This window comes from Rattus norvegicus, chromosome 17 (genome assembly GCF_036323735.1).
Source record: "Rattus norvegicus strain BN/NHsdMcwi chromosome 17, GRCr8, whole genome shotgun sequence".
In the NCBI taxonomy this organism is placed as follows: domain Eukaryota; kingdom Metazoa; phylum Chordata; class Mammalia; order Rodentia; family Muridae; genus Rattus; species Rattus norvegicus.
In genome coordinates this window covers 47,751,586-47,812,533 of record NC_086035.1, presented here as the reverse complement: position 1 = coordinate 47,812,533, position 60,948 = coordinate 47,751,586, and the positions used below count along the sequence as shown (strand labels likewise).

Genomic DNA, 60,948 nt, shown 5'->3' with positions numbered 1-60,948 from the left:
GACACAGCCAGAATACAGCAAATGCAGAGGCGAATGCCAGCAGCAAACCACTGAACTGAGAATAGGTCCCCCGTTGAAGGAATCATAGAAAGAACTGGAAGAGCTTGAAGGGGCTCGAGACCCCAAAAGTACAACAATGTCAAGGAAACAGAGCTTCCAGGGACTAAGCCACTACCTAAATACTATACATGGACTGACCCTGGACTCTGACCCCATAGGTAGCAATGAATATCCTAGTAAGAGCACCAGTGGAAGGGGAAGCCCTGGGTCCTGCTAAGACTGAACCCCCAGTGAACTAGACTATGGGGGGAGGGCGGCAATGGGGGGAGGGTTGGGAGGTGGATACCCATAAGGAAGGGGAGGGGGGAGGGGGATGTTTGCCCGGAAACCGGGAAAGGGAATAACACTTGAAATGTATATAAGAAATACTCAAGTTAATAAAAAAAATAATAAAAAACTAGAAAAGGGACCATAAAAGACAAAGTCTGGATGGTTTACATGACATTTACAGAGAAAGGGAACTACTTGAGGGCTGTTGGTTAGCAGGAGAGTGAAGAAGCCTGGGAGAGGTGAGTTGAAAAGGCTTATTAATAAATACCAAATATGTAAAAAAGTCACAACAGAACCATTTACTTTCTATGCTAATTAAAATATAACTTGGAAAAACTTCATAATAAAATAAAAAGAAACTGAAAAAAAAAAGACACAGAGAAAGTCATAGTCCCTAGGGGCAAAGCATCAAAGACCCACTTCCTCCAGTTAGCCCCTCTTCTTTACTCCCATCCCGGTTATATCATCCTATAACGAATTTACCAAGACAACATTCTGTTTGTGGGGTTATAGCCTTTGTGCCCACATTATAGAAGGTGCATGTTTTATTATTCTCATAGGTTTTCCTGAGTCCACTCAAATTGACAAGATTAATAAATATCACAACAGCTTAAACCAGAATGGGGCTGAGCTGCTGTCTCCTTTCCCATCTCCTTTTAGCCCTACTTAGTAGGGTTTGGACTGAATTACTCACTAATGAAGTAAGATAGGCTCTTGCTTAATTAAAAAAGAAAATTGTTATGGAAATATTTTTGTAGTTGTACAGAGAACATTACAGTGGATTCCATATACCTCTCACCCAGCTTGAACAATTGCCATGTTTATGTTATTGTATTTGTTTCCTTCTTTTTCCCCTTTAGCTTGCCTTAGCAAATCTGAGACATTGTATTGGTTTATCTGTAGCAGGAAAGGCAGGGCTATCTTTATGTAAACTCTGGGGGCACTGCAGCTGCCAAAGCATCTCCTCCTGTAAGAGGACCTAATTGAGAATTGCCTATGACACCAGCATTCCTGTGGAGGACCTAATTGAGAACTGCCTGAGAGAGCAAGGATTGCTGGTGCAAACAGTGCCAGCCAATCAGGAACTGCTGTTTAGAATAGCTACTTTCTTGGAACCAATGGGGGCATGAGTGGAGGGTATTAAAGGAACTTGCAGCAGTGCTCAGATGAGCTTGCTGCTGCTTTTCTCACCTGCTCCTTGAGTCTGTGTCATTGAATCTGTGTAAACTTGCCCCCAACCATCAAGGGCAGGTTGGGTTGGGCAGAGAGCTGCCAAGTGTACAGGCAACACTCATCCACCTGCACAAATATTTCAATATAAAGTTCTGATGAATAACTTCAAAAACTGACAGAGACAGGAGAGATATCTCAGTAGTTAAGAGTATTTGCCGTTCTTATGGAAGACTTTTTTCTCTTTCTTCCTTTCTTTCTTCCTTCCTTCCTTTCTTTCTTTTGTCCTTCCTTCCTTCCTTCCTTCCTTCCTTCCTTCCTTCCTTCCTTCCTTCCTTCCTTTCGACAACTCGACAAAACTAGAGTCATCTAAGAAGAGTGAAGCTCAGCTGAGAATATGCCTCCATCAGATGGGCCTGTAGACAAGTCTGTGTGGTATTTTCTTGACTGATGATTGATGTGGAAGAACCTCTACTGTGGATGGTGCCATCTCTGGACAGGGAGTCCTGAGATATATATGAAAGCAATGCAGAGAAACCAGGAGAGCGCCCAGTAAGCAACATTCCTCTAAGGATCTTGCTTTAGTTCCTGCCCTGACTTTATAATGGACTTTGATTGGAACTTCTAAGCCAAATAACCTCTTTCTTTCCCAAGTTGCTTTTAGTCACAGCAGTAGAAACCCTAACTATGACAGGACCTGAGTTCAGGTCACAACTGCTTGCATCTCTAGGTTCAGGGGACCTGACATCCTTGTTTGGTTTCTGCAAGCACTAGCACACATATGACATTCACACAAATCCATAAATAAAAATAAAGCTTATAAAAACAATAGTAACATTCTAACAGTTAAGTTCCCAATAATTGCTTAGTATTGCTGAGTTCTAGTTTTCCCCAGTGTCTCAGCTGTATTTTTTTTTACAGTGTTATGGGAAGCTTAACAGAGATGATCATTGAGACGCAGTGTATATACAATCAAAGTCTTTATCCCAACCAGCTGGGAGGGACCACACCAAAGTATTGAGGGTTCATCCAGGTGTGGTCCCCAGCGTCCAGAACATGGGGCTTCTGAGTGCGGAGACTTCATCAAAGCATCCATCTCCCTTGGTAGTTGTAGTGGGGACTTCACAGAGCAAGCAGTTCGAAGCAAGCGTCATGAAGAGAAGACAAGCAGTTAGTCAGCGGCAGAGAGATTCCACGCAAACAGGCAGCTACAATAAAGGCTTAGCTGGAGGCGTTTCCTGTACAAATAAGCAATTTCAACAAAGCTTAGGTAGCTTAGCAAGGACATCCTGATCTTCAGTTCCTAGAATAGCGTTGGGTAGTTTTCCATGGGATACTGCAAGATCTGATTCCAGTTAAGCCTGGAAACAGCCTCAGCAAGAATATAAGATGGAGGAAGCTTGCACCACCTCACCAGTCACAACAGTTGTTTGGTTCTAGTCATAATCAAAGTAAAGTTTGTCACGATACCTGGCAGATGTTCCTATTGGGTTTCTTTTAGTCGATGACAGTTCACCTTTCTCAGGTTTGGGAGTGTTAGTGTGTCAGGGCTGTAGAGAAACAGGAAGAAATGAGTTGGAATGGGATGTCCATGGGGCTGGGGACTAGAAAGTTTCTGGAAGTGCATAGAGGCAGCTTGGATGCTTGAAATGCATAAACATTTTTGCTGAAGAGCTGGGAATCTAGTTATTTGGGTAGGTTCCATAGTAGTGGCTATACTTGCTCTTTACTGCCTACAGTGTCTTAAGAAGTGTTGGGAAGTAGGGTCTAGAGTCCGAATTTGGGGTTTTTTTGTTTGTTTTTTTTTCTTCTCTCAAGTAGTTTGGCCTGGAGAGGGAAGAAAGGGAACAGCAGGAAGGGAGGCCCCTCCAGACAAGCTAGTTTCCTGCTTCTTTCATGTTTCTAAGACTTACCAAATTTCTTAACCTTTTCCCACCTGTATTTCCCATTCCGCAAAGTCTACTTGCCGGCCGAATTTTCATGTCAGCATTGTGACAACCACGAAGGCAAGCCTTATATCAGAAAGAACCAAAGACCCCGGGTAGCTTACTTCCTGTGCTTAAACATATACTCCCAGTGTGACCCTGGGTCTCTAATCCTTTCCTCAACAATAATGGGTTAATTTGGGAAGAACCACAGAGAAGAGCATCCTAGAGGGCGCAGGAAGTAGCTTGGGTTCCCACAGTGCTTCCCGTGCTCCACCAGCGTCTGAATGTAGTTTATTTGCCTTGGAACATCCCTTGAGAATATGTTTTGTGAGTTTAGGGTGGAGTGCAGAAGTATAGGTGACACCTCTGAAGCTTTGCTTTTGGGTGTCCCGGAGCACGAGGGGAGGGAGGAAGCAGATCTGAATTCCCATCTTGCGAGAATCTTCTGCAGATCCAGCTTGCAGCTAGCGTGAGCCTCCAGTTGGTAGAGAATGGCTAGAGAACCCGGAGCGTGCGCAGCCCTAAACGCTCCATCTGCAGAAGAGGGGACTGGGTTTCTAGTGGTGAAAGTGGAACCGGAAGAGGCCTCCCAGTTGGCAGAGGAGCCCAGTTGGCTGGGCAGTCCTGGGCCTGACCGCTCCCGCCAGCGCTTCCGTGCTTTCCGCTACCCAGACGCAGCAGGGCCCCGGCAGGCGCTGAGCCGGCTCCGCGAGCTATGCAGACAGTGGCTGCGGCCAGACATGCACAGCAAGGAGCAGATCCTGGAGCTGCTGGTGCTGGAGCAGTTCCTGACCATCCTGCCAGGGGAGCTGCAGGCCTGGGTGCGCGAGCAGCACCCCGACAGCGGAGAGGAGGTGGTGGCACTGCTGGAGTACTTGGACAGGCAGCTGGATGAGACCCCTCCACAGGTAGAAGGAACAGGTTCAGACCCATAATGCCCTGTGCCTTTCAGAAACCTCAAGCAAGATCCAAGGAAGGCATTGCTTAGAGCCCTCAAAGTCTCATCCTGTGCTGGGAACCTGAGGCAACCAGTGAACTGACCCAGGGTTGGGCCCTTCAGAATAGTTAATCGCACAAAGAAAAATAAAAGGACTGTGGAAGAACTCAGTCCTAGTGAGGCTGGGGTACAATGTGTCGAGCAGAGTGGAGGAAGGTTATATATGTATGTCTTACTCATGTGTTGAGTTCTTACTTACACAAGGACAGGTTTGAGCACTGTGGCAATAGAAAACTACTTTGTAAGTGACACACACAGACACACACACACAACACACAGACACACACACCACACACAGACACACACACACAGACACACACACACAGACACACACACACACACACACACACACACACATACACACACCCTTGTTGTCCTCCCATTGGTAGTGGAGGAGAATTCTACAGCTTTCTTAGAGCTTAGAATCTATGAGCTTTTTCCTATCCAAATTCTTGTATACCATGTTTGAGAATTTGGTAGAAAACAGGGTGGACCTAAAACAAAACCCTTTTTGAAATTTTATACACACCAACAATGTGTCTCCATCATATTCACCAACAATTTCCCCCAGCCACCACATGTCCCCTCCCCCCCCCCCCCCCGTAACCTACCAAGTTCCATGAGTGCCACTCGCTGAACCATTGACTGATCGTGCTGTCTTGATCTGTGCAGTAACCATAGTGGCAGTGAGTTCATGAGTTAACAGCCATGTCTTTCCCAGAAGGTAGCTGTTTGCTTTACAGGTCTCCATTCCCTGGTTCTTATATGTTTCTGCCCTGTCTTCTGTGAGGCTCACTGAGCCCCAGGAATCAGGGGTTGATGTCCTATTCGAGGATGAGCACTCCATAGTCATGTATTCTCAGCCCTTTGACCAGTTATGAATCTCTGAATTAACTGCTTCTTACTGCATAGAAAAGTATCTCTGGTTATCATCGAGGACCACAGGAACTGACATGTATAAATACACTTTGGCCAGTTTTAGGGGATTTCTTTTCTGCAGCCCCCAGTGTCCTTATATCCTTGTCCATGGTTAGAGCCTTCTAGCTAGTGACCAGGAGACTTGGAGCCAAGGTTCCAGATGTGGAGTTGTTGTCCTGAGCTCTGTAACAGTGGGAAGCCAATTCAAGTCTTAGAACTTTATTCTCTGAAAGATATGTAGGACACTCTGAGCATCAAAAATCCATCAATGTCTGCAAGGAAACTAGACTTTAAGGAGGATGCACCGTCTACCATGTTCTCTGGTACATGGGTTCACATACTGCAGTTGAATTTGTAAGCTTTTAAAAAAACCCTGTTGGGTAGAAACTATGCTTATTTTTTAGAGAAATGTTGACATTTTCATAAGATTTTTTCCCATCCGCTTCGTAATGATAGAGGGACAAGGAAGCAAAGTCCTGGTTAATCATAGGTTCCCCAGCTGATCTGCCCAAGCTCCCATTGCAGCATTGCTCCTAATGTACTGTGTGACAAGGACAAGCTGCTTAAACTGGGCCTTAATTTCCAGTTACAAAATTCAAACGATTCTAAAGTTCATAGGGCTCTGTGTATTTCCATGAATTAATATTTTTATGAAGCTGTTAGAATCAGTGCCTGATAATATAGAGTCCTCAGACAAAGTGTGATGGGAAAGTTTGCTTGAATAAATAAAAGTAAATGAATGGCTTTTAGGTCCCAACTGGGGAATGGAGTCGAGAACTTCTCTGCTGCAAGGTGGCATTGGTGACATCATCCCAGGATTCACAAAGTAGTCACTCCCAGGCAATGAAGTCTCTCTTCAAGCATGAATCTCAGGAATCTTTGGAGTGTTCACCCTTACAAGCCAGAGGTGAGCATGTTTCTGAGAATGTTTCTATGTGTGTGTGTGTGTGTGTGTGTGTGTGTGTGTGGTGGGGGGGGGAGGCAAGGGAGAGATGGATAGAGGGAAAGAGGGGGGAATAGAGGAAAACACGCACACACATACACACATTACACACACACACAGAGAGAGAGAGAGAGAGAGAGAGAGAGAGAGAGAGAGAGAGAGAGAGAGAGAAATATTGAGAGATTGATCGATCTCCAATTCAGGTCCTTGCACATGCTGAGAACACTACAACAGCAATAAAATGGTGACTATGACAGTGTTTCCTTTACAGTTCTGCACCGTCATTATAATTTTACACCAGTCTCAGAGTTCCTCATCACTTCCTAGCCACAGCAGTCTTTGTTTGTGGTTCACTTAAGAGGCCTGGAGGATTCTGTGTTCTCAGACCCCTTCTAACCCATTGCTTTGCTCAGGCCCTTTATTGGTGGTTTTGTTTGTTTTGGTTTTTTGAAGTACAATTCAGGAAATGCAAATTAAAGTTGTTTTTTTTTTTTTTTGGTAATAATATTAGTTTGGGTGTTTTGGGCAATGTTAGGGTTCCCGCAGAGGGCTTCGTCCATACTAGGCAAGTACTCTGCCACCATGCTACCACTAAACCCTTATTTTGTCATCTTAAATTATAATAAAGTACACTCTCAGTGATGGACATAAACACCAGGCTTCTGCCCTCAAAGACTTATAGTTGAAGGGGACAGATACAGCCTGTCATTAATGTGATGATGATATATCCTGGATTTTCATATTCATTCAGTTTTTCATTTCATGCTTGAAGTCATCAGTGTTTGGTGTGCTAATAATATTCTTTACTTTTCTCCTGATTTTTTTCTGACCCAAGACCCAGGTTTTATTTTATTTAAAAAAAGTCTAATTCAATGAGCCCTCATATTGAGTTTGACAATGCAAATCTTTGGAAGTTTGGAAACTTGTTTTCTAAGCCTTTTCACGTCCTAGACCATTATATATCATGGGAAGGGACTTACTCTCATATGTGTAGTTGTTTTGACTATTCATATATTCATACAAATGCCTTAATGTGTGCCATATTTCTTACCTTTGAGAGTTTGTTTTTGAGACAAGGTCTCTCAGTATAGCCCAGGCTTGACATGAACTGAGATCTTCATTGTTTAAACTCTCAGGTGCTTGGATTATGAGCATGTACCACAGTGCCTGGTTAGAGCTTTGTCTAAGTGGAGGTATGCCTTAAGACTCTTTAAACTGTTCACACGTACCTCAGTTTGAGAGTAGGAGACGGAGGTCCTAGTGGGATTAGCTGTTTTAGGAGTTCCTGACCCTGTCACCTGGGTTGGAAGAGCAGATTCATCTCAGAGGAACCTCTGTAGAGATGAAAGTTTTCCTATTTTAGCTCTGCTGTCCTAGTTTCCTTAGAAAAACCTGGCAGGTACTATCTGCTCTCAACATCTTTTCCTTTGTGTATTAGAAGAGTTTGCTGTGTGTCTGGTTTCAGAGTTACCATGTTGGAGTCCTGTTAGTGACCAGTCGTTTAAATAACTCTTAAAACCCCTTGACCATTGCTTTGTTTTCTACCCTGCCAGTGTTCTGGTAAGTTTAAGTGAGATGAAGCAGATTCAGTCCTTTCAGGAAGAGTCCTATTCACCTAAATTTTCAGTAAATGTTGTTTCCTTTTCATTCTGTTACCCTGTCATGGAAGGGAGGCTGGGAACACTTCAGGAAGTGGGCCACAAAGGAGACTCTGGGAATCCAGAAGTGCGCTTAGATGCACTATAATCCCTAACCTTAAGGGCAAGTGACAAGTCACAGAGGGTAATGTGGCTTATCAGAAGTATAGACTTCTTTGACAGCACCTCCAACATAGCGGCCCTTGTCAGTGATTGCAGGGAACACCATCTCTGACTGGAATAAGAAGAGCAGGGGCCAGGGCATAACACTGACTGGCCATGAATTCCTGTGAGTTACTTACTGCCTTAGTTTCTTATGACATGTTCCAGAAATACTTTTACTTGTGGTTCGTGTTGCTTTTGTCCAACCTTTCTTATCTAATCTTAGGCTTACATCTCAGCCTTCCTATTCTTAGGGACCATCCACCCATCACAGCACCTGCTTTCCTTTAGGCTTCTGCCTAAAGCCGCTCTAGAGAAGAGAGACATACAGAAATATTTTTAAGAGTCTACTGTTTCTAGACAGTTAACAGGACTTGTAAAGTACAAAAATTTATACTTTTCATGTTTTATTAAATGGTTTTTAGGAACTTTTATGTTGATCGGTTGGCCATTATGGATCATGGTCTTGGTCCTCACCTTTCCCCCACTTCCTTGTTTTCCATTTAATCCGGATTCCCATCAGGTTTCTTTCCTCACCAGCGTCCCTGTTGTTCCATTTATTTCCACACTTATTCCTGCATTTAAATATTTGTCCTTGGGATGCAGAGAGCTCTGTAAATAACATTTGCCTTCTTGCCGTGTTCCTCAGAGCTTTCTCCTTGCAAAGCAATAGTAACACTTGCTGACAATTGTGTTTTAGGTCTGGAAATGAAGCCTGAGACCAGGGGCTTGCCTCTAGCTGAGGAATACAAGGAACAAAAGCCTGAGCAGACAGTGTGGTTCCTGGGTGAAGACACTGTCCAGATTTCTACAAGTACAGAAGCCAGTGAGCAGGAAGGCAAGTTACAGACAACACAGAAGAATGCCACGGGAAACAGGCGGTTCTACTGCCATGAATGTGGGAAGAGCTTTGCTCAGAGTTCAGGCCTGACCAAACACAAGAGAATCCACACTGGAGAGAAACCCTATGAATGTGAAGACTGTGGGAAGACCTTTATTGGGAGCTCTGCTCTTGTCATTCATCAGAGAGTTCACACTGGTGAGAAGCCATATGAGTGTGAAGAATGTGGCAAAGTCTTCAGTCACAGCTCAAACCTCATCAAGCACCAGAGAACCCACACTGGAGAAAAGCCTTATGAGTGTGATGACTGTGGGAAAACCTTCACTCAGAGCTGTAGCCTCCTGGAACACCATAAAATTCACACTGGTGAGAAGCCATTCCAATGCAACTTGTGTGGCAAAGCCTTTAGGCGTAGCTCCCATCTCCTGAGACATCAACGGATCCATGGTGATAAAGCTGCTCCGAAGCTTCTTCATGGAGAGACCTGGGAAGGTCAGAGTAGGGTGGCAAGCCTGGGGGATATTGTTGAAGCTCCTGAGACTTATCAGTGCAATGAGTGTGAGAGAAGTTTCACTCGGAGTAGAAGTCTTATTGAACATAAAAAAATTCACACTGGTGAGAAACCCTACCAGTGTGATGCATGTGGGAAAGGCTTTACCCGAACTTCATACCTTGTTCAACATCGAAGAAGCCATGTGGGAAAAAAGTTGTCTCACAGTGACCTGTAGCACACCTGCCAGACTTGGTGAGCACTTGCCAGTGAGATGAAGACACCTGGAACCCTTACTAACTGCAGAAGAGAGGGTGTTGCCAATACACACTGTCCTGTGTTAGACATTATGGTCTGGCTGAGGTAGATTATTTCTTCTGTTTAAAAAGTAACTGGAATAAGACTTACTAATAGGAGGATGTGGCGGTGTTCTCTGGATGAGATAATGCTGAAGTGTTCCCACTCTTTGGATTTACAAGGACTTCCAGAACAACTGTCGCCCTTGGCCGGCGTATTTTTCTCCTGAGTGGATGGTTCCAGATTTTGGAGTGTACCTTCTTTACTATTTGGTTGTCAGCTTGAATTTTTCATGTTTAATCAGATTCTTGAGGCCTTGGCTCCTCTATTGTGCCTTGTGTAGAGGTGCTAGTAAACATTTACTACAAGAACTGATGAATGTCCATCAAAACTGGAAATCAGGGTCTAGATTTCTGAAGAAGTTCTGACTTGTAGTGTTTGTGTTTGCATCTAACTGGCAAAGATACTAGAGTCTGAGTCAGCCCTACAGTTTTCATACTAAGTACAGAATGTTACAGAGTTTGAGTAGGAGATTCTGTATATCTTTATGAGGATAGAGAGTGTAGTAAGAATGCCTCAGGCAACTTCTGAAGATGTAGGGAAACATCCACACCCAGAAAAGCTCCATTACAGCATACTTAGTTTTTTTTTTTTTTTTTTTTTTACTTTTTACTGTGAACGTTTTCAGTTAGGTAAATAAAAAGCAACCTTATTTTCATGGGACAAAATCTTATAGTTAGGATTTTTATTGCTTTGAAAAACACTATGGCAAAAAGCAACCTGGGGTGGGTGGGTGTTTATTTAAACTTACAACTTATTTATTACACGCATCACTGAGGGAAGCCTGGGCAGGAGCACAACCTACGGAGAGCAGGAACCTGGAGGCAAAACTGAAGCAGAGGTTATGGAGGAGTGCTGCTTATGGGCTTGCTCCCTAAGGGCTGGCTCCTGATGTCTGAATCAACCTGCTTTATTATAGATCTCAGGACCTCTAGCCTTGGGGGTGATACCACCCACAGTGATTTGGGTCTTCCCACATCAGTCATCAATCAAAAAAAAAAAATGGCCCATAGGCTTCCCTGCAGGCCAGTCTGGTGGTGGCATTTTATAAGTTGAGGTTCCCTCTTCCCAAATGACTCTGTTTTGTGTTGAGTTGACAGAAAACTAGCCAGTACAACAAATGATACAGATTATGTCAATTCTATAATGCTCAAAGTACTGTTAGTTACTTTTCTAAGGGCTGTGACTACAAACGCAAGAAAAAGCAACTTAAGGAGGGAATCGGTTATCTGGGTTCATGATTTGAGATGATACATTATGGTGGTCTTGAGGAAGGAGTGTTTGGGAGAGGTGAAAGAAACTACTCATAGTCAATTGGGGAGGGGGTATAAGCTGACAGCTTTGTGTTCTGCTAGAGATGGCTCTCCAGACAGCTCTGTAGTTAGCTCTTGGCTCTGTAGTCTGATCAAGACGTCTTCCTGTTAGAGACAGCTCTCTCGTGCTAGAAAAAAATATTCTTGGATTTTTCCAACCAAAATCAGAAAAGCTACTAGAAAAAAAATTTGGGGGGTTTTCTGACCAAAATCAGAAATCCTGTTAAAATAATTCTTAAAGAGCTGAGTTCTCTTTCTAAGCAGTTTTCTCTGGTAGCTCTCTCTTGCAGACCAAAGCCCAATCTTATTTACATATCAATTCAGTCATTTACTCCAAGATCCCTTTTGTTTATCCCCATGAATAAGCATTTTATACCTTAGCTACTTGATTCTTAAAAAAGGACAGCAAGTAAATTTTGTTTTTTAAAACACAGCAAATGAATTCAAAGATCTGTCTACTTTTGTAAGCACAGACGATAAGGATCCAGCTCTGAGATCACCATTTTCACCTCTCCTGGACCTGAATTCTCTGTCCCAGGATAACCTTGAACTTGGGAATCTGCCTGCCTTTATAAGCACAAACAATAAACTTAGCTAGGTAGGATCTTGCTCTGCCATCACCACTCTCCAAATCTCTTTATCTCCTTCCTTAATATCTTTCTAACAAGCTGGTTTACAGTGAAGCTGGTATGTGAAGCCCCTCATATAATTTATATTGCATCCGTATATTTTGCATAGTTGAGAAATTATTTATTTTTGAACTCTTGTTTTCAGAGTTCTTTTTCACAACCTTAACAACTATCCTGAAGGTTATAGTGTTTACCATTTTTGCCAAGGACCCAGACATACCTTTGCCTCCTGGAGTCATGCTGTCTCTGGTTACCAAGTAGTCATTAACCTTGGCAGAGATGACATTCCCCAATAACCTTGGCAGGAAGAATATTTCCTGAAGGAGGAACATAAAGTTAATGTATATATTATACAAACAATCCTCATGCCCAGTGAGAGACTAGATATTTTGGGTTAAGACTCCATCTTAGAGAACATGACCTAAGGTTGAACTCAAGTTAACTAACAGGCAGATACCTAGTACCAGTTTCCAGGTTATTCCCCCAACAAATCTGCACCTCGGTTACAAACCTGCCCCTGAAGCTTCATTTCCTAACAACCAGCAATCAGGAGGAAAGCAGAAGTTAGATTAATGATTTGGCTCCAAGTTCCAGCCAATTATGTTAAAGGCCATAAATGACCCCCACCCCCGAAATCTGATGTGTACCAGTCTAGAAACCCCCTTGTTTCTATAAATGCTTGCCTGAAATTAAGCTTAGGTCTGCCTCTCCCATTCTCCTGCATCAGAGATGACAGTGTAGTCCAAACTCAAGCTTGTAATAAAGAGACCTGAATGCAATTGCATTGGAACTGACTCCTTAGGGGTCTTTTGGGGTTCATGAATGCTTTCTGGCACAACACCAGCAACTGTCAACACTTGTGGAGGTCCATGCCCTGCTGGCTCTGCTCCAGGGGAGGGAAACTGTGTCAGGATGTCTCTTGCACATGGCTATGCAGGATTTGGTAGTGGAGAAGGCATGAGACGTAAATGTGAGACAGCTGGTTGCACTGTATCTGTGGTCTAGAAGCAAAGATCAATGCTGTGTTCTAGCTGGCTTCCACGTTTTCCCCTTTTAATTCATTCCTGGACCTCTGACTGTCAGATGCTGCCACTCATGTTCAAGGTGAGTCTTCTCTCCTGGATTAAAACAGTCTAGATTCATCCTCACAGATATGCCAAAAACTGTGTCTTCTAGGTAAGTTAAAATCAAGTGAAGATGGAAGATTCACACCAAATATTTACATTCTTATTTATTCTTCAATACACTGCCTTGCAGGTTGAAAATGGAAGAACAGTAAGTGATGGGTAAGGATATACTAAAACTCCAGTGGAGACTGTCGGAGGAAACATGTCTTCTAGGAAGCAGGTTGAGAATCTTGGACAGTGCCCTATAGTATGAACCTAGGAAGTGAAGTGCTGTGAGTTAATCATGAAAAGTAAGGTTTTTATGATAGCCCACATAGTTCATCCAGCTCATCTCTGTTTTCTGAAGACTGATACCTTCTCCTCCAGTTCTTTTTGTGAAATGATTCCATGCTTCAGCAAATCATCAGCATGGTGTTCTGTCTGTCCACAGCACTTTTTAAATTCTTGCTTGGAAGTCTCACAGGCTGACTTCTGGCTTCCAAAACTTAAGGGCTCTCCTTTCAGTGATGTTCTATAATCTCTCTTTGCCTTCACTGTCCCCTCATTTCTGCCTAATTAAAACTAGTATAGCCTTCCAAAATTCTCTAGACTTATTCATGGAATTTTCTAGTATTTAATACCTTTTTCTTACTTGTGCTGTCATCATGAAGCAACTAGCCAGGCCCTTTCTTCCACTGATATTTTTCAAGGTTCAAAGACAAGTTGAGACATGGTATAAAAGTTAAGCAGATTTAAAATAAATTATGTGCCAAAATAATTTTAAAATATTTGTTTATTATAGTCCTAAAACTTCAACATTCAATTTCTTATGGACTAATCAGCATAAATGAGTGTTTATGAAGGCCTTTTATAAATCAGAAAACATGGTGCAAGTGTAACTTACATTAATAAAGAAGCCTGTGCTTCTTTTAGGCTTTTGAGCTTACATCTTCTCTGTAGAGGAGGGAAATACAGAAAAGTATCTTTAGAGCCTACCATTCTAGACACTGAAATGTAAAAAGCCATTTTTCATGTTTTACTAAATACTTTTTACTAATTTTGTGTTGAGTGGTTAAACATTCCTTTTATTTTCTGAAACTAAAAGGTGACATAGCCTATCCACTTTCTTTTCTTTTATTCCTTGTTTGTTTGATTATTTGAGTCAGGCCCTTTCTATGTGACCCTGGCTAGCTTGGAACTCACTATGAAGATCAGACTGAACTCACATAGATCTGAGTACTTGGATCAAAGGCATGTGCCCCAATGCCTGAATTAACATATCCATTTTCTGTCTCCTATTTGAGTTATAAATTGGTATGGTACCACATCTTTACTTGGGAAGAATAGTAAGACATTTCAGTAACCCATCTAAATTTCTTTATTTTCTCATTTTTAATTTTTTTCTGGTACTGGACATTTAACCCAGGACCTTGAAGTGCTCTACCACTGAGCTATACTCTCCCACCTCTTTTTTTTTGCTTTCTATTTTGAGAAAGGGTTTCACGAAGTTGCCTATCCAGGCCTTGAACTCACTCTATGGCCTAGGCTGGCTTTGAACTCACTTTATAGCCCAGACCGGCCTTGAACTATTGATCCTCCTTTCTCAACCTCCTACATAGCTGGAATTGTAGATTGATTCCACTGGACCCAGCTAGATTTCTTCTTTTTATGGCAAGGAATTTTTCTCTGTCTCTTCCTTCACTAGAAAAAAGAAATAGGAGTCATAATTTATCTCATAAGGTCATGAGCATGCAGTTATACAAACATGAAGTAATGTGTGAATACTCTGAAAATGCACATTGGTAAAGAAATGGAGATGAATGAACCTCTCAAACCTCTATTAGACGTGCTTTTGCTAATGGTAAAGATTGTGTTAATAGGTTTCTTATAGCTTTGTGATGGTGTCGCAACACCAATCAATCTAAGATACTTGAGATTGAATTCAGAAATTTCTGTCTTCTTTCTCGATTAAGAATTGAACACCAGGGGAGAGAGACCTCACTGCCTGGTCAGGTGGGCACTCCTGAGGCTGCAGAGCGGAGGAGAGCTTTCCCTCCCAGCAGGTGTGATCATTTCTCCAAGAACTTGCCCACCAAAGCTTTTGAAGTTCTCTTACTAAGTCTCCTTTTCTGTCTTTGGTGACTTCATTCACAGCAGGATCATCACTAACCTGCTACTGCTGTCCCCAGCATGGTGATTAAAACAGTGAAAAAGCATTTATGTACTGGTGGAGGTTCCATGATTATATTTTAACTGTAGTTAAAAATCTGTAGTTCTATTCATTTCTTTAGCTATTCTCTCCAACCTATTCTTGTAAGGGCATTAAATAAACCCACGCTTCACTTCCTTTTCTTCCACATATGTAGCTAGTCATTAAGAGCACCAGCATGAAGAGATTGCAATATCCTCACTTCTTTCTACCACATGCCATGTTCACTTGTAAAGCCCTCTTACAATCTTTTTGACAGCCATATAACAGGAGTAGATGCTCAATCACTGTTAACCTGAAAATGGTGTGCAGAATATATTATCCTCTTCCATTCTCAACATCTATTTGCAACAAGCAAGCATGATTTTCCTATTTGTGGGTACTTCTCCAAGGCAGTTGGTTAGGCTATGTAACTGGCACATGTGTGTTCATCAAGAAGGATAACTGTAGTGCCATCCAGGAGTTAAGTTGGCAGCACACTGGCCTTGAGGTAAAGACATGCACACAGTGCCTCCAATTTCCTTTTCATAGATGTGCAGGATTTATTGTACAGATATACTTAGGGTATGTCTACATATGGGAGCCCAATGGTTTTAGTCCTTTCTGTTTATAACCAATGCTGAAACTAAGTTTCAAGCACACCTCATCTTACTCGTGTATGAATTCATCACTAGGACACAGTTCAAGAGATAAAGATTATTTGTATTTATTAAAGTTCTATGTACTGTTAACTTGATTTTCAATGAGGTGGTATAAGTGTGCTCCATAGTAACATAGATACATACTCCAAGTATTTTTTTCAATTAGGAGTCTTCTTTCCCAATTAACTGTAGCTTGTGTCAGGTTGACATAAGACTAAAATCAGGATGCCTGAAGTACAGGAGAAGGGAAAACTGAGGAATTGCATCTGGAACACATAGGTTAGTGGGAGTCCAAAGTGGCAGGATTGTACCAGCCTGATTGCCCAGTTCCACTGGGGAAAAAGACAGCAACCTTTACAGTTAGGGTTTCTTTCTTGTAGTTATTCTGTAGTGTGTGTGTGTGTGCACATGTGTGTACATGAGAGAGGGAGGGGGTTACATCAGGTGTATTCCTCAGTTACTCTTCACCTTGTTTTTTGAGACAAGATATCTTACTGAGCCATGATTGGCTGTCCAGCAAGCTTCAGGGGCCTGTTTAAAAAGCACTGGGATTCAAAAGGTTCTGAGGATTCAACACAGGATCTACAAGTAGACCATGGACCCACTTCCCAGCTTTTTGTTTTGTTTTGTTTCATCCTGAGTCTGCGCCTTTGTGCTGGCCAGGCGGGTGTCAGTTTCCTTAGTGCTCTTAATGCTCACTCTGGTTCCTGCTAGCCATGCCCCGGGGATTTATGTTTTTATTCATTTATTTTTACTTTATTGATGTGCCAAATTTCCCCCACAAAAGATCGAGAGAGAAAAATAATGTCTTCCACCTCAGCCATCTTCAAAGGAATCTCTTTCACCCCTATCATCTGGATTGATATCATCTGGGGCAAGTCTGTCAAAGATTCTCAAGCACTGTGGTCAGAGGCTTGTACAAATGATTCCTGAAGATGCTCAGTGGCAGAAAATGTGAAAATCCATCTATACTTTCCTACAAGAAATTAAATTTGCCCCTCTGACAAAAATAAAACCTCAGAATCACAGAACCAAGGTGGCTGTGTCCAGCCTGTGGAAACCTGCTGGTGTGCCAGCTGCAAGGTCAACAGGAAGCAGCATCTCTTGTCATACTGCAGATGTAAATCCACATGGACCTCTTCTGCTGGTGACTGTGGCATCCTGAACTCATTTAGCCATAGCATAGCTGCCTGGCGTCCCCACAGCCCAATGCTAGGAAAAGACTGTTGAAGCCAGTCCCTGCTTTAGGCTCGCTCTATTGTAGCAGACAAGAGATTGCTCAGAAACCCTCAGAATGAACCCAACAATTACAAAAGGCTCCACTCCTCTCCTCTCCTCTTTTCTCCCCTCCTTCTTTCTTCACAATCATTGTGACTTACCTACCACCTGAATGACCCAGTAACTCAAATATTGTCAGGTTATTATTCTTTTCTAGTGTCTATCTTGTTCTCTGCTGTTGCCTGGGAGAAAAGCTTAGAGTGATTCCTTTCTGCAGAGTTAGATGTTGAAAGGTGGAAAAAACAGTTCTGAGGAAGACTTGAGCACAGTGGGTCTCAACCTGTGGGTCACAACCGCTTTACAGTGGTTACATATCATATATTTACATTATGGTTCATATAAGTAACACTTACAGTTATGAAGTAGCAAGGGAAATAATTTTATGTTTGGGGGTCACCACAATAGGAGGAACTGTTTTATTAAAGGGTCACAGCATTAGGAAGGGTGAGAACCTCTGATCTAGCAGCTGGATAGAGGCCATGAATCAGGTTTTCAGAAGTAAGGAAAAGACAACAAAACTTTAGCAATACACCTGAGCAAAGTCAGTTGAAGCTAAAAGCCATCCTAGAATCCCTATTGCTGACCTTTCCAGGAGAGGACAAGGCTCTGATAACCTTCAAACAGAGTGAAGGCTTTGAATCTTCCATCTTTGCCAGCATGTGCATTTGCTTGACTCTGAGTTTGTTTGATTGTCATTACACAGTTCACAATGTGTATAGCCTGCTATACACATGAACAGTAAAGTCCAGGCTGGCACAAATTCAAGCAAAATCTCTTGCCTTAGTATGTGGTTAACAAAACAAACGTCAGACTGGCTCTGATTTGGACATTTATTTTTCCTCACATAAGACAACAACAAGTGTTCCCTCCACCCACAGAAGAGTCAACCTCACTATGCTGCTTAGTTTTTGTCCATTTTTTAGTAACCTAGAGTCATTTAGGAAGAGGTAATCTCAATTGAGAAAATGCCTCCACCGGATTGCTCTAGGCAACTCTGGAGGGCATTTTCTTGATTAATGACTGATGGACCCAGCTCACTGTGGGTATCACCCTGGGAAGGTTGGCCTGTGCTGTATGAGAAAGCAAGCTTAGCAAGCCATGGGGAGTAAGCAAGAAGGAAGCACTCCTCTATGGCTTCCACATCAGCTCCTGCCTTCAGGTTCCTGCCTTGACTTCCTGCCCTGACTTTCCTAGGTGATGGACTACAGCTGTAAGATTAAATAAATCCTCCCTCCACCCCCAGCAAGTTACATTTGGTCTTGATGTTTCATCACAGCAATCAGGTCAAACTAGAACACTTACCATTAAATCTTGATGATTTAACCAGCCTGGTTTATATAGGGATTATCAAGTATGTCTAGATATAAGTTGGACTACCACTTTAATAAGAACTCAGAATTCCTCATCACTTCTGTTATGGTGGTTGTTTTGTTTTGTTTTTGTTTTGTAATTTGTAGCAATGTTAGATATAGATCCCCCTATAAAGGCTGCATAACCAAGTATACTCTGCTCTCTGTTCGGCTTTGTTCACTGAGCGTATACATGTACAAGACTCCTAAGGAGATAATGTAACAATACTGAATAAAGAAACAGACCAAAGGTGCAGTACATACCCTTGTAGATACTATATATATACACAATATGGTATATCCAAAATTATAGGTAGAAATAAAAATGTGAGGAAACATATTATTTATTTTTCCCTTTTGAAGATCAGCCAAGAAGAAACTGTGCAATGCTGATTTTCTTTGATTTTTTTCAGGAAGAAATCTTCAGTATCAACAAGGACTATTATATGGAATTAGCTTTTCTGTTTTCAATATTTCTAAGAGAAGCACACCTGTTCTTGTTAAGGCAAGGTCTGTGTACAATGATAGCTTAAAAGTTAGCAAAGATCCAGGTAAGATGACTTGTATCTCTTCCTAGATATCCAGGGCTAAGGAAGATCCTGTAAGCCAGGAGTTCAAAGCTAGCCTGTACAAAATTGTGAGACCCTATGCAAAATATAACTGAGCATAAAATTATTGTAAAACGTAACTATCAGAAACTGTAGCAAGAACAAGATTAGTCTGATTTTTGTATAGACACACACAGAGTTTCTGTTCTTGGTGGGTTTAAAACTGAGACTCCTTATGTTTCATGGGCTGATCTGGAAGTCACTATGTAGTCTCAGACTAGCCTTGAACTTGTGCAATCTTCCTGGTCCTGGCTCCTTTGCATTAAAGTTTTTTTTTTTTTTTTGGTATTACACACATCTGTATAACTCCTTACATAATTTTCCCAGTTCCCTTGAGTGTTTATGCAAAGCTTTTCTGTGATCTTCAATTCATTTGAGTCTTTTTTTTAAATACTGGAAGTCAAGTCTTCGCAAAGTGTCAAAAGAACAAAACAAACAAACACCACCAGACAAAGCTCAGGGGAAATGGCAGTACATCTGACACCCAAGCTCCAGCCCCAGTCTCATGACCTTCTTACGCTCTGATCTTAAATAATTAGTAAGCCTCACTGGTCTCCACCTGTGGTTAGCAGGACCTCTGCTCCTTTGCAGAGTTTCTTTCTGGGGCTGAACCTTCTGTGGCCAGAGAAGGCTGATATCCCTAGTGAATTCTCTGAATCATACAGATACACACCTTCCTACTTTGAGCTATCCTTTGATTGTCTCGCTGTCTCCCTAATCCTCCACACTGGCCACTTCTAGAGGGCGTGCCATGGATGAATTGACATAAAAGGTTAAGAGTAAGGAAGACAGATGGGGTTCACTTTGAACTTTGGCTCCTACTATTTCGGTGATGTTGGATAAGCCTCTTCAAGCCAACAAGTCTCTATTGCTTTGTCTAAAAAGAGACAGCAATATGTGAACACGGGCATCCGAGGATGAACATTAATCCAATTGCTAGAACAGTCACAGGAAAGGACTGGAAGTTGCCTGTCTTTCTGGAAACTTGAGGTGTAGGATGCCTTTCTTTTCCCAGTGACTTCGAAGCTCTCAATTCCTGTGTTTTGGATAACTATGCCAATAATCTTCATCCACATATGCAGGGTCAGCCCATGTATAGTCTTTGGGTAGTGGCTTACTCCCTGGAAGCTCTGGTTGGTTGGCATTGTTGTTCATATGGGGTCTCAAGCCCCTCAACTCTTTCAGTCCTTTCTCTGAATCCTTCAACAAGGGTCCCATTCTCAGTTCAGTGGTTGGCTGCTGGCATTCGCCTATGTATTTGCCATTTTCTGGGTGTGTCTATCAGGAAAGATCTACATCCGGTTCCTGTCAGTCTTCACTTCTTTGCTTCATCCATCTATCTAGTTTGGTGGCTGTATATGTAGGGGTCACATGTGGGGCAGGCTCTGAATGGGCGTTCCTTCACCCTCTGTTCTAAACTTTGCTTACCTATTCCCACCCAAGAGTATTCTTGTTCCACTTTTAAAGAAGGAATGGGGCAGCAGCTCTCTGCTCCCAGACCCGGTGAGAGAGAGACCCAACCGCCTGGTCAGGTGGGCACTCCTGAGGCTGCAGAGCGGAAGAGACCACCAACACTGCTCACCCCTGCCCACATCCCTGGCCCAAGAGGAAACTGTATAAGGCCTCTGGGCTCCCGTGGGGGGGGGGGCCCAGGAGCGGCAGGACCCCTGCCACAGACACCGCCGGACCCTGAAGGAAACAGACCGGATAAACAATTCTCTGCACCCAAATCCCGTGGGAGGGAGAGCTAAACCTTCAGAGAGGCAGACAGGCCTGGGAAACCAGAAGAGACTGCTCCCTGCACACACATCTCGGACGCCAGAGGAAAAAGCCAAAGACCATCTGGAACCCTGGTGCACTGAAGCTCCCGGAAGGGGCGGCACAGGTCTTCCTGGTTGCTGCCGCTGCAGAGAGCCCCTGGGCAGCACCCCACGAGCGAACTTGAGCCTCGAGACCACAGGTAAGACCAAATTTTCTGCTGCAAGAAAGCTGCCTGGTGAGCTTGGGACACACGGAAGCAGAATTTCTCTAGAACCGGGCACATTCTGTGTTTACCGGAAGTCCCACACCCGCGGATCCCGGCCCGCAGCAGCTCTCTGCTCCCAGACCCGGTGAGAGAGAGACCCAACCGCCTGGTCAGGTGGGCACTCCTGAGGCTGCAGAGCGGAAGAGACCACCAACACTGCTCACCCCTGCCCACATCCCTGGCCCAAGAGGAAACTGTATAAGGCCTCTGGGCTCCCGTGGGGGGGGGGGCCCAGGAGCGGCAGGACCCCTGCCACAGACACCGCCGGACCCTGAAGGAAACAGACCGGATAAACAGTTCTCTGCACCCAAATCCCGTGGGAGGGAGAGCTAAACCTTCAGAGAGGCAGACAGGCCTGGGAAACCAGAAGAGACTGCTCCCTGCACACACATCTCGGACGCCAGAGGAAAAAGCCAAAGACCATCTGGAACCCTGGTGCACTGAAGCTCCCGGAAGGGGCGGCACAGGTCTTCCTGGTTGCTGCCGCTGCAGAGAGCCCCTGGGCAGCACCCCACGAGCGAACTTGAGCCTCGAGACCACAGGTAAGACCAAATTTTCTGCTGCAAGAAAGCTGCCTGGTGAGCTTGGGACACACGGAAGCAGAATTTCTCTAGAACCGGGCACGTTCTGTGTTTACCGGAAGTCCCACACCCGCGGATCCCGGCCCGCAGCAGCTCTCTGCTCCCAGACCCGGTGAGAGAGAGACCCAACCGCCTGGTCAGGTGGGCACTCCTGAGGCTGCAGAGCGGAAGAGACCACCAACACTGCTCACCCCTGCCCACATCCCTGGCCCAAGAGGAAACTGTATAAGGCCTCTGGGCTCCCGTGGGGGAGGGCCCAGGAGCGGCAGGACCCCTGTGCCTAAGACACCACCAGAACCAGAAGGAAACAGACCGGATAAACAGTTCTCTGCACCCAAATCCCGTGGGAGGGAGAGCTGAACCTTCAGAGAGGCAGACAAGCCTGGGAAACCAGAAGAGACTGCTCTCTACACACACATCTCGGACGCCAGAGGAAAAAGCCAAAGACCATCTGGAACCCTGGTGCACTGAAGCTCCCGGAAACGGCGGCACAGGTCTTCCTGGTTGCTGCCGCTGCAGAGAGCCCCTGGACAGCACCCCACGAGCAAACCTGAGCCTCGGGACCACAGGTAAGGCCAAATTTTCTGCTGCAAGAAAGCTGCCTGGTGAACTCAAGACACAGGCCCACAGGAACAGCTGAAGACCTGTAGAGAGGAAAAACTACACGCCCGAAAGCAGAACACTCTGTCCCCATAACTGACTGAAAGAGAGGAAAACAGGTCTACAGCACTCCTGACACACAGGCTTATAGGACAGTCTAGCCACTGTCAGAAATAGCAGAACAAAGTAACACTAGAGATAATCTGATGGCGAGAGGCAAGCGCAGGAACCCAAGCAACAGAAACCAAGACTACATGCCATCATCGGAGCCCAATTCTCCCACCAAAACAAACATGGAATATCCAAACACACCAGAAAAGCAAGATCTAGTTTCAAAATCATATTTGATCATGATGCTGGAGGACTTCAGGAAAGACCTGAACACACTTAGGGAAGCACAGGAAAACATTAATAAACAAGTAAAAGCCTACAGAGAGGAATCGCAAAAATCCCTGAAAGAATTCCAGGAAAACACAATCAAACAGTTGAAGGAATTAAAAATGGAAATAGAAGCAATCAAGAAAGAACACGTGGAAACAACCCTGGATATAGAAAACCAAAAGAAGAGACAAGGAGCTGTAGATACAAGCTTCACCAACAGAATACAAGAGATGGAAGAGAGAATCTCAGGAGCAGAAGATTCCATAGAAATCATTGACTCAACTGTCAAAGATAATGTAAAGCGGAAAAAGCTACTGGTCCAAAACATACAGGAAATCCAGGACTCAATGAGAAGATCAAACCTAAGGATAATAGGTATAGAAGAGAGTGAAGACTCCCAGCTCAAAGGACCAGTAAATATCTTCAACAAAATCATAGAAGAAAACTTCCCTAACCTAAAAAAAGAGATACCCATAGACATACAGGAAGCCTACAGAACTCCAAATAGATTGGACCAGAAAAGAAACACCTCCCGTCACATAATTGTCAAAACACCAAACGCACAAAATAAAGAAAGAATATTAAAAGCAGTAAGGGAAAAAGGTCAAGTAACATATAAAGGGAGACCTATCAGAATCACACCAGACTTCTCGCCAGAAACTATGAAGGCCAGAAGATCCTGGACTGATGTTATACAGACCCTAAGAGAACACAAATGCCAGCCCAGATTACTGTATCCAGCAAAACTCTCAATTAACATTGATGGAGAAACCAAGATATTCAATGACAAAACCAAATTTACACAATATCTTTCTACAAATCCAGCACTACAAAGGATAATAAATGGTAAAGCCCAACATAAGGAGGCAAGCTATACCCTAGAAGAAGCAAGAAACTAATCGTCTTGGCAACAAAACAAAGAGAATGAAAGCATACAAACATAACCTCACATCAAATATGAATATAACGGGAAGCAATAATCACTATTCCTTAATATCTCTCAATATCAATGGCCTCAACTCCCCAATAAAAAGACATAGATTAACAAACTGGATACGCAACGAGGACCCTGCATTCTGCTGCCTACAGGAAACACACCTCAGAGACAAAGACAGACACTACCTCAGAGTGAAAGGCTGGAAAACAACTTTCCAAGCAAATGGTCAGAAGAAGCAAGCTGGAGTAGCCATTCTAATATCAAATAAAATCAATTTCCAACTAAAAGTCATCAAAAAAGATAAGGAAGGACACTTCATATTCATCAAAGGAAAAATCAACCAAGATGAACTCTCAATCCTAAATATCTATGCCCCAAATACAAGGGCACCTACATATGTAAAAGAAACCTTACTAAAGCTCAAAACACACATTGCACCTCACACAATAATAGTGGGAGATTTCAACACCCCACTCTCATCAATGGACAGATCATGGAAACAGAAATTAAACAGTGATGTAGACAGACTAAGAGAAGTCATGAGCCAAATGGACTTAACGGATATTTATAGAACATTCTATCCTAAAGCAAAAGGATATACCTTCTTCTCAGTTCCTCATGGTACTGTCTCCAAAATTGACCATATAATTGGTCAAAAAACGGGCCTCAACAGGTACAGAAAGATAGAAATAATCCCATGCGTGCTATCGGACCACCACGGCCTAAAACTGGTCTTCAATAACAATAAGGGAAGAATGCCCACATATACGTGGAAATTGAACAATGCTCTACTCAATGATAACCTGGTCAAGGAAGAAATAAAGAAAGAAATTAAAAACTTTTTAGAATTTAATGAAAATGAAGATACAACATACTCAAACTTATGGGACACAATGAAAGCTGTGCTAAGAGGAAAACTCATAGCGCTGAGTGCCTGCAGAAAGAAACAGGAAAGAGCATATGTCAGCAGCTTGACAGCACACCTAAAAGCTCTAGAACAAAAAGAAGCAAATACACCCAGGAGGAGTAGAAGGCAGGAAATAATCAAACTCAGAGCTGAAATCAACCAAGTAGAAACAAAAAGGACCATAGAAAGAATCAACAGAACCAAAAGTTGGTTCTTTGAGAAAATCAACAAGATAGATAAACCCTTAGCCAGACTAACGAGAGGACACAGAGAGTGTGTCCAAATTAACAAAATCAGAAATGAAAAGGGAGACATAACTACAGATTCGGAGGAAATTCAAAAAATCATCAGATCTTACTATAAAAACCTATATTCAACAAAATTTGAAAATCTTCAGGAAATGGACAATTTCCTAGACAGATACCAGGTATCGAAGTTAAATCAGGAACAGATAAACCAGTTAAACAACCCCATAACTCCTAAGGAAATAGAAGCAGTCATTAAAGGTCTCCCAACCAAAAAGAGCCCAGGTCCAGACGGGTTTAGTGCAGAATTCTATCAAACCTTCATAGAAGACCTCATACCAATATTATCCAAACTATTCCACAAAATTGAAACAGATGGAGCCCTACCGAATTCCTTCTATGAAGCCACAATTACTCTTATACCTAAACCACACAAAGACACAACAAAGAAAGAGAACTTCAGACCAATTTCCCTTATGAATATCGACGCAAAAATACTCAATAAAATTCTGGCAAACCGAATTCAAGAGCACATCAAAACAATCATCCACCATGATCAAGTAGGCTTCATCCCAGGCATGCAGGGATGGTTTAATATACGGAAAACCATCAACGTGATCCATTATATAAACAAACTGAAAGAACAGAACCACATGATCATTTCATTAGATGCTGAGAAAGCATTTGACAAAATTCAACACCCCTTCATGATAAAAGTCCTGGAAAGAATAGGAATTCAAGGCCCATACCTAAACATAGTAAAAGCCATATACAGCAAACCAGTTGCTAACATTAAACTAAATGGAGAGAAACTTGAAGCAATCCCACTAAAATCAGGGACTAGACAAGGCTGCCCACTCTCTCCCTACTTATTCAATATAGTTCTTGAAGTTCTAGCCAGAGCAATCAGACAACAAAAGGAGATCAAAGGGATACAGATCGGAAAAGAAGAGGTCAAAATATCACTATTTGCAGATGACATGATAGTATATTTAAGTGATCCCAAAAGTTCCACCAGAGAACTACTAAAGCTGATAAACAACTTCAGCAAAGTGGCTGGGTATAAAATTAACTCAAATAAATCAGTTGCCTTCCTCTATACAAAAGAGAAACAAGCCGAGAAAGAAATTAGGGAAACGACACCCTTCATAATAGACCCAAATAATATAAAGTACCTCGGTGTGACTTTAACCAACCAAGTAAAAGATCTGTACAATAAGAACTTCAAGACACTGAGGAAAGAAATTGAAGAAGACCTCAGAAGATGGAAAGATCTCCCATGCTCATGGATTGGCAGGATTAATATGGTAAAAATGGCCATTTTACCAAAAGCAATCTACAGATTCAATGCAATCCCCATCAAAATACCAATCCAATTCTTCAAAGAGTTAGACAGAACAATTTGCAAATTCATCTGGAATAACAAAAAACCTAGGATAGCTAAAGCTATCCTCAACAATAAAAGGACTTCAGGGGGAATCACTATCCCTGAACTCAAGCAGTATTACAGAGCAATAGTGATAAAAACTGCATGGTATTGGTACAGAGACAGACAGATAGACCAATGGAATAGAATTGAAGACCCAGAAATGAACCCACACACCTATGGTCACTTGATTTTTGACAAAGGAGCCAAAACCATCCAATGGAAAAAAGATAGTATTTTCAGCAAATGGTGCTGGTTCAACTGGAGGGCAACATGTAGAAGAATGCAGATCGATCCATCCTTATCACCCTGTACAAAGCTTAAGTCCAAGTGGATCAAGGACCTCCACATCAAACCAGACACACTCAAACTAATAGAAGAAAAACTAGGGAAGCATCTGGAACACATGGGCACTGGAAAAAATTTCCTGAACAAAACACCAATGGCTTATGCTCTAAGATCAAGAATCGACAAATGGGATCTCATAAAACTGCAAAGCTTCTGTAAGGCAAAGGACACTGTGTTTAGGACAAAACGGCAACCAACAGATTGGGAAAAGATCTTTACCAATCCTACAACAGATAGAGGCCTTATTTCCAAAATATACAAAGAACTCAATAAGTTAGACCGCAGGGAAACAAATAACCCTATTAAAAAATGTGGTTCAGAGCTAAACAAAGAATTCACAGCTGAGGAATGCCGAATGGCTGAGAAACACCTAAAGAAATGTTCAACATCTTTAGTCATAAGGGAAATGCAAATCAAAACAACCCTGAGATTTCACCTCACACCAGTGCGATTGGCTAAGATCAAAAACTCAGGTGACAGCAGATGCTGGCGAGGATGTGGAGAAAGAGGAACACTCCTCCATTGTTGGTGGGATTGCAGACTGGTAAAACCATTCTGGAAATCAGTCTGGAGGTTCCTCAGAAAATTGGACATTGAACTGCCTGAGGATCCAGCTATACCTCTCTTGGGCATATTCCCAAAAGATGCCTCAACATATAAAAGAGACACGTGCTCCACTATGTTCATCGCAGCCTTATTTATAATAGCCAGAAGCTGGAAAGAACCCAGATGCCCTTCAACAGAGGAATGGATACAGAAAATGTGGTACATCTACACAATGGAATATTACTCAGCTATCAAAAACAACGAGTTTATGAAATTCGTAGGCAAATGGTTGGAACTGGAAAATATCATCCTGAGTGAGCTAACCCAATCACAGAAAGACATACATGGTATGCACTCATTGATAAGTGGCTATTAGCCCAAATGCTTGAATTACCCTAGATCCCTAGAACAAACGAAACTCAAGACGGATGATCAAAATGTGAATGCTTCACTCCTTCTTTAAATGAGGAAAAAGAATACCCTTGGCAGGGAAGGGAGAGGCAAAGATTAAAACAGAGACTGAAGGAACACCCATTCAGAGCCTGCCCCACATGTGGCCCATACATATACAGCCACCCAATTAGACAAGATGGATGAAGCAAAGAAGTGCAGACCGACAGGAGCCGGATGTAGATCGCTCCTGAGAGACACAGCCAGAATACAGCAAATATAGAGGCGAATGCCAGCAGCAAACCACTGAACTGAGAATAGGTCCCCTATTGAAGGAATCAGAGAAAGAACTGGAAGAGCTTGAAGGGGCTCGAGACCCCAAAAGTACAACAATGTCAAGCAACCAGAGCTTCCAGGGACTAAGCCACTACCTAAAGACTATACATGGACTGACCCTGGACTCTGCCCCCATAGGTAGCAATGAATATCCTAGTAAGAGCACCAGTGGAAGGGGAAGCCCTGGGTCCTGCTAAGACTGAACCCACAGTGAACTAGTCTATGGGGGGAGCGCGGCAATGGGGGGAGGGTTGGGAGGGGAACACCCATAAGGAAGGGGAGGGGGGAGGGGGATGTTTGCCCGGAAACCGGGAAAGGGAATAACACTCGAAATGTATATAAGAAATACTCAAGTTAATAAAAAAAAAAATAAATAAAGAAGGAATGGAGCATTCACATTTTGGTCATCCTTCTTGAGTTTCATGTGTTCTGTGCATTTAGGGTCATTCAAACATTTGGCCTAATATCCACTTATCAATGAGTGCATACCATGTGTGTTTATCTGTGATTGGGTTACCTCACTCAGGATGATATCTTCTAGTTCATTCCATTTGCCTATGAATTTCACAGAGTTATTGTCTTTGATAGTTGAATGGTATTCCCTTGTGTAGATGTACCACATTTTCTGTATCCATTTCTCTGTTGAAGGTCATCTGGGTTCTTTCCAGCTTCTGGCTATTATAAATAAGGCTGCTATGAACATAGTGGAGCATGTATCTTTGTTATATGTTGGGGCATCTTTTGGGTAAATGCCCAAGAGAGGTATAGCTGGGTCCTCAGGTAGCTCAATGTCTAATTTTCTGAGGAACCTCCAGACTGATTTCCAGAATGGTTGCACCAGTCTGCAATCCCACCAACAATGGAGGAGTGTTCCTCTTTCTCCACATCCTCACTAGCATCTGCTGTAGCTGGAGTTTTTGATCTTAGCCATTCTGACTAGTGTGAGGTGGAATCTCAGGGTTGTTTTGATTTGCATTTCCCTTATGACTAAAGATGTTGAACATTTCTTTAGGTGCTTCTCAGCCATTCGTCATTCCCCAGCTGTGAATTGTTTAGCTCTGAACCCCATTTTTAATAGGGTTGTCTCCCTGCAGTAGAACTTTGTGAGTTCTTTGTATATTTTGGATATAAGCCCTCTATCAGTTGTAGGATTGGTAAAGATCTTTTCCCAATCTGTTGGTTGCCATTTTGTCCTAACAACAGTGTCCTTTGCCTTACAGAAGCTTTGCAGTTTTATGAGATCCCATTTGTCGATTCTTGATCTTAGAGCATAAGCCATTGGTGTTTTGTTCAGGAAATTTTCTCCAGTGCCCATGTGTTCAAGATTCTTAGCCACTTTTTCTTCTATTAGTTTGCATGTATCTGGTTTGATGCGGAGGACCTTGATCCACTTGGACTTAAGCTTTGTACAGGGTGAAAAGAATGGATCAATCTGCATTTTTCTACATGCTGACCTCCAGTTGAACCAGCACCATTTGCTGAAAATGCTATCTTTTTTTCCATTGGATGGTTATGGCTCCTTTGTCAAAAATCAAGTGCCCATAGGTGTGTGGGTTCATTTCTGGGTCTTCAATCTATTCCATTGGTCTATCTGTCTGTCTCTGTACCAATACCATGCAGTTTTTATCACTATTGCTCTGTAATACTGCTTGCGTTCAGGGACAGTGATTCCCCCGGAAGTCCTTTTATTGTTGAGGATAGTTTTAGCTATACTGGGTTTTTTGTTATTCCAGATGAATTTGCAAATTGTTCTAACTCTCTGAAGAATTGGGTTGGTATTTTGATGGGGATTGCATTGAATCTGTAGATCGCTTTTGGTAAAACGGCCATTTTTACTATATTAATCCTGCCAATCCATGAGCATGGGAGATCTTTCCATCCTCTCAGATCTTCTTCAATTTCTTTGTTCAGAGACTTGAAGTTCTTATACAGATCTTTCACTTGCTTGGTTAAAGTCACACTGAGGTATTTTATATTATTTGGTACTATTATGAAGGGTGTCATTTCTCTAATTTCTTTCTCTGCTTGTTTCTCTTTTGTGTAGAAGAAGGCTACTGTTTTATTTGAGTTAATTTTATACCCAGCCACTCTGCTGAAGGTGTTTATCAGTTTTAGTAGTTCTCTGGTGGAACTTTTGGGATCACTTAAATATACTATCATATCATCTGGAAATAGAAATATTTTGACTTCTTCCTTTCCAATTTGTATCCCCTTGAGCTCCTTTTGTTGTATGATTGCTCTGGCTAGAACTTCAAGAACTATATTGAACAAGTAGGGAGAGAGTGGGCAGCCTTGTCTAGTCCCTGATTTTAGTGGGATTGCTTCAAGTTTCTCTCCATTTAGTTTAATGTTAGCTACTGGTTTGCTGTATATGGCTTTTACTATGTTTAGGTATGGGCCTTGAAATCCTGTTCTTTCCAGGGCTTTTATCATGAAGGGGTGTTGAATTTTGTCAAATGCTTTCTCAGCATCTAATGAAATAATCATGTGGTTTTTATCTTTCAGTTTGTTTATATAGTGTATTACATTGATAGTTTTCTGTATATTATTTTTTATTTTTTTAAGATTTATCCATTTTATGTATGTGAGTACACTGTAGCTGTCTTCAGACGCATCAGATTCCATTACAGAGGGTTGTGAGACACCATGTGGTTGCTGGGAATTGAACTCAGTACCTCTGGAAGAGCAGTGAGTGCTCTTAACTGCTGAGACATCTCTCCAGCCCATTTCCAAAGGTTTTAATCCATGAGAAGTTAGGGCAGTCAAAGAAGTGGGCAAGCTATGATTTTTTTAGGGGGCTAAAGGTAGCAGGGGAGAAATGGTAATGAGACGCCAGACCTGCTACATTCCAAACTCTCCATGGTCATTGAAGTTTTAATTAGCCTTCTTCCAACACTGTTTTTTTTTTTTTTTTTTTTTTTTGAATTCTCCTTCACACCAAGCAGCGCAATTGTCATAATATATTGTATAAAATCAAAAGGTTGGTTAGCATGTAGAAGGGGAATGGAGAGGGGTTAGGGGGATGTTGGCCTGGAAACCAGGAAAGGTAATAACAATTGAAATGCAAACAAGAAATGCCCAATTTAATAAAGATGTAGAAAAAAAAAGTATGGTTAGGATCAGTTTAGAAATTGCTTGAAATTCTGTCTTAATCCTAAATTAAAATTCATTTAATTGTTGTTTTGGGTGAAACTTAATTCTGCAATTCAAATAGCATTCTGAAAAAAAGTCCACACTTTCTAATGATATAACCTAAAGTATACTAATTAGATACATGCTGAGGAATGACAGAAAAAAAATAATTAAAATCTTTACTTTCTGGAATTAAACCATTATGTTCCTGTAAGAGCAGAAAAGTATATATGTACAGTGAGAACACTGTAGCTTATAACTTGTAAGTCTCAACTCTAAGCTGAAGTGTTTAAGGTAGTAATTTTGGTGCTGTATGGCCCATGGTGTGTGTAGTGCAAAGTGAATATGTCTGTGTATTCAGAGCCAAGACTGTAGTGAATGATATACCATGATACACCATGGGTAAACACTGCCAGAAATATCGTAGATTGATTATGATTTTGGTTTTGAATTAATGTTTGGTTGATGTGCAAGAGCCAATTTTTTTCTTTTTCTTTTTTTCCTTTTCTCCATCTTCATCAAACTGGTCATTTCCCATTTACATTTCAATTGTTATCACCCTTCAAGGTCTCCAAGCAAACATCCCCTTAACCCCTCCCCCTATACTTCTATATAGGTGTTACCCTCCCCATCCTGTCCCCACCCCCCTGTCCCCAACAATTCTGTTCCCTGGGGTTCAGTCTTGGCAGGACCAAGGGCTTCCCCTTTCACTGCTTGCCTTACTAGGCTATTCATTGATACCATTGCAGTTAGAGCCCAGGGTCAGTCCATGTATAGTCTTTGGGTACTGCTTTAGTCCCTGGAAGCTCTGGTTGATTGGCATTGTTGTTCATATGGGGTCTCAAGCCCCCTTCAAGCTCTTTCAGTCCTTTCTCTGATTCCTTCAACGGGGGTCGATTCTCAGTTCAGTGGTTGGCTGCAGGCATTAGCCTATGTATTTGCTGTATTCTGGCTGTGTCGCTCAGGAGAGATCTACATCTGGTTCCTGTCAGCCTGCACTTCTTTGCTTCATCCATCTTATCTAGTTTGATGCCTCTATCTATGTGTATGGGCCACATGTGGGGCAGGCTCTGAATGGTCGATCCTTCTGCCTCTGTTCTAAACTTTGCCTCCTTATTCCCTCTCGAGGGTATTCTTGTTCCCCCTTTTAAAGAAGGAGTGAAGCATTCACATTTTGGTCATCCTTCTTGAGTTTCATGTGTTCTGTGCATCTAGAGTAATTCAAGCATTTGGGCTAATAGCCACTTATCAATGAGTGCATACCATGTGTGTTTATCTGTGATTGGGTTACCTCACTCAGAATGATATTTTCCAGATCCATTTATTTGCCTATGAATTTCATAAAGTCATTGTTTTTGGTAGCTGAGTAGTATTCCATTGTGTAGATCTACCACATTTTCTGTATCCATTCCTCTGTTAAAGGTCATATGGGTTCTTTCCAGCTTATGGCTATTATAAAAAAGGATGCTATGAACATAGTGGACTATGTATCTTTGTTATATGTTGGAGCATCTTTTGGGTAAATGCCCAAGAGAGGTATAGCTGGGTCCTCAGGTAGTTCAATGTCCAATTTTCCGAGGAACCTCCAGACTGATTTCCAGAATGGTTGTACCAGTCTGCAATCCCACCAACAATGGAGGAGTGTTCCTCGTTCTCCACATCCTCACCAGCATCTGCTGTAGCCGGAGTTTTTGATCTTAGCCATTCTGACTAGTGTGAGGTGGAATCTCAGGGTTGTTTTGATTTGCATTTCCCTTATGACTAAAGATGTTGAACATTTCTTTAGGTGCTTCTTAGCCATTCCTCAGCTGCGAATTCTTTGTTTAGCTCTGAACCCCATTTTTAATAGGGTTATTTGTCTCCCTGCAGTCTAATTTCTTGAGTTCTTTGTATATTTTGGATATAAGCCCTCTATCAGTTGTAGGATTGGTAAAGATCTTTTCCCAATCTGTTGGTTGCCGTTTTGTCCTAACAACAGTGTCCTTTGCCTTACAGAAGCTTTGCAGTTTTATGAGATCCCATTTGTCGATTCTTGATCTTAGAGCATTTTGTTCAGGAAATTTTCTCCAGTGCCCATGTGTTCAAGATTCTTAGCCACTTTTTCTTCTATTAGTTTGCATGTATCTGGTTTGATGTGGAGGTCCTTGATCCACTTGTACTTAAGCTTTGTACAGGGTGAAAAGAATGGATCAATCTGCATTCTTCTATATGCTGACCTCCAGTTGAACCAGCACCATTTGCTGAAAATGCTATCTTTTTTTTCCATTGGATGGTTATGGCTCCTTTGTCAAAAATCAAGTGCCCATAGGTGTGTGGGTTCATTTCTGGGTCTTTAATTCTATTCCACTGGACTATCTGCCTGTCCGTATACAAATACCAGATATGTTTTATCACTATTACTCTGTCATATTGCTTGAGTCCAGGGATAGTGATTCCCCCGGAAGTCTTTTTATTGTTGAGAATAGTTTTAGCTATCCTGGGTCTTTTGTTATTCCAGATGAATTTGCAAATTGTTCTAACTCTCTGAAGAATTGGGTTGGTATTTTGATGGGGATTGCATTGAATCTGTAGATCGCTTTTGGTAAAACGGCCATTTTTACTATATTAATCCTACCAATCCGTGAGCATGGGAGATCTTTCCATCCTCTCAGATCTTCTTCAATTTCTTTGTTCAGAGACTTGAAGTTCTTATACAGATCTTTCACTTGCTTGGCTAAAGTCACACTGAGGTATTTTATATTATTTGGTACTATTATGAAGGGTGTCATTTCTCTAATTTCTTTCTCTGCTTGTTTCTCTTTTGTGTAGAAGAAGGCTACTGTTTTATTTGAGTTAATTTTATACCCAGCCACTCTGCTGAAGGTGTTTATCAGTTTTAGTAGTTCTCTGGTGGAACTTTTGGGATCACTTAAATATACTATCATATCATCTGGAAATAGAAATATTTTGACTTCTTCCTTTCCAATCTGTATCCCCTTGAGCTCCTTTTGTTGTATGATTGCTCTGGCTAGAACTTCAAGAACTATATTGAACAAGTAGGGAGAGAGTGGGCAGCCTTGTCTAGTCCCTGATTTTAGTGGGATTGCTTCAAGTTTCTCTCCATTAAGTTTAATGTTAGCTACTGGTTTGCTGTATATGGCTTTTACTATGTTTAGGTATGGGCCTTGAATTCCTTTTTTTTCCAGGACTTTTGTTGTGAAGGGGTGTTGAATTTTGTCAAATGCTTTCTCAGCAACTAATAAAATAATCATGTGGTTTTTATCTTTCAGTTTGTTTATATAGTGGATTACATTGATGGTTTTCCATATATTAAACAACCCCTGCATCCTTGGAATGAAGCCTAATGATCATGATGGATGATTGTTTTGATGAGCTTTTGGATTTGGTTTGCAAGAATTTTAGGGAGTATTGTTGCGTCGATATTCATAAGGGAAATTGGTCTGAAGTCCTCTTTCTTTATTGGGTCTTTGTGTGGTTTAGGTATAAGAGTAATTGTGGCTTCATAGAAGGAATTTGGTAGTGCTCCATCTGTTTCATGTTTGTGGAATAGTTTGGATAATACTGGTATGAGGTTTTCCATGAAGGTCTGATAGAATTCTGCACTGAACCCATGTGGACCTGGGCCATTAATGGGTTCTTTCATGACTGCTTCTATTTCTTTAGGAATTATCAGGTTGTTTAAATGGTTTATCTGTTCCTGATTTAACTTCGGTACCTGGTATCTGTCTAGGAAATTTTCCATTTGTTACAGATTTTCAAGTGTTGCTGAATATAGACTTTTGTAGTAGGATCTGATGATTTTTTTAATTTCCTCTGACTCTCTTGTTATTTCTCCCCTTTCATTTCTGATTTCATTAATTTGGACACAATCTCTGTGTCCTTTGGTTAGTCTGGCTAAGGGTTTATCTATCTTGTTTATTTTCTCAAAGAACCAGCTTTTGGTTCTGTTGATTCATTGTTTGGTCCTTTTTGTTTCTACTTGGTTGATTTCAGCTCTGAGTTTGGTTATTTCCTGCCTTCTCCTCCTCCTGGGTGTATTTCCTTCTTTTCGTTCTAGAGTTTTTAGGTGTGCTGTCAAGCTGCTGATATATGCTCTCTCCTGTTTCTTTCTGCAGGCACTCAGAGCTATGGGTTTTTCTCTTAGCACAGCTTTCATTGTGTCTCATAAGTTCGGGTATGTTATATCTTCTTTTTCATTAAATTCTAAGAAGTCTTTAATTTCTTTCTTTATTTCTTCCTCGACCAAACTATCATTTTGTAGAGCATTGTTCACTTTCCATGTATATGTAGGTGTTCTTTCCTTATTGTTATTGAAGGCCAGAGGTAGTCTGTGATGATCTGATAGGATGCATGGGATTATTTCTATCTTTCTGTATTTGTTGAGGCCTGTTTTATGACCAATTATATGGTCAATTTTGGAGAAAGTACCATGAGGTGGTGAGAGGAAGGTATATCCTTTTGTTTTAGAATAGAATGTTCTATAAATAACTGTTAATTCCATTTGGTTCATGACTTCTCTTTGTCTATGTCTCTGTTTAGTTTCTGTTTCCATGATCTGTCCATTGATGAGAGTGAGGTGTTGAAATCTCGTACCATTATTGTGTAAGGTGCAATGTGTGCTTTGAGCTTTAGTAGGTTTCTTTTATGTATGTAGATGCCCTTGTATTTGGAGCATAGATATTTAGGATTGAGGGTTCATCTTGGTGGATTTTTCCTTTGATGAATATGAAGTGTCCTTCCTTATCTTTTTTGATGACGTTTGGTTGGAAATCGATTTTATTTGATATTAGAATGGCTACTCCAGCTTGCTTCTTCCGACCATTTGCTTGGAAACTTGGTTTCCAGCCTTTTACTCTGAGTTAGTGTCTGTCTTTGTCTCTGAGGTGTGTTTCCTGTAGGCAGCAAAATGTTGGGTCCTCATTGCATATCCAAATTGTTAATCTGCATCTTTTTATTGGGGAATTGAATGCATTGATGTTGAGAGATATTAAGGAATAGTGATTGTTGCTTCCTGTTATATTCATGTTTCAATGTGAGATTGTTTTTGTGATTGAATTTCCTCTGAATCTGTAGTTATGTCTCCCTTTTCATTTCTGATTTTGTTAATTTGGACGCACTCTCTGTGTCCTCTCGTTAGTCTGGCTAAGGGTTTATCTATCTTGTTGATTTTCTCAAAGAACCAACTTTTGGTTCTGTTGATTCTTTCTATGGTCCTTTTTGTTTCTACTTGGTTGATTTCAGCTCTGAGTTTGATTATTTCCTGCCTTCTACTCCTCCTGGGTGTATTTGCTTCTTTTTGTTCTAGAGCTTTTAGGTGTGCTGTCAAGCTGCTGACATATGCTCTTTCCTGTTTCTTTCTGCAGGCACTCAGCGCTATGAGTTTTCCTCTTAGCACAGCTTTCATTGTGTCCCATAAGTTTGGGTATGTTGTATCTTCATTTTCATTAAATTCTAAAAAGTTTTTAATTTCTTTCTTTATTTCTTCCTTGACCAGGTTATCATTGAGTAGAGCATTGTTCAATTTCCACGTATATGTGGGCATTCTTCCCTTATTGTTATTGAAGACCAGTTTTAGGCCGTGGTGGTCCGATAGCATGCATGGGATTATCTCTATCTTTCTGTACCTGTTGAGGCCCGTTTTTTGACCAATTATATGGTCAATTTTGGAGACAGTACCATGAGGAGCTGAGAAGAAGGTATATCCTTTTGCTTTAGGATAGAATGTTCTATAAATATCCGTTAAGTCCATTTGGCTCATGACTTCTCTTAGTCTGTCGACATCACTGTTTAATTTCTGTTTCCATGATCTGTCCATTGATGAGAGTGGGGTGTTGAAGTCTCCCACTATTATTGTGTGAGGTGCAATGTGTGTTTTGAGCTTTAGTAAGGTTTCTTTTACGTATGTAGGTGCCCTTGTATTTGGGGCATAGATATTTAGGATTGAGACTTCATCTTGGTGGATTTTTCCTTTGATGAATATGAAGTGTCCTTCCTTATCTTTTTTGATGACTTTTAGTTGGAAATTGATTTTATTTGATATTAGAATGGCTACTCCAGCTTGCTTCTTCTGACCATTTGCTTGGAAAGTTGTTTTCCAGCCTTTCACTCTGAGGTAGTGTCTGTCTTTGTCTCTGAGGTGTGTTTCCTGTAGGCAGCAGAATGCAGGGTCCTCATTGCGTATCCAGTTTGTTAATCTATGTCTTTTTATTGGGGAGTTGAGGCCATTGATATTGAGAGATATTAAGGAATAGTGATTATTGCTTCCCTTTATATTCATATTTGGATGTGAGGTTATGTTTGTGTGCTTTCATTCTCTTTGTTTTGTTGCCAAGACGATTAGTTTCTTGCTTCTTCTAGGGTATAGCTTGCCTCCTTATGTTGGGCTTTACCATTTATTATCCTTTGTAGTGCTGGATTTGTAGAAAGATATTGTGTAAATTTGGTTTTGTCATGGAATATCTTGGTTTCTCCATCAATGTTAATTGAGAGTTTTGCTGGATTCAGTAACCTGGGCTGGCATTTGTGTTCTCTTAGGGTCTGTATGACATCAGTTCAGGATCTTCTGGCCTTCATAGTTTCTGGCGAGAAGTCTGGTGTGATTCTGATAGGTCTGCCTTTATATGTTACTTGACCTTTTTCCCTTACTGCTTTTAATATTCTTTCTTTATTTTGTGCGTTTGGTGTTTTGACAATTATGTGACGGGAGGTGTTTCTTTTCTGGTCCAATCTATTTGGAGTTCTGTAGGCTTCTTGTATGTCTATGGGTATCTCTTTTTTTAGGTTAGGGAAGTTTTCTTCTATGATTTTGTTGAAGATATTTACTGGTCCTTTGAGCTGGGAGTCTTCACTCTCTTCTATACCTATTATCCTTAGGTTTGATCTTCTCATTGAGTCCTGGATTTCCTGTATGTTTTGGACCAGTAGCTTTTTCCGCTTTACATTATCTTTGACAGTTGAGTCAATGATTTCTATGGAATCTTCTGCTCCTGAGATTCTCTCTTCCATCTCTTGAATTCTGTTGGTGAGGCTTGTATCTACAGCTCCTTGTCTCTTCTTTTGGTTTTCTATATCCAGGGTTGTTTCCATGTGTTCTTTCTTGATTGCTTCTATTTCCATTTTTAATTCCTTCAACTGTTTGATTGTGTTTTCCTGGAATTCTTTCAGGGATTTTTGCGATTCCTCTCTGTAGGCTTTTACTTGTTTATTAATGTTTTCCTGTGCTTCCCTAAGTGTGTTCATGTCTTTCTTGAAGTCCTCCAGCATCATGATCAAATATGATTTTGTAACTAGATCTTGCTTTTCTGGTGTGTTTGGATATTCCATGTTTGTTTTGGTGGGAGAATTGGGCTCCGATGATGGCATGTAGTCTTGGTTTCTGTTGCTTGGGTTCCTGCGCTTGCCTCTCGCCATCAGATTATCTCTAGTGTTACTTTGTTCTGCTATTTCTGACAGTGGCTAGACTGTCCTATAAGCCTGTGTGACAGGAGTGCTGTAGACCTGTTTTCCTCTCTTTCAGTCAGTTATGGGGACAGAGTGTTCTGCTTTCTGGCGTGTAGTTTTTCCTCTCTACAGGTCTTCAGCTGTTCCTGTGGGCCTGTGTCTTGAGTTCACCAGGCAGCTTTCTTGCAGCAGAAAATTTGGTCTTACCTGTGGTCCCGAGGCTCAGGTTCGCTCGTGGGGTGCTGCCCACGGGCTCTCTGCAGCGGCAGCAACCAGGAAGACCTGTGCCGCCCCTTCCGGGAACTTCAGTGCACCAGGGTTCCAGATGGTCTTTGGCTTTTTCCTCTGGCGTCCGAGATGTGTGTGCAGGGAGCAGTCACTTCTGGTTTCCCAGGCTTGTCTGCCTCTCTGAAGGTTTAGCTCTCCCTCCCACGGGATTTGGGTGCAAAGAACTGTTTATCCGGTCTGTTTCTTTCAGGCTCCGGCGGTGTCTCAGGCACAGGGGTCCTGCCGCTCCTGGGCCCTTCCCCACGGGAGCCCAGAGGCCTTATACAGTTTCCTCTTGGGCCAGGGATGTGGGCAGGGGTGAGCAGAGTTGGTGGTCTCTTCCGCTCTGCAGCCTCAGGAGTGCCCACCTGACCAGGCGGTTGGGTCTCTCTCTCACCGGGTCTGGGAGCAGAGAGCTGCTGCGGGCCGGGATCCGCGGGTGTGGGACTTCCGGTAAACACAGAACGTGCCCGGTCCTAGAGAAATTCTGCTTCCGTGTGTCCCAAGCTCACCAGGCAGCTTTCTTGCAGCAGAAAATTTGGTCTTACCTGTGGTCCCGAGGCTCAGGTTCGCTCGTGGGGTGCTCCCCACGGGCTCTCTGCAGCGGCAGCAACCAGGAAGAACTGTGCCGCCCCTTCCGGGAGCTTCAGTGCACCAGGGTTCCAGATGGTCTTTGGCTTTTTCCTCTGGCATCCGAGATGTGTGTGCAGGGAGCAGTCACTTCTGGTTTCCCAGGCTTGTCTGCCTCTCTGAAGGTTTAGCTCTCCCTCCCACGGGATTTGGGTGCAGAGAACTGTTTATCCGGTCTGTTTCTTTCAGGTTCCGGTGGTGTCTCAGGCTCTTTTTTTTTTTTTTAAGATTGATTCACTTATTATATATAAGATATACCAGAAGATATACCAGATATACCAGAAGAGGGCATCAGATCTCTTTACAGATGGTTGTGAGCCACCATGTGGTTGCTGGGAATTGAACTCAGGACCTCTGGAAGAGCAGTCGGGTGTTCTTAACTGCTGAGCCATCTCTCCAGCCCCCCCTTTGTGCTTTCTTTATTGCTTCTATTTCCATTGTTAATTCCTTCACCTGTTTGTGTTTTCTTGTAATTCTTTCAGGGATTTTTGCATTTCCTCTCTATATGCTTCTCTTTGTTTATTTCTGTCTTCCTGCATGTTTCTAAGGGAGTTCTTTATGTCTTTTTGAAGTCCTGCATCATCATGATGAAATGTGATTTTAAATCTAGATCTTGCTTTCTGGTGTGTTTGGATATTCAGTGTTTGCTTTTGTGGTAGAATTGAGCTCCGATGATGCCATGTAGTCTTGGTTTCTGTTGCTTGGGTTCCTGTGCGTGCCTCTTGCCATCATGTTGTTTCTGGTGTTACCTTGTTCTGCTATTTCTGATAGTGGTTAGACCTTCCTATAGGCCTGTGTGTCAGTAGTGCTGTAGACCTGTTTTCCTGTTTTCTTTCAGCCAGTTATGGGAACAGAGTGTTCTGATTTCAGGCACGTAGTCATTCCTGTCTACTGATCTTCAGGGGTTCCTGTGGGCATGTGTCCTGAGTCCACCAGGCAGGTAGGTCACTTTGAGCAGAAAAGGTGTTCTTACCTCTGGTCTCTGGCCTGGAGTCACTCCTCAGAGCTGGGTTTCAGCTCTCCATGAGGGTAGCAACAATAAGGGCCTGCCCCACCTTCCCTTGGGACCCTGTGCACAGGGGCCCCAGATGGCACGAGGCGTTTTCCTCTAGCATCTGAAATGTGGGCAGAGAGTAGTCTCCTCTGGCTTCGCAGGCATGTCTGCCCCTCTGAAGGTCTAGCTCTCCCTCCCAGGGGATTTTTGTGCATGGAGTTGTTTGTCCAGGTCCCTTCAGATCCTGGTGGTGTCTGGACCGCAGCGTTGAGTGCCCCTATCTTCCTGTTCCCAGAGGCCATATACAGTTTCTTTTTGGGCCAGGGATGTGGTCAAGGGTTGGCAGTATTGGTGGTCTCTCCTACCGTGCAGTCTCAGGAGTGCCCACCTGTCTGGGTGATGAGCTCTCTCTACCATGGTTTTTGGCAGCAGGGAGTTGAGGGCTGGGATCAGTGAGGTTCGGGCTCCAGCTCCACTTGAGTCTTTTCTTAGTGGGAAATGAAAATCTGGTAAAGCAGTCAGGCACAAATTAAGGAAGTCGTCTGACAGAATTGAGTTCACAGCAGAGATAAAGGGCAAGTGTGGAAACTGAGAATTGAAAGATTGGAGGGAATTACTCAGTTGGGTGATGAAAAAGTAATTAATTGATCAAAAGAGGATGCCCATTTCTATGATTCCCTCTATAATTGCCCCCAAACAAAAACAAAACCCTCAAACACTTGACAGAATTGATTAAAAAACAGTCTGATAGTAAGTCAATGAGGATGGGATTCAAACCCATTCATGCAGACCACAATCGATTAGCAGTCTATCACCTTAACCACTCAGCCACCTCATCCTATGGAAACTTGTCCTTTATAATTTCCCCTCCTACAAAGGATTTCAAGAACCCTTTAGTATTAATATTTTAATAGCCTTTCTCTAGCTGAATCTCCAAAACTATCTGAGTCAGATATCATATAAGATTTCACAACCACAACAAAAAGAGAAGTGAGCTTGTTTGACACATATCTGAAGGGATGACACAGTACTTGGCACACACGATAGGCAGGGCAGGGCAGGGCAGGTAAGGCAGCAGTCTTGCCAACTTGGCTTGACTCAGTCCTGAATATGTCTCAGGACCAGGGACAACATGGAACCTTCATGTACCTTGTTCCTCTACAGCTGCAGTTTGCATTCAAGGGAAGGGATGTCTCTGTTTTTTATAAAGAACATCTTCTAATTGCTGGTTTCTGGATTTCCATCAACTTGGGTCTTTGTTTCCTTTGCTTTTGCTCCTAACCATAACATCCCCACCCACTATATTCCCTAGATTTAGCACTGATTTGTGGTGGATCAGTGTGCAGTTGATTTGAAAAAAGAAGTGGGGAACTGCCAAACTGGCCTGGATTTGGTAAAGAGAAAGGTAATGTTGCATCTGAGGCAAGGCTTGTCTGACTAGGAACTTCTGCTGTTAACTAAAGAATTCCACTGACATTGACAGAGACCATTCTCTTTCCAGTTGCAGGGTGAAGAATATATTTGTCTTCATCATCTTGGTCATTGGTTAATTTGATGTCCAACTAAGCAAGAAAACAAGACACTAAAACAAAAGAAAAAGCCCACCCCCCAAACTGTTGAATTACTTAAGCAATCTAAAGTTAGTCCAAAATCTAAGCATGAAAATTAAGGTGAAAATATATTTTCAACTAGTTAAACCTTCTCAGTTAAGAAGGAATGTTTTCTAAAGTTAAAAAATTCAAGTTGGGTCTGGTGGCTCATACTATAATCTCAATATTTTGGGGATAGCTGATACAGGAGGATTGTAATGAGTGTGAGGCCAACCTGAACTATGTGTGAAATCTTGTCTAACAAAGTCATAATAGTGATAAATATTAAATGTGTTATTATCAGCAAAAGTGCTTAGAAAATTATATAAAACATAGTTAGCATTGTGTAGGTCATTTGGTATTGGGGCTGTTGCTTTTATCACCTAAACAAACAGAACAAATACAAAATGCTTATCAATCACTTGCAGTTACGTATACTAAGAAAAGAAAACCCAATAGAGAAGAAGACGTCCCCAAATACTTCCCATTAATTCATGAGAAAGAACAAGCAGTGAATTAATGTATTTGAAGCTATTAGTCTAACTTACATGAAAGGCTGTGTGGAGGGAGTAAGCCTAGGTAAGAGCTATTCTACTTAGCTATATCCCCAGACCTAAAATGGAACAGTATCATCTACCTTTCTCAAATCTCACTTTTGATTTCTGAATCACTGCCATGGAAACTTACAAGATAGACCTTACAAGGTTAATAGAAACTGCATAACACCTATTAAAATTAAAAGCTTTAGGAACCAAAGATGTGGCTTAGTGATAGTGCACTAGTCTCATGTGAATGAGGATCTGGGTTCAAATCCCATTACTGAAAAAAGATTTGTGTCTTTCTTTAATTTAAGACCAATAATTCATCCCTGGGCACAGAATTATGACTTTTAATTGGACTGATCATTTAAAAACTACCCCAAAGCAGAATGTGGTCATACCAGTACTCTCAGCCTTCTAGAAACAGAGGTAGGCAACTTCAACTTCAAGTAACCAGAAGAAACTACAAAACTGCAACCTGATCCATGGGGTTGTAGAAGCAGGGAAAGCTCTCATAAGCCAAGCCCAGCTCTATTAGGAGAGCAGGGTCAACAGCCGCCCTATACTTTGGCTAGCCCTAGAGTGTAGGTTCTAAACCTAGAGTTATCAGCCTTGATGCTACCAAGGTGGATGCAGGAGCAGGGAGGGTCCTTCCATTAGGCTCTCATAATTCCCCAGCTGAAGTTTAAGGCCCTGTTTTCTATTTGTTCAGGGTCACAGAAGGTGCAGTTTAACATGCTCAGTCTTTGGCTGCTCATTTCACATTCTTCCTGAATTCTGAGTATTCAATGAACACTGAAATATCAGGTACTAGAATTTGAAATGCACCCCCTGCTTTCAAGGGGGATTCAATCAAGTTAGAATGGTTTAAGGTTTGGTGAAATCCATTATTATTATTATTATTATTATTATTATTATTATTATTATTATTATTACTATTGGATATTTTATGTATTTACATTTCAAATGTTATCCCTTTACCCCCTCTCCCATACTGCCTCCCTTCTCCACCCGATGCTCCCATTCCCACCCACCCACTTCCACCTCAATGCCCTGGCATTCCCCTACACTGGGGAAATGAGCCTTCACAGGACTAAGGGCCTCTCCTCCTATTGATGCCAGATAATGCCATTTTCTGCTATATATGTGGCTGGAGCCATGGGTCCCTCCATGTGTACTCTGGTTGGTGGTTTAGTCCCTGGGAGCTCTGAGGGGTCTGGTTGGCTGATTGATATTGTTGTTCTTCCTATGGGATTGCAAACCCTTTCAGATAATGCAGTCCTTTCTCTAACTCCTCCATTGGGGTCCCAGTGCTCAGTCCGATGGTTAGTTGCAGGCATCCTCATCTGTATCAGTAAGGTTCTGGCAGAGCCTCTCAGGAAACACCCGTATAAGGCTCCTGTCAGCAAGCACTTCCTGGGATAATAGTGACTGTGTTTGTTGGCTGCATATGGGATCAATTCCTAGGTAGGGAAATCTCTGGATGACCTTTTCTTTAGTCCCTGCTCCACTCTTTGTCCCTGTGTTATCTCCCATGAGTATGTTGTTCCCCCTTCTAAGAAGGACTGAAGCATCCACATTTTGGTCTTCCTTTTTCTTGAGCTTCATATAGTCTGTGAATTGTTTCTTGAGTATTTTGAGGGTCTGTGAAATTCATGATATTCCTAAATTAGGAGAAACTCCTTGAAATACCTCACACCTTTTCCCTAGCACTAGAGAGGTGGAGGCAGGAGGACTGCCTCCAAATTGGAATAGAACCTGCTGACCCCAGTGCATGATAGGGTGGTTTTCACGCCTGGGGCGTGAGTTTTCAGACAGTGGAAAGTGTGTGGAAGCTGTGTTCCTGTGGGTCCCCAGGGTCTTATGTAGGTCCAAGTCCCTACAAGTCAGTTACCAGAGGCAGTCTTTCCAAGATGAATGCTTCAAGTGTGGAGGTAGATACAAGTCTGATCTAATCTCATCAGGAAGGTAATGAACCACAGAGAATCTAGGGATGGGTGGCTGTGTGGTGCCAACCTCAGGTTCCCTAATGCATGATGCATTCAGGCTTTTCTCCAGTTATTGGCTTCTATGGGGTCCCAGGAGAGCACCTTGATAATCTTGGATTCTTCTCTAAGGTGAGGTTAAAGGAACTAAGAATTGTGGTGAGAAGCAAGTGTTGGGCCTTCCTTCCGGAGGCCATAGATGTTTACTAGACTGCTCTTGTTTGTTTTCCATAGCTGCATAGAGGTGCACTGGATGGAGGTCCTAGTTATATTCTCTCACCCAGAAGTGTAAACTTGCTGGATACAGAATGGAGCTACCAGGATACTGGCTGTGTTTGATAACTTCCTTGGAGCTGGTCAGCCTTGCCATAGGTCTTCATGGTCGCCAAACGTTGAACTCCAAGTAGAAGGGATTGCTCTTCTACGTTAATGAGCCAAACACCCATGAGGTATTTTGACTATGCTTATTTCTAATGCTGCAGTTAACTTATTCTGTAAACAAAATTATGAACATTTTAAAAAGTCTCCCTTAACGTCACTATTGGGAGAATAAAAAACCTTCCTATTCCCAAAGAAAAGGGATATTTTCAGACTTGTTCACTCGTCCTTGATGAGAATCTATAGTATCAACTAGGAAGTTTACTGTTTATAGGTCAGGCTGTAGTCCACCCTCTCCTTCCCATCCCACTGTTGTAGTCCTAAACAATGTATCCTATGCTGGTCTAAAACTTGGGTTCCTCCTGCCTCAGCCTCTGGGGTATTCACCTCTAAATAAGTATTGAGGTTGTTGTTGGGATTGGGTCACAATGCTACTTATAAAAGTAAAGTATCAATTTTAACTTTGATTAAACTAACAATGGAACAACATAAACTGCCCAAGAATGAATCCAGCATCTGCCAGAGCCTTACTGATACCGATAAAAGTTAAAATCAATTTTAACTTTGACTAAACTAACAATGGAACAATATAAACTGCTCAAGAATGAATCTAGCAGCGATTGAAGACTATGCTGGATAGTTTTATGTCAACTTGACACAACTACAGTTATTTAAGAGGAGGTGTATTGGCTGGTTTTGTGTGTCAGTTTGACACATTAAAGTTATTAGAGGGAAAGGAGCCTCAGTTGAGGAAAGGTCTCCATGAGATCAAGATGTAAGACTATGTAATTAGTATGTATATATAATGTATATTATTTATAGAATGTATGAATACTATAAAGTATATATAGTATATGTAAATATAAATACATATATACTATATATGCACATTAATTATATGTATGCACTGAGAAAATATTGAGTACATATGTGTATACATTGAGAAAAATACATACTCTACATGTATATATAGACATTATATATACATTTATATGTGTGTATAAAATAATAATATTGGTGAGCTAGGTTATATTAAAATTAAGAATCGTTTATCAAAGACATTATTGAAAGAATAGAGGAATAATAGATTTGGAAATGTTACTTGAATTCCCATATTCGAGGGTTTATATCCAGAATTCATAAATAATTCATTAAGCAAGAATACAAATTTTCCAAGAGTGCCAGTGTATAATATATAAGCACTAAACTAGGTTATTCTTTGTCCAAAGTATGTTATCTCATTTGTGAAGTTACCAGCTACATGCCCATTGGTAGGAAGTAACCTGGCTAAGCGTTGTCCTACCTATAGAAGGATGTAGATTGTAGCAAGACACATATGAAGGCAAGTGTTCTAAGATGCACTGATTGTCCCATTAGTGGTACAATGAGATATAATATAAAATGAATTCTTTTTTCTTTTAAAATTTGTATATGTGCCTCTGTATGGATAATATGTGCATGTGAGGGCAGGTATTGTACAGGCTACAAAATGTTGGGTTCCCTAGAGCTGGAGTAACAGGTAGTCATGTGCACCTGATGTGGGTGTCAGAAACCAAACTCAGATCCTGTAAAGAGCAGTAGGCACTCTTACCCAGCAAGCCACTGTTCTAATTCATATAAAATGCATTTCTTATATTTCTTGCACACAGCTGTAAAAACAGTGGCTTAGAGAATACATTTCACATTTAGTATAGCAAAATGATATGTCTCATGATCTGGCCATAATTATATTACTTCTTAATATGTAGTTATTGAAAACTTCCTTTCCCTAGGAGGTACCATGCCTTTCCATATGCTGTTGCTGTTGTAATGTCCTTTGATTTCTCTATTTCATGTGATTAAGAGCTGATTTTTTTGATCCTTTTTCTTAAGTCTTTCCAACTGTCTAAAAATAGTTATGATGCTATAGTGCAAAGTATTCTAGATTATATCATGATAGATATTTGTGCACACAAACATAATTTTTAGTTAAGCATGGTGGCATATACCTTCAGGGGCAGCCTGGTCTACACAGTGAGTTTCAGGCCAGACAGTGCTACATAGTGAGACCCTGTCTTTCAAACAAAACAAGATCATTCTGTAAAGCCACTGTTTTTATACTTTTGTTTTTTACATGCTGCTTTCCCTATTTCCAGATAGGCTGTAAGCTCCAGAAAATAAGTCTTTTCTCTGACTTATTTTTATATCCCTAATACTGATACGAGGCCCAGCACACCCAAATTAGCATGAGCATCTTTGAGTTTATAATATATACACTGAACTAAATTTTCCAGTAAAAGAAATTTCTCTTTCCAGAATGTCTGTTCCTTCCAAGACTTCCGAACACTTACCACCCAGTGCTTAGTTTTTACAGTTGAGCTGGTTTGGATATAGTGTAACATCACTTCACCGTTGACACCAAAAGGGTATTCTGTGTCCAAATGATTATCTGAAAATTCCCTATGGATGGAACTGGAAAATATCATCCTGAGTGAGTTAACCCAATCACAGAAAAACACACATGGTATGCACTCATTGATAAGTGGATATTAGCCCAAATGCTTGAATTACCCTAGATGCACAGAACACATGAAACTCAAGGATGACCAAAATGCAAATGCTTCACTCCTTCTTTAAAAGGGGAACAAGAATACACTTGGCAGGGAAGAGAGAGGCAAAGATTAAAACAGAGGTAGAAGGAACATCCATTCAGAGCCTCCCCCACATGTGGCCCATACATATACAGCCACGCAATTTGACAAGATGGATGAAGCAAAGAAGTGCAGGCCGACAGGAACCAGGTGTAGATCTCTCCTGAGAGACACAGCGAGAATACAGCAAATACATAGGTGAATGCCAACAGCAAACCACTGAACTGAGAATGGGACCCCTGTTGAAGGGATCAGAGAAAGGACTGGAAGAGCTTGAAGGGGGTTGAGACCCCATATGAACAACAATGCCAACCAACCAGAGCTTCCAGGGACTAAGCCACTATCCAAAGACTATACATGGACTGACCCTGGGCTCCAACCTCATAGGTAGCAATGAATATCCTAGTAAGAGCACCAGTGGAAGGGGAAGCCCTTGGTCCTGCCAAGACTGAACCCCCAGTGACATGACTGTTGGGGGGAGGGCGGTAATGGGGGGAGGATGGGGAGGGAACACCCATAGAGAAGGGGAGGGGGAGGAGTTACGGGGATGTTGGCCTGGAAACCGGGAAGGGGAATAACAATCGAAATGTAAATAAGAAATACTCAAGTTAATAAAGATGGAAAAAAAAAACATACCAAGTTAGCAAGGTCAAAAAAGGGCAAATGCTAAATATTGATAATTCAGGGTGATGACTCATCCAGGAAATTCATTCTTTTTCAGTGCCAAAGGTAGGATCAAATAATTTACACTTTCAAACTTGCACAGAGATATTTCTGGCAAGGAAAGATATTTCTGGTGTTTTGCTGAGTCTTCACTTCTATAAATATGTGCTTTATTTTCTGACATTTTCCCCATGATGTGAAGTTCTCTTTTAAATTTCAGCTCCAGCTGGGTTTGTAGTGGTAAACATTTACCTACTATACATGAGACTTGATCCCTAGCCCTACAAAGAAAACCAAACCAAACCAAACCAAACTCCTTCACTTTCACCACCAAAACTTGAGTTTCAGAATCCTGATCCTCTTGCCTCCAACTTTCTTAGCTTTAAGTTACTCGGGAAGAGTGGCAAGTGCTATCATACACCAAAAACTTTACAATATGCTTTCTTCCTACCTGGCTCAGAACTTCCGAGTCCAGCATGGCTTCTGGAAGTGCTGAGAGAATTCAGGTAAGTTGTGCACACTTTTCTTTTTTTTTTTTTTTTTAACTTAAGTATTTCTTATATACATTTCGAGTGTTATTCCCTTTCCCGGTTTCCGGGCAAACATCCCCCTCCCCCCTCCCCTTCCTTATGCCTGTTCCCCTCCCAACCCTCCCCCCATTGCCGCCCTCCCCCCAACAGTCTAGTTCACTGGGGGTTCAGTCTTAGCAGGACCCAGGGCTTCCCCTTCCACTGGTGCTCTTACTAGGATATTCATTGCTACCTATGAGGTCAGAGTCCAGGGTCAGTCCATGTATAGTCTTTAGGTAGTGGCTTAGTCCCTGGAAGCTCTGGTTGCTTGGCATTGTTGTACATATGGGGTCTCGAGCCCCTTCCAGCTCTGCCAGTTCTTTCTCTGATTCCTTCAACCGGGGTCCTATTCTCAGTTCAGTGGTTTGCTGCTGGCATTCGCCTCTGTATTTGCTGTATTCTGGCTGTGTCTCTCAGGAGCGATCTACATCCGGCTCCTGTCGGTCTGCACTTCTTTGCTTCATCCATCTTGTCTAATTGGGTGGCTGTATATGTATGGGCCACATGTGGGGCAGGCTCTGAATGGGTGTTCCTTCAGTCTCTGTTTTAATCTTTGCCTCTCTCTTCCCTGCCAAGGGTATTCTTGTTCCCCTTTTAAAGAAGGAGTGAAGCATTCACATTTTGATCATCTGTCTTGAGTTTCATTTGTTCTAGGCATCTAGGGTAATTCAAGCATTTGGGCTAATAGCCACTTATCAATGAGTGCATACCATGTATGTCTTTCTGTGATTGGGTTAGCTCACTCAGGATGATATTTTCCAGGTCCAACCATTTGCCTACGAATTTCATAAAGTCGTTGTTTTTGATAGCTGAGTAATATTCCATTGTGTAGATGTACCACATTTTCTGTATCCATTCCTCTGTTGAAGGGCATCTGTGTTCTTTCCAGCTTCTGGCTATTATAAATAAGGCTGCGATGAACATAGTGGAGCACGTGTCTTTTTTATATGTTGGGGCATCTTTTGGGTATATGCCCAAGAGAGGTATAGCTGGATCCTCAGGCAGTTCAATGTCCAATTTTCTGAGGAACCTCCAGACTGATTTCCAGAATGGCTGTACCAGTCTGCAATCCCACCAACAATGGAGGAGTGTTCCTCTTTCTCCACATCCTCGCCAGCATCTGCTGTCACCTGAGTTTTTGATCTTAGCCATTCTCACTGGTGTGAGGTGAAATCTCAGGGTTGTTTTGATTTGCATTTCCCTTATGACTAAAGATGTTGAACATTTCTTTAGGTGTTTCTCAGCCATTTGGCATTCTTCAGCTGTGAATTCTTTGTTTAGCTCTGAACCCCATTTTTTAATAGGGTTATTTGTCTCCCTGCCGTCTAACTTCTTGAGTTCTTTGTATATTTTGGATATAAGGCCTCTATCTGTTGTAGGATTGATAAAGATCTTTTCCCAATCTGTTGGTTGCCGTTTTGTCCTAACCACAGTGTCCTTTGCCTTACAGAAGCTTTGCAGTTTTATGAGATCCCATTTGTCGATTCTTGATCTTAGAGCATAAGCCATTGGTGTTTTGTTCAGGAAATTTTTTCCAGTGCCCATGTGTTCCAGATGCTTCCCTATTTTTCTTCTATTAGTTTGAGTGTGTGCACACTTTTCTAGAGTCCTCTTCTGAAAATGAACATTATTTTACTATGCCAAAGCATCCTCTCTTACCTGTTTAGAACGTGGACCAAAGAAGCCTGCCATTAAAAATGATTACTTTTATTGAAGTGTATGTGTGCAATGCACGTATGGATGCCTGTGGAGACCAGAAATGAGTGTCTGATCCCTGGGAGTATAGGCAGTTTTGAGATGCCTAATGTGGTTGCTGAGAACCAAACTTGGATCTTCTGCAACAGCAGTACATGATCTTAATTGCCAAGCTGTCTCTATAATCTACACCCCACAATTTATAGTAATTGGAATTTATTTTCAATCTCATATATATCACTTCAGGGGTAAGAATTTCATTCTTGTTAAGCAGGCATGGAAAATGAAGTACAAAACTAAACAAAATAATTTAAGGTGCAAACTCCTCATGTGCACAAATAGGACTTATGGACTAAGGTGAGGAAACTCAGCTATGACTTGATACACAGAGCTCTACTGGGATTCCTATGCATAATAAATATTTTCCACATTTGGCTCATTAACTTCTACCTTTCAAATCCAACCACTCCTAGTGGATGCAATAGTATAAGAGTTACATAAATAAATCTGTGAAGGTTATCCTAAAACCAATGCTAATCCTAATCTAGCAAGCATTCTCCAAATCTGCTCCACTCTGACATCTACCTTTGCATACACCCTGAGAAACACAATTTACAAGGGTTAGAACGCAGAGGCTCCTCCTAAGAAACTGTTTAGGTTATGGTTTTCATTTTGCTTTGGCTCAGAAATCTCAGGCAATTTAGGAGCTTATTTGGGTCAGCAGGCCACAGGAAGGAAGTACAGCTAATTACTCTGGTAAGCAATGGTCATCAAAAGAAACACAATCAACAGATAGGACTTCTTAGACTTACTGTGGATAGTCTTTCTTGAATGAACCACATTACAATTCAAACTTTAATGCATTATCAGAAAGAATGGTAACAGCAAAACAAGAAGCTTGCACGTAGTAACCTTGAAACTATTTTTATTTTGTGTACAAATGTATACATGTGCTATTGTGTCCATGGAGGTCAAGACAACTTGTAGGAGTCAGTTCTTTCCTTCTATCATGTGGGTTTCAGAATTAGACTCAGGTCATTAGGTTTGGTAGCAAGCTCCTTTACTTGCTATTTATCTCCCTAGCCCAAAGTAATGCTTAACCTGTTTCCTCTTATTAAACGGACAAGTATGGAGTAAGAGGGTGCACATGGCAAGCCAATGTGCATGTGGATATCTGATGATAACTTTGGGAGGTGACCTTGTTTGAGGGTTTCTGCAGCTGTGCTCAGACTACAGGTACTAGGCCAGAAGCTTATGAATGTGAACATTTTCCCGATTTTTGACTCCAGTTTCAGGAAAACTGATTACAGATGCTTGCTATACCCACATCTGAGTTTCTCATGTGGGCTCTGAAGACCTGAACTTAGATGCTTTTACTGAGTCATCTCTCTGGGTCCTGGAAAATGATTCATATTAAAAAAAACAAAAAACAAAAACCACCTTGAGTTGTAAAGCTGAATTTTAAAGAGAGAGAACAGGTGACTTCAGAGGTTTGCATACAATGATAGAGCTGTTTCCAGTGACTTTTCTTCAGTATTTCAAGGGAAGGCATGTTGATATATTTTGTCATATTCTTTTGATGCAACCAAAGACATCTAGAATACCTTCCTCAGGTACATCACTGTCGACACTTTCTCTTGGCATGTCCTTTCTGGTGTTTGGTAAGATTAGGGCATCTTCAGCTTTCCCACAGTCATCACACTCATAGGGTTTTTCTCCAGTACCGATTCTCTGGTGATGACTCCATTCGACTCCAACTGAATGCTTTTCCACATTCCCCACACTCATACAGCTTTTCTCCAGAATGAACCCTCTGGTGATTAATAATCGCTGAGTTCACATAGAAGGCTTTCCCACATGTATCACACTCACATGGCTTTTCACCTGTATGTATGCTCTGATGTTTTATGAAGGCTGAGCTCACCCAGAAAGCTTTCCCATACTTACTGCGGTCATACGGCTTCTCTCCATTATGGACTCTTTGGCATATAATCAGGTGTCCTCTGACACTAAAGGCTTTCTTACACTTGTTACAGTTATCGGGTTTCTCACCAGTGTGAGCTCTTTCATGCACAGTGAGGGCTGAGCCCACACAGAAGGCTTTTCCACAGCGATGACAGTCATAGGGTTTCTCTCCAATGTGATTCTCTGATGTCGAATGAGGCCTGAGTTCTGGGTAAACATTTTCTGACATTCATTACATTTATAACATCTGTCCTTTGTGGACCTGCCTTTATAGTCTTCTAACTGGTCCTCATACTGAGAGACTCCTTCTTTCTCAGGAATTGGTAAAGAATCCTTAGTATGTATGTTAGAGACCTTTTGGTCTGGGTCCATCCTTACAAAATCTTTTAATGTTAATGCTTTGCTCACAGCTCTGGCCTTGATTCCTATAATGACGAAGTTTTTTTTTGCAAATATACTTTATGCACTGTAAATATGGCAATAATATTTGATCCAGACTTAACTAGAACTCTCAAGCATCTGTTCCACAATCGGAGGGTACCAACCAAGCAGGAGCCAAATCACAGATCAAATGTTTTCATTTACCTGCATCAAGAGAGTAACATCACAGAACCACCAGAATAGAGCACCTGACACAAATAGCTAATTATGTCTGTCTTTCTTAAAGGCATCTAAAACAATGGGTACACACAAATATAAAACTAAAGAGTATGGGTTGGGGACACAGGTTAGCAGTATAGCACTCGCTTAACATGTACAAGCTCTTGGGTTTGAACCCTGGCATTAGAAAAGAATAACATATAGTCTGTACTTTACAAAACACTTTGGAATCACATTAAAATAAATTAAAAAATAGGTGTTGAAGAGATTTGCAAATAGGTTAGGTGAAGGAATTTATAGTAATAAAAGCCAATTTAAGTTTGGAAAAAGAAATTTCACTGACAGAAATAGTTACCACCTAGAAGTCCCATCAACTCAACAGTAAGGGGGTTCAGGGAGATGCTTAGTTCGTTCTAACAAGATAGTCCATTGTAACATTATGCTTGTAATGGCTGCTGCTATGAAAAAAAACAAAAAACAAAAAACAGTATCTTAGCTAAAGTGCTGTCTTGTCCCCTGTGAAAACTGTGACAGAGAAAATGCTTTATTAGTTTACTATTCTATATTTACAAATCAGAGCATGTGGAGGACCTAGAGTGCTACCAGTCGTCGTATCCTTGGAAAGCAAACCTAACTTGGCCTCCAAACTCTTGTTATAATTGCCTTTCTGTCTTTTTCCAGTTACAGACTCTACAGTGGTAATATGCATCCCTCCCAGTAGGCACCCCTAATAAGATATCGTGAAAACGGCAGATCAGTAAAATAACAGTAAATTCTCTTTGAGTAACATTTTACAAAAAATGAACACAAATCAAACCCAGAGCAGAGGCAATTAGGCCTCCGTGCACCCACCCCTGCGGAAATTTAGTCTTCAGCAGAAGCAGCAGGTCCTTCCACAGACTGCAGTTCTGAGGTCCAAGCAGCACAGAACTGCGGCCAGCCTCGGCCCGGTCCCGCCCTGGCCCCACCCGGGTTCCGCCAAGGTATAGAGCCAGCTCTGCAAAGGAGAGGAGAAGGTGAGGGGTGGAGAGAACAAATCGGACCCACACGAAAAGAGGAGGGCAGGAGGTAAGAGGCAAAAACGGGCTTGCCCTCCGCAAAAAACCGGTGCTAACCAGGAGCTAACAAACTCACCCAGAAGCTGACTGACTGAGAAGGCCAACTGCCAGGCTAGAGGAGCTCAGCTCGCCCTCTGGCACTCAACGCTTGGTGTTCTCTAGGATGCCGGAGGTTTTCTTCTCTGTGGTTAGTGAGCTCGGGCCAGCTGGGAGTGAAGGAGGTTGATTACTCAGAACGTCTCTAATAACATTTTATTCCCTTAGTCATGCAGAGAAGACAATAAAATACTCTTCTAATGTATAAGAAAACCAAGTTTCTGAAGTCAGACATAATTTTGAACCCAGGTGTCACCTCCTGGATTTAGCTCTCAGTGGTCAATTTCAGAATTAATTTGTAGTACCTACAGATGTAGACCAGTAGTTTTTGCCTAACAAATCGAGGCGGTGGATTTCATCTTTAGCATAAAACAACAACAATTTGTAAATTTAGACAGTATTTCCCTAAATCAGGACATATGTTCTCACCAGGGGAAGTGATTGGGGTTTATTTTTTAAGTCTCAGGCTGGGGATGCCATCTAGTTTCACAATAATTGCTACAGTCTAAAGTTTAATCCTCAGCATGGAGAGAAACACCTTCAAAATCAAACTCCTCTGAAAATTATTCCAGGACTTCCAGGAGACCACAGATTGTCAAAGACCAGCACTTACAACTCCCATGTAAGGGACTGTTGTAACTGACATTTCCAATGAACTGGAAAGATAGGGTATTTGTAACATTTCATTGCTGAAATAAAACACCATGATCAAGTGTCCTGTTGGTGAGATTTGTTATTGTTTTAGTTTTTTATTTTTCAACTTGGCACAAGCTAGAGTTATTTGAGAAGGAACCACAACTGAGAATATGCCTCTATAAGACTTGCATGTGGGCAAGCCTGTGGGGGCATTTTCTTAGTGATAGATGTGAGGGCCCCTGGGTGGTGTTCCTGGGGAAGTGGTCTTGGGTTATATAAGAAGGCAGGCTGAGCAAGCCATGGGAGAAAGGCAGTAAAGAGCACTGCTTTGTGGCTTCTGCATCAGCTCCTACCTCCTGCCATGTCTTCCTTAGTGATAGAGTATGACCTAGACTTGTAAGCTGAAACAAACCCTTTCATACCCAGGTTTGGTCATGGTGTTTTATTGCAGCAATATACATTGAGCACACCAAGGCAACTTAGAAGGTTTTATTTGGGGTTACAGTTTTTCAGGGCAGGGATGCACGGCAGCAAGCAGCAGGCTGAAGCAGAGCTAATATCTTGGACCACAAGCAGCAAACAGGGCAACTAGCAATGGCTGAGTCTTTACACTCTCAAAGCTTGTTTCTAGCGATATACTTCCTTCAGTAAGGTCATACCTCTTACACCAACCTAAACAGTGCTACCAACTATTTAAATGCCCAAGATTATGGACAATATCTCACTCAAATACCACAGATAGTTATTCTCTCTCAGCTTTAAGAGCTGACATCTCTTGCCAGGTTATCTTCTGAGAGTGTGCAGGATCGTAAACTTAGAAAAGGTAAGCATGGTTCATGAAGGGATACTTGTAGAAACAAGTCAGGAAGCAAAACAGGGCATGCCAGGGAATCAAGGAGAGCAGGAAAATCACAAGGAATGTCTGGATATACTTCCAAATCAGGTATGTTCCCACAATCCCCTAAAAGCCCCGGGAAGGTTCCTGGCTGGAACTCAGATTTCTTCCTGCCTCTCCCTAGTATTAGTAAATGTGTGTACCACAATGCCCAGCAGTGACACAAGTTTAATATAGTAAGTACCCATCCCTTCCTGTCTACTGTCTGGGTTCATCCAACTCCTCAAAGCTCATCCAGTTAACCGTTTCCCCAAAGGTAACCAGGCATGCCCCCCAATCCTACCCCAGCAGTTCCACTTCCTATCCTGTCATTGGTATTCTTCAGGCTGTTGGAGCCACCTCAGAGTGTTATTAATTCTATTAATTCTATTAATAAGATAACCTCAAGTTATCTTATCAAGACTTCTGAAAAGAAAAAGCATTAAATTATTGTAATAAAAGACACAATGTCAAATATTGGGCAGATTTGCCAAGGGCCATTAGTAACATTCTGGGGGAGCAGGTGGGAACTGGTACCTCCCTACCATGGCTTTGCCTACAATGCTGCTACAGAGGGTGGAGAACCACTAAGAGATGTTCATCAGTTGCTGGAAAGTGGATCTGGTGTGGATGGAGGTAACTGCTACAGTAAATGGTGACTTATTACCAGGAGGCCAAAATAAAGAGTCTGTTCTGCATTCACAAGAAAGCAGCAGGGGCACCATAAGTTGAAGAGGAAGGGAGCGTCTCCTGAATTTAGACCACTGGATACTACTTTACAGTTATTTGCACTCCCCTCACCTGTGCACGTATGCTTGCAAAAGCAAACTGATAACTGATGGATAGTGGCAGGAGCAGATGTGCAGTTAGGAACCACTAATGGTAAGAAGAATTAGGATTGTAGTCCCAAGAGGGAAGCAACTCCAACTCAATGAAGCAACGAATATTGAGAAAGTCCTTTTCCTAGGTGGAAGCATCTGGGTTCAATTTGGGGATCCTGCTTGCAACCTATTCATCTGAGGTGGCATATAGGTAACTTCCTCCCAACTTGCAGAGAAGCATCTGGTAGCTCCCAGGTCTTCTGGAGAGTCTGAAATTCCTCAATTCCTACCAGGTGCTTCAAAAGCCCTAGACAAGCCTTGACTTTGCTCTGGATTAGCTCAGACGGTGGGTTTTTCCCTCACCTTGCTCTGTGCTTAGTCTAAATTTGGTTTTGCTACAGAATCCTTTTGCTCCTGGCTACCAAGACTAATTTCCTGTTTTACCTTCCAAGAAAGTGAAAACCACCGAATCTTGGGATTTAAAGTCATTTAGAGTTGTGAAACATATCTAGTGGGACCTCATTACGGCCACAGGAACTCTGGTCTTAGTGTTATTTTAAAGACTAGAGACGAGACTCAAGGGTATTTCAAAACAGCTTGGCTTAACCGCAAAATTTTTCAGGTCACTTATTTAAGAAATTAGCTTAAGACATGATAGCCGTTATGCTGGTTTGGATATACAAACTGGTAAAAAGAATAATTCTTAAAATGATATACTTTGTTGGAGTCATAAATTCATCCCAGGGCAGAGTATGGATTAAAAACACACAGTATACTTCCTGGGTAATCCAGTGTCAGTCACTTAGCTTCCCAGCCCTTCAATGTCAGAATGGGTTGACAAGCTAAACAATACAGCACCCCATTCTTTACATGTTGACTACTTCAACACATCAGAGAAATAAATGTCTTTGGTGAGTTACCTACCCATCAGTTGATTTGCTAACTCTCGAGTTGATTTTTTCTAAACTTTTTGAACAATGCACTACTAAACTGCAAATGGAGAATATAGAATTTTCAAATGCTGGCTTAGTAACTGAATTTAGGAAATCACATTTTCTTAGAGTCCCATGTCTTCTAAGAACTAGAAAAGTATGAGTGGTATGTATGGTAATGAGTCAACATGTGAAAGCCACACTTGTATTCTTACCCTGCCATTCAGCAGAGGATGGTGGCAGATCTGATGTTGAAAACAACTGTAAAACATTATCATAACAGGCATTCTGCTTAGATTACTCTTTTGCATTTTACATAGGCTAATTTTTGAAGTGCTGGCCACCAAATGTACAAGAGGATAATTGTGTACATATTCAAATGCCATTACCCCACAAGTTACTAAGTGCCAATTAAAGAGAAAGCACTAACAAAAACTTTAACATTATTACTAGGAATCTCAAATGTTAAGGCTTTTTAAAATCACACCACAGAATATATACACCCATCTATGATTCTGTTAAAGCAGTGTTTCTCAATCCTTCCTAATGTGGCAACCCTTCCACATAGTTCCTCATGTGATCCCCAACCATATTTTGTTGAACTATAATTTTGTTATGGTTATGAATCATAAATATCTAATATGCAACCCCTGTGGAGGGGTTTTGACTCCTAGGTTAAGAAACAATGTGTTAAAGCTTGGCCTTGTTGTGAAGGGTGGTGAAGGATACCCTCAAGGATCCTTAGTAGCATCCTTAAACTCTATTCACTAGATGCTAAAAGCACCCCAGCGGTTCACCAATGAAATAACCCCAAATGTCTCTAGACATAACTAAATGTCTAAACTACTAAGCAAGCATCAGATGCAAAATTCACTTTTCAGCTCATTTTAAAGTTGTACTTTTATCAGAATAGGTATTTGTGTGTATTTCCTATTTTCTTTCTCTTCAGTTTTAGAAACAAGGTATCACAAGTCTAGGTTGATGTGAAACTCCCTATGTGTGGGACAGTGGAGCATGCCAGGAAACCTAGTAAGGATGAGCTGGTACAGAGTCCCAGCACCCAGGTCTACTGTCTCAGGTGGCTCCCGGCTCCCTACCAGATTCCTGGCCTGGAACCTGTGCCACATTCCCCACATAGAAAATGTGACTTGTAGTAATGTAGCCCAGAACAGAGTTCTCCATGCTAATAAGGTGTCCAGAGGCCCTGAGGGTTTAGCCAATAAGCTTCCCTCCCACAGAATCCTTCCTGCAAAAGGTATTTAATCTCTGGTCTACCCTGAGAAGTTGGAATGCCCCCATTTTGGAACCAAGGACTGTGTCTTTCATCAATAACAGCCATGGGGAGCATGGAGAAGGCCTTCACCTATACAGCCCTGCTGTCTAAACATCCCGCGGAAGCACCACACCCCCCAGAACCACCACTAAACTAAGGACTTTAGTTTATGCGCTAAGCCAGACACTCCCGCCCCCTGCCCCCAGTCTCTGAGCCACTTCCATTCTCAGTCATTCTGCAACTTCCAGCAGTGTCTAAATGTCCAGGAGTCAGAACTCCTGGTGCCCATGGATCCTCCATTCCGTTTCCAACGCCCCATGACCTAGTGCCTTCTGGATGTTCAAGACTTTGGGAGCCCCCGACACTGGGCTCCTCACTGCAGGTCTGTGGGCCACCAAACCTTTGTTCCCAACTCTAAGCAGTTTCCAGAGGCGACTGGACATCTAGGAGTTTGGAATCCAAGCTTTGGCCTCCCACATCTTAGGCTGCATTTTCCCACTCCCTGAGCAGAGAGTATCAGGGCATATCAGCTCTTTGCTCGAGCCCAGCACCAAACAGCGGTGGCACAGGGTAAATGCAGCGGTGGTGGTAAATGCAATCTAATGCTCCAGGATTCATCTGCCCAGCACCCCAGTGATGTGGCGAAACGCAGACCCCCTACTCATGTAGCAAGGGTAGACCCTGAACTCTTGATCTTCCTACCTTTACATCCCAAGTGGGATTCTAGCTTGTGGCACTACACATGACTTGTTTCCTGTTTCTCTTCTTTCTCTTTTTCTTTCTCTTTCTCTTTTTAAGTCATCAATAAGTCTGGCCAAGAAAATAGCTTATAATTTTACAGACTTTCCAAGGTTTTTTTTTTTGGGGGGGGGCTGTACTTCTTGATACAGGCAAATCTTGATGTACTATAGTATTTTATAAAGAAAGTTATGTAGTTTTTAAGTGCACCAAATAGGTCACGTTACTGAAAGTCCTTAAAAAACCTCAACATTACAAAAAAAATCCACACAATAATTTAACAAGCATTTATTAAACACCTACTGTGTGCTCAGCACTGTACTAGGCACTAAGAAGAGTGCAGTGATAGAAATGTTACAGTTATCATCCCTGCCCTCAAGGAGCTTACAGTTTAATCTTGGATTAATACAGATGTGATACTACTATACAGACGGCTAGAAAACTGCAGAGCAAGGTAGTAATGAGTACATGGATCACAGTACAAACTTGAAAGTTATGTGCTCAGGCAGAACAGAATAAGGGAAGATGCTGGTGTGAGGCAAACTCAATCAGGAGACGCTGTCTCAAAAGACGTGAAGGAGCAAATTTTGAAGAGTGATAACAGAAGGTATAGCCAAAGAGTTATCTAAGAAAAACAAAAACAACAACAACAACAACAACAACAGCAACAACAACAACAACATAGCATGAGAGGAAGGCACAGAGGCAAAAGGCTTGTAAGATAACACTAGAGAGCTGTAGGAGGTTTGAATGTGATATACCAAGGTAAACATGTTAGAGAGTAATGAAAGTTGAGGCTTGAATGGAGAACAAGGTTATGGAACACTAGTGAGAAGTATCACTGGGGACTGAGAAAAATGAGATACCATAAATATGGAGATTGAAGGTCATTTTTGAAGTGTTATATAAGTTGGATATTCTGAAAAGAAAACTGAAGGAAATCATAATAACCTGAGCTCACATGATGGAGATCTATGTGGAAGGCTATAAGGGTATGGTAGAAATATAAAACAAAAACTATGTAACCACAAAAACAAACTTCAAGAAGAACATGAGCAAAATCAACAAGGTTCTAGATCAGGGAATGGAAGGCAGAAAAGAATGAAGGATAATGTCAAAGTAGGGATGAGAAACAATGATTCAATTTTAGGGTAGAGCAATTAGGCAAGGATGCTTATTTGAAAAGAAAATAAAAATTTAGGGAGAAGAATGGTGAGTTTTGGTTTCAAATGTCAGGGTGTGTAGGTACCTGAGGAAAATTCCCCAAGCAGTGAGATGACATACAAAGTGGAAAATATGAAGTTATTCAAATACATGAAGTAATAAAACAGATTAACAGGGACACAGAAAAGTAAGTAAAAACAAAATACAGAGATTATTTTTAGTAGAGAGGACAAAAAAAGGCTAATTTACAAGAGCCAGATATAGATGAGAAATGATCAAAAAATACCCTAAGACAAGGAAAGGAGAATTCTTAAAGTATGGTGCATTAGTTAAGGTTCTCTAGACAACAGATCTTGTAGAATGAATCTGCACATACGTAGAGAAAGGGAATTCATTAGAGTAGCTTCTAGGCTGTGGTCCAGAGAGAACAATGGCAGTCTATGAAAGGAAAGCCCTAGAGTCAGGATGGACATCTCATTTGCTCTTCATAACATCCCAGATCCTGAAGTAGGCTCTAACTCTACTGAAGGCATGGACTTACTAGCAAGAGCAAGGAAACAATAGCAAAAGTTTCCTTCTTCCATGTCCTTATATTGGCTGCCATCAGAAGGTGTGGCCCTGACTAAAGGTGGATCTTCCAACTTCAAAAGA

General features: G+C 41.8%; 3 protein-coding genes, 1 long non-coding RNA gene and 1 pseudogene across 4 annotated transcripts in view; 2 read left to right on the top strand and 3 right to left on the bottom strand.

The window, feature by feature from the left end:
• Positions 1-1,079: 1,079 nt before the first annotated feature.
• LOC120097740 (uncharacterized) lies at positions 1,080-21,090 on the bottom strand. Its single transcript, XR_005495412.2, has 3 exons — positions 14,384-21,090; positions 11,936-12,032; positions 1,080-3,050 (listed from the first exon to the last, which is right to left on the bottom strand). It is a non-coding gene; the product is annotated as an uncharacterized LOC120097740 (long non-coding RNA).
• Positions 3,701-11,948, top strand: Zkscan4 (zinc finger with KRAB and SCAN domains 4). Its single transcript, NM_001427827.1, is given in 3 exon segments — positions 3,701-4,336; positions 6,094-6,250; positions 8,786-11,948. A coding segment is annotated over 1 exon segment (153 nt). The 5' UTR covers positions 3,701-3,748; the 3' UTR covers positions 3,902-4,336; positions 6,094-6,250; positions 8,786-11,948.
• LOC134478820 (zinc finger protein with KRAB and SCAN domains 4-like) lies at positions 3,920-13,878 on the top strand. Its single transcript, XM_063276949.1, has 3 exons — positions 3,920-4,336; positions 6,094-6,250; positions 8,786-13,878. Exons 1-3 carry the CDS (start codon positions 3,920-3,922, stop codon positions 9,652-9,654), a joined length of 1,443 nt encoding a protein of 480 aa, XP_063133019.1. The 3' UTR covers positions 9,655-13,878.
• A 28,693-nt stretch (positions 21,091-49,783) lies between the features above and the next one.
• Zfp420-ps1 (zinc finger protein 420, pseudogene 1) lies at positions 49,784-55,645 on the bottom strand (annotated as a pseudogene).
• A 3,762-nt stretch (positions 55,646-59,407) lies between these two features.
• Positions 59,408-60,948, bottom strand: part of Zkscan8 (zinc finger with KRAB and SCAN domains 8) — an 18,007-nt gene continuing 16,466 nt past the window's right edge. Inside the window, exon 6 of the mRNA NM_001100574.1 lies at positions 59,408-60,948. This exon is cut by the window's right edge and continues 6,217 nt beyond it. The gene's annotated coding sequence lies outside the window, so the exon portion shown is untranslated.

Bases quoted from the DNA above. Each gene is read 5' to 3' on its own strand.
- LOC134478820 (XM_063276949.1), top strand. From the start codon at position 3,920: ATGGCTAGAGAACCCGGAGCGTGCGCAGCCCTAAACGCTCCATCTGCA. The intron at 4,337-6,093 runs GTAGAAGGAACA...AATGGCTTTTAG, and splicing joins TGGATGAGACCCCTCCACAG to GTCCCAACTGGGGAATGGAG. The intron at 6,251-8,785 runs GTGAGCATGTTT...ATTGTGTTTTAG, and splicing joins TTCACCCTTACAAGCCAGAG to GTCTGGAAATGAAGCCTGAG.